Source organism: Mustela nivalis, assembly GCF_964662115.1.
Source record: "Mustela nivalis genome assembly, chromosome: 1".
Classification (NCBI taxonomy): domain Eukaryota; kingdom Metazoa; phylum Chordata; class Mammalia; order Carnivora; family Mustelidae; genus Mustela; species Mustela nivalis.
The window spans coordinates 43,977,827-44,049,915 of NC_139020.1; positions in this window are offsets into that span (position 1 = coordinate 43,977,827).

Genomic DNA, 72,089 nt, shown 5'->3' on the forward strand with positions numbered 1-72,089 from the left:
AAGCAACAGAGGTTTAAGGGGGTAGGAGAAGAATAAATGAAACAAGATGGGATTGGGAGGGAGACAAACCATAAATGACTCTTAATCTCACAAAATACTTAGGGTTGCGGCGGGGGGTGGAGGTTAGGAGAAGGGCGTGGGGTTATGGACATTGGGGAGGGTATGTGCTATGGTGAGTGCTGTGAAGTGTATAAACCTGGTGATATACAGACCTGTACCCCTGGGAATAGAAATATATTATATATTTATAAACAATAAAAAAGAAAAAAGTAAAAAAAAAAAAAAAAGAAAAAACAAGAAATTTTCAAAGTCATTGCCATTAATGGCCAAATTCTTCATAGTATTATTAACTACTACCTAAAACTAACAATCAGATTCAGTTAGGCTCTTGGAGAAGCCACTGTATTCTTGGTAACTGGTCTACTTCTAATGCCGACAGAACAGATTCACATCCCTGCTCCACCATTTACCAACTGCATAGGCATAAGAATATTACTTAAACTCTCACAACTTCAGTTTATCAATTATAAGATGGGGATATTCTTAGTATCTACATTAGTGAAGGTATTAGATAAAATTACATATGTAGCACAGTATCATGAGAAAAAAAGGTCCAAAAGGAGTATTAGCAATTCTTATTTTAAAATGATTTTCGTAATTTTATCTAAAACAATTAAGTATACCCTTCATTAACTTTTAGTAACTCATGAATCATATATAAAGTAGAATTATTTATAACATTTTAAATTTTGTGTTTTCTTATATTTAGAATAACTATATGATGTATCATTCAATATTAAGTATATAATTTATTCACTCAGGACCTCCTGAGAGTAAAGAGGGAAGTTATTAATAATTATACCAGAACTATCATGGAATAACTTGCACTTTCCAAAGAAAGCAAGTCGTGTGATCACTTTACCCCCAATAAAACTGGTTTTCAATCATAAATTTTGCATAGCTAAATTGAATCCTGTAATCACATAGAAATGGTACCTCTGAAGTAGATGAGCATACCCCATCGGTACCATATCTAAAGCTGCCACTATAATGAATTCATTGAAGAGATCATTTATACTCTGTTCACATTCCAAAAATATAATGCTATTTCTGCCTAATTCCAGTCCTGCTAAAATTGTAGAATTCTTTAACTCAATGGGAACACTTTTCACAAATTCATATTGTATTCTTAATACCTTAAGAACCATTCTATTATCTTAGACTCATTCTTTGTTTAGTGCTAATCTAGAAGCAATATCAAATGCAGCAGAGAGTGAATTGAAAACTTCTTGAAGAAAGTAACCATACAATTAGATACCACATAAAATCTTTTTTACTAATCATTGAGAATGTGCTTTTTAATGTTTTCTAACTCTTCAAGTTTGAAATGCTAAATAAAACTGATATTTCAACCTGATAGATTTTTAAAGTAATTTTGGACAGTAAATTAACTTTGTATGAATTGTATTTCCCCAGAATAGAGATACATCATTTGTTTTTTTAAAGTCTAAATGAAATAAAATTGAACAATGTATTTTTCTCATTAAAAAAATGCAAATAAAGATTTGTAAATTTTGGCAGGAATAAATCAACCAAGACAATTTAATTACCTATGCTAAAATATAACTGGTCCTAGGTCATTTTTTACTTTTACAGTAATCAAGTTAATTAGATTAGCCTATTGTTTTTTTCCTTTCCTTGTACTTAGCAAAGCACAGTGTTAGTGGATCCATTTTATAAAAATTATCTGTGCTTCAATAAGTCATGGGTGTTTAAATAATCAAAACATTGAAATAGGAAATTTATTCAATAAATATATATCTACAGTCTTCTAAAACTGAAAGGGACTACATACAATATGATGCATGCATCTGTCCTACAATAAAGCACAAACTTTATAATGAACATGATAAAAAGAATCACCTACCCATAGAAGAATGGCTCAGAATGGATCCATACCACAATAAAACTTTTTAAATATGTGTATTGAAAAGATAACTGTGGGAGTGTATAGGTGGCTCAGTCAGTCAAGCATCTGCCTTCAGCTCAGGTCATGACCCCAGTTGTCCTAAGATAGAGGCGGGTATTGGGATCCTTGCTTGGCAGGGAGACTACTTCTCTCTCTCCCTCTGCCTGCCACTAGCCCTGCTTATGCTTTCTCTCTCTGTCAAATAAATAAACAAAAATATTAAAAAAAAAAAAAAGAAAAAAGGAAAGACAACTGTGTCTTCTTTGGCTATTAGAATTCAGTAACGCTAGAATGTATTAAATGGATATTAATCTCTAAGCGTGTCAACCATAGAAATTTATATATGTGAACTGAGAATAGTTGATTTGTCTTTATTGTTAGAATAAGGACAGCTTGAAAGCATTTATAGACCATGTAAATGAACAAATAAAGAGGAAAAAAGTTATGTTCTATGAGAAGGAAGGATAAAATTGATAAAGCAAGTTGTTGGATAATGCAAAATTGTTAGATCTCATATGGTGGAAGAAATGTTAGATGTAGAAAAGCACTAAAGATGAGCAAAAATACATACAAATATTCATATACAAATATACATACATATATACACTTTTAACATAGGAAGTGAAGATATGGTTGAGAGTTAGATTCTTGGAGTTTTATGAGGCTTGAGGAATACACACACACACACAAAAAAGAGTAGAGAAAGTGTGTCTTGATAGTGCAATTTACCTTTGGCTCAAGTTATGATCCCAGGGTCCTGGGATCAAGCTCAGCAGGGAGTCTGATTCTCCTTCTGCCCTACCATGCTTTCTCTCTCATCCTGTCTCAAATAAATAAATAAAATCTTTTTTTAAAAAAAAAGAGTAGAATATGAAAAGTTCAACTCTTCAATGCACTAAACAAAATTGCAAAACATAGCTTTGCAATGCAATGGACATTTTTGAGTTAAAAAATGTAAATAATAAACTACCATGGTTTCCTTTTTTAAATAAATGTATATTCTAGTGTATATTAGTCTTCTGCCAAATGCCATACACATTATATCATCAGAGAAGCAAGATAGCAGTCAAAAATGGCAGATTATATTATCATAGATTTTTACGTCAAATATATTTCACTGCATTTGAATTCTTTGAAAATTCATAATATATGTATAGATATACTATAGCTCTCAGTTAACCAAACTAATTCCAATTTACTATTCTGTGCTAACAAGAGTTTACTGTGCATTAAAATGCATAACTAATCTGATTCAATGGTCTATGAAAATGTCAATTATTTTCAGAACAAGCTTGAGGAATGTAGGAGTGCCTCAAGGACTTTATAATTATAGACATATTCTGGGAAATGTACTTGTAAATTCCTAGTTCAAAATTGCTCATGTTTTTAAGATTCATACTGATTCACCTAGAGAGTAAGAATGAGTGGATAGTTTTCAAGAATTATCAAATACCTTTATACTTACCCTAAAGGCAAATATTTTCAGGATAATGTTCATCAACTCACAACATATTTTTTTTATTTCTTGTCTATCATTTCCTTTCCCCTAGAACTGTTTTGAAAATAGAATTTTTCTTATACATAATCTCTGCAATCGTAACATTAGTCATTGTATATGCCCTTAATAAAATATCTTAAAATTATCCAATGAATCTTTTCTTGAATGTATTACTGATTTCCTAAATCTCTCAAAATTATCTAGAAAATCAATTACTTAATAATTTAAAATACATATATAGAACAGTATATAGAATTTGTCAAGTAGATTACTTCTTATTGCACATATTCTTATTTTAGAACTATAAAACTGTGAATTCTTTCTAGTTAATTTTGTAAAACTTTCAGGAAAATTGCAAATTCCCCTTTGGTTATCTCTGAGGAATTTAACCTACAATTCTAAAAATGAAGTTGTAAAGATATCGAATTAGAGTGCCAATTCTTTAAATATGAGTAAGGTTTTTGGGTATAGGGATATTTCTCTAGCCATGGCTACATATTGGAAAATGTTTTAAATGGGAACGTGTTTTGAAAATATATGAATTTGAGCAGCAGTACCTCCAACAGAATGTGTTCCCCTAGAGAAATATGTCAAGAACATGCTTCCTCAAACTGTTCTCTTTGATTATATGGAATAGTTTTCCTCCCACCAAAATATTGCCTTTCTCTGATCTAAACAATTAGAGTGATCTGCCTTTCCCCTCAAATGAATAGCACAAATGCTTGAAAATAGCATGTGTGAATTTGAATCAGGTGACTCAAGAAAATGTCTCAGCAGCTGTCCTAAACAAACTTTCCAGAAAAGTTCCATAATGCTATTAATTGCATAGAAATAGTTGTCTTCTCAGGGTTCCGGTGTGGCTCAGTCCATTAAGCCTCTGCTTCCTACCTGGGTTATGATCTCGGGATCTTGGGATGGAGCACCCATGTAGGGTTCCCTGCTCAGCGGGGAGCCTGCTTCTCCCTCTCCCTCCGCACTGATCCACCTGCCTCTCTTCCTCGCTTGTCTGCTCTTTCTCTAATAAATAAATTAAATCTTAAAAAAAAATTAGTTGTCTCTTCATCTTAAACAGTCAGCAGACTACTGGTGTGGAGCCATTTAAATAGAGAACCTTTGAAACTAATATGGCAGAGGTTAGGACAATAGGGATTTTTTTTTTTTTTTTAGATTTTTATTTATTTATTTGACAGAGATCACAAGTGGGCAGAGAGGAAGGCAGAGGAGAGAGAGAGGGAGAAGCAGGCCTCCCGCTGAGCAGAAAGCCTGATGCGAGGCTTGATCAGCACCCCAAGATCATGACCCACTAAGCCACCAAGCAGCCCCAAGATACTAGGGATTTTTAATGGTAAACACAGAACCCTGCTTCAATATAGCTACAACATCCTCCTGTCTAGCATAGGCAAGACAGATGGGTCAACTTCCTTACAGAATCATACATCACTGTGTGCACACGTTATATGCATTTTAAAAATTGCATAAATCTAACCTGAAAATCCCTACATGTTATCATAAAATAAAGTATCATATTATGAACAGTTATTAGGTTTTTGAATCAGCAGATTTAAATCCTTTTTCTGATTTTTGATAATTATGTAACTTATCTTCAGTTTCCTATTAGTAAATTTTAGTACTCATACAAAATAAGACATAAATGAATGTTTAACTTTATACATTATGTTAGTTGAAGATATTACAACACAGTTTACATATTAGCCAATTTACATATTCCAGTTGCTTCATTTGATGAAAATTAAACAGGAAATATTTATGACAATATGCAAGTGCATTTATTTGAGTGACCAGGCCTTTAAAAATGTAACGATCTCCTCCTGTACTGTAACTTAATTTTCTCTAAATATAATTTGGTATCTTAGGAAAACTAATCAGATGGCTAGGAAATGTATGTGTCTATGTATATTAAAACATCTTCCTTTACCAAAGTCTCCTACTTATTTTTACTTAATGGTTACCAGGCAAAATTTTTAAAATAGATTGTAAAACTTCTACATACTTCAAACAGTTTCTAACATTATATTTTTTTTCATTTGTTCAGTTGGATATCGAGTATACTTAAATCAAGTTCTAAAAGTCTATTCCTAAAAGATGACAGAAACATAAAGCATTTATCTGGAAAATTTAATCCCAGAAGAATTTGACTACACTATTCAGTAATGTATTCAATTTTTTTTTTCTTCATCTCTGTCTTCCTCTATCCTCTTAGCAATGTCCACATGTAACACGCCTCTGTGGATACACCAATATCCAGTCTTAAGACAATTCTGTTTAAGCCAAATGCAAAAGGAACCCTCATACATACCAATCCTATGCTTTTTAATTTAAATACACTCTCTAAATCTAAAAGTTGGTAAGTTAGCTTTGACTCCCAGGCTCCTAAGTAGCTATCACAACTGACCTCACACACTGCCCTGTAGGTCTAGCTCCAGCCATATCCAGTCTGGGCTTCATTCAGTGAGCTCCAGTCCCTAATTCAGCTCCCAGTTGCAGCACTCCACACTCTTTTATCACCTCATTCCTTCTGTGCATTACAATTTTATACCAATTTCCCACCCTGTTGACAATCTGGTAGCTCTGCCCAGTATACCAATCACTCTCCAGATACAAGGCTAATGTACCTCAACTCTTTCCCTCTAGGCTTTCTCTCTCAATGCTTTAGTTTTGTCTTGACATCCCACTTTTGCCACTGGATCTGTTTTTAACAAATGGATTCATCAGAAATTACTTTCTCTCCACATTTTACTCCCAGTGATGATAAACTAGACTTGCTTCAGCTGTGCCCTGCCTTATTTCAGATTGTCCATCCCAGTTCCAGTGATGGCTCTTTTTCCTCTGTGCCTTAGACTGCATGTTCCATTTCCTTTTGCCTGTCTGAAAGCTGCTGTTTTTTTTCCTTTTTATTATCTAGTGTGGCTGATGACCCGTCTGTGCCACCTTCCTTAGCTCTAGCTTCGAGAGAATTTCGATCTGATCTGCAATTTATATTTGCATTTATTTTGATTCGGGTAGATATTGTAATTGAGTCTTTCCTTAATATTTTAATTACTTTTCTAAAGAATGTATATTAAATTAAAAACTCTAAAATTAATTTAATCCAATCTCATTAACTTGTGTAAAGGTAATACTGTCTTCAACACAACTAGTTTCATGGACATGCAACTGGGCAGTAGCACAGACCCCCATGAAGAAGATTCCATGTTTGTTATATATTTATTTGAGAGAGAGATAGACCACGAGCAGGGGCAGGGGCAGAGGGAGAAGCAGACTCTTGACTGGGCAGGGAACCTGACATGAGATTTGATCCCAGGCCCCTGGGATCGTGATGCAAGCTGAAGGCACTGAACCAGCTGAGCCACACAGGTACTCCACTATCTTGAAATTCCTAATAATTTCATCTTTAAACGTGAGTTTTGAAGCAAATTCCAGTGGAAAAATAGACAACGCACATAAGCTGAGAAGTTACCTGTAATATGCATGTCCACTGTTGTCTCCCTATTCCTGTGTATTTGTGGTCCCCGTAGCACAGAATTCCACTGAAATCATGTCACGTGGGACTTCAGTGAGATTGAGAGTGACTGTTTTGTCTATAACCCAGAGAGGCCACACTTTCCATCTGAACCAGAATTTGCTTCAAATACAAGAAAAGCAAAGGCATGCTAAGGAATACAAAGGACAAAGGAATCCTTTCTTGCTTGTATAGTTATTTCTCTGTTTTAGCCAACCTCTTACACCAACAATGATCACATAGAAGGAAAGGGAAAGGTAGGGCAACCCATAGTTCCTTTTCTTTTCAGTTCTTCCTTACTTGCCGGTAAGCTGCAGGTAGAGATTTTAAGTAAAATCTGCATATATCAAGAAGTAAAATGAAAACAGTTTAGTGCAGCCTTTTCACTATTATGGCAAAATGAAATGAAAATAAAATGAAATACATAAGCAAGTACAAGATATGATATATAAATTGTGTAATTTCAGGAATTCTGCATATGAATTCAATGTTCTAAAATTTGCATTTAAAACTAGACAACTGGCCTTGCACACTCTAAAGATCAGTGGTAAAATCTATGCTAATGATTTTTGTTAACTTAGAAATTAAGTAAAAGCACCAAGATAGGTCAAGAGAAAGGCTATGGAAGAAATTGTGAAGTTTCAAATTGCATCTTTAATGAAATTTTTTCCTTCTTTTTTAGCAAATGACCGTGTTTTCATTTTGCACTCGATCTTTCGAATAATGCTGCCAGCCCTGATCTTTAATAACTTATTTGAATGTGCTACTCAGTCTGCAGCTGATTAATCTTATATTTTTAGTGGTCACAATATATTGATTACAAGAGTAAGTTTATTTTGTTTCTTCTCTGGGGATGCCCACAGTTGGTTTCTATCCTCTCTTTTATTTTTATCTTCCTCCCCCCTCCCCCAGTAGACTACTATATAAAGGTTAGCAGTGTTTCTCCTTGATCAATGAGATGTTTCCCTTTTCCAACAACATTTTCTATAGCAGACTCTGTCCCCCAGGGACTTAAATACATTGATGCTTCTATTCTGCTATTTTTCTTCATTTAGTATCTCATCCTTAGAGAGCACAAGAGGATAAATAGATTGTTTATCCAGGTGTGGTATGACTATTGTTACACATACAACATGCTGGCTTTCTGTACCCTTCCTATACTCACAGGGATAAAGTAAAAAATATCCCAATATTTATTTCTCTGCTGTTGCTTCCCATGTGTTTATTGCTGTCTTTTCCTCTAGCTATATAAATAATCTCACAGACACCTATAGGTTTATAGTAAAAATTAGGTTCCAGAATGGACTCTTCTTATCTGTGGTCTCGACTTCACCTTTCTGATCCCAGGAAGACCCAAACAGTTTAAGTTGTGTCCTCAGGATATGATTCTTAAAATGAAATTAATTTTCCCCACTATTGTCCAACTTATATTTCAGTATTTCACATGGCAATTGCTAGATGTTTTGAAAAGATTTTAACATGCATTATCTGGTATCTGCAGGTTATCTGTTATTGTATTTATATTAGAAAGGCATTTGAAACATTTGTTTAAAACTTAGCTTAACATGTTGTGCCTTATGGATAGATAAAAATAAAATTAAGAAAATAAGGAATATTAAATAAAAAATAAAATATTCTTTGGGCGTCTGGGTGGCTCAGTTGTTAAGCATCTGCCTTTGGCTTGGGTCATGATCCTGGGGTCCTGGGATGGAGCCCCCACATCAGGCTCTCTGCTCAGTGGGAAGCCTGCTTCTCCCTCTTCTACTCTCCCTGCTTGTGTTCCCTCTCTTGCTGTGTCTCTCTGTCAAATAGATAAAATCTGTAAAAAACAAAAAAAAACAAAAAAAAAAAAAGGAAAAGAAAATATTCTGAAAACATAAAAATTCTTGGCTTATTACCCAAAAGGTACAATTAGTTTATGAAATGTGTGTATTTCTCAATTATATTAAATTTTTAGAGTGACCTCTACAGTAGCTAGTAGATAATGCAGTTAACCCTAAAGAGACAGTGAAATAAATTTACATAATGTTTCAAAATTTTAAAAGTTGAGAAATATACCTTTTGAATTAGCAAAATTATATAACTGGTATTTCCTCAGAGTACATGATTTTTTCTCCCAATGATTTTAATAGTTGAATTTTCTATCACAGAATAAAAGACAGAGTGATGTGGCAGGTTCTAAGAGCAGATTATACATAGTAAGCCTAGCTAAACTGCAATCCAACCTCTACCACTTCGAGTGCTTTAAGAATTAAGCAGAGTATTGAATTCTCTTTGCCTCAGCTTCCTCATCAGAAAACAGGATACTAGAACTGATCTCATTGGAAGTTTACAATAATTACCTGGGTTAACATTTCTGAAGTGCTTAGAACAAGTATAGGAATACAGTAATTGTTAGATATGTTTGGGTATGTAAAATTTAAGATTAATATAATTTATGATATTAATACTACTTTTTATGCCTAAATATATCATCAGAAACAGGTAAATAGAAGTAACTCCAAAAACTGGTGAGCCTATGAGTAAATGGCATTCAGATACTATTTCTGGTTATGTTAAGATTTTATATTTGTGAAATCATTTTCTATAGAATTTTAGCTACTGCCTAAATGCACAATGGAGGTGCAACGATTGTAAATTTAATATTCTGCAAGACCACAAAAAAGTTGAAGCCTTTAGGAAAGGTAGCTAAACCATGAGTCAGAAGGCTGATACATGTTGCACATAATAATATTAAAATATAACCCAGTCCAAGCTTGACTTATTGCTGAATTGTTTGCCTAATTATGCTAATTTCTAAATAGTTTGAGATATCAAAACCAATGACTGACCCAGCTGATCAATGACTATTCTGAAGCTGTTTACCAAATCCATACAAAATCATATACCATATAATTGCTTTAGTTTGTTTGTTTTTAAGATTTATTTATTTATTTATTTATTTATTTTTCAGAAAGAGAGAAAACAAGCAAGGGGAGTGGCAGGCAGAGGGAGAAGCAGACTCCCTGCTGAGCAAGGAGCCCAATGCTGAATGTGATCCCCAGACCCTGGGATTATGACTTTAGCTGAAGGCAGAAGTTTAATCTATTGAGCTACCCAGGCATTCCTGGTTTTCTTTTTGTTTTTATGCACAAGTAAACCCTCCAACTAACCTTAACAACTATAGTGTAAATAAATGGGTCCATTTTTAATTAATAATTTTGCATATTGCTAAAGAGTATTACTAAGATAAATTGAATACATATATAGTTTTTTAATTTAATAGAGAAATCAGATGAGGAATTGGAAAAATTTCCTTTACTACTAAAGTCCTAACATGTAGACTCTTACTATACATTTTGAAGTCTAGCCACTCTGAATAATTTTTCAAACCTGACTATAATTTTATATCCTAATTCTCCCCACTTTTTAAATGGGATTATTTGTAGTTTTTTTTAATAATTGAGTTATGAGTTCCTTATATATTTTAGATATTAACACTTTATCTGATATATGGTCTGCAAATATTTTCTCCCATTTCAAAGCTGTTTTGTTTTTTTTTTGTTTTTCCATTTTACTTAGGCAAATGCTACACTAATTTTGCTGCCTGTGCCAGAATGTTAATAAGGAAACTCAAGGTCTGTGTTGGTATTATAACCAGGTGGGCCCTCCAGATAAAGCTATTTGGGGAAATATTCATGAGTCCTAAAATGTGGAACACACAAGTGTCAATAATGCTATGCAATGATCAGCAACAAAGAAAAGAAAGAATATTCAGACAAGGTAAATCTTGCTTATAATATGAAAAAAAAAAAAAAAAAAAGGTGTTCTTCCACACACAAATTCCTCTTGGAAAATATTTTACTTCTTTCTTTTTTAAAACCACTTCTATAAACCTACAGAAATGTCTTAAATGTATTAACATGATAGATACAACTCCTTAAAATACAGTCTCCCAAGATCATGATTTCCTTCAGCTGATTTTCCCTACTTCCTTCTACTTCACTATGGCAAATTGTTTGCATAACTGTCACCATAACATAGTTCCTCATCCTCATTTTTGACTAGTCATCTATACTGACTCAAGGTCGGTCATGTGAGACGTTAGCAGTAACATAAACAGAAATATGAAAATTCTTATACATTGTCTTGTATTTGAAACTAGCCAGCACACAAAGTGTAGTTACACCAGAAAAGATCACTGAGGAACTACTTTCAAGAATTTTCATCTGCATCTGGGCTTGATTTAGATGATGAATTCATAAAATTCGATTTTTAAAGGAGGGTGAGTATATTTCCACATGAAAGAGATAGGAATTAGTGCATCCAGAGAGTATCTGAGACATTTTGCTTACAAGATGGCCATCATAATTCCTCCTCTTGCTGTATGCCATTGAGCATTTACTCACACTGTTTCTGAGATTGGCTGTGTGACTTGCTTTGGTAAATTGGACTAGATCAAATGTGACACAAGGAGAAACAAGGAATGTTTCCTCATTGGCCCTGCCTCTCTTGTAGCATGGAAATGCAATCACCTTGTGAAATATTCAAGACATCCATAAGTCACATAAGTGAGGTCACCTAAGACTATAAACAAGCCCTTAGGAACCCAATAGCTAATTACAGCTGCTTGAGTGAGCTAGGCAAGGTCAATAGAAGAATGCCCCAGCTTAACTCAGACCAAATTGCCAAACCTAAGAATCATGAGTTAATAAATGATGCTTGTTTTAAGCCATAAAATTTGGGGTACTTTTTTAAATAGCAAAAACTAAGTTATGTAATCCAAATTCTATACTTCATTTTGGCTAGTCTGTAGTATAATCCAGACAACAACTGCAATTAGAGAATAGCTTTGCATCTTTATGAAAAACAATTATATATAGCATTTCTATTATTTTGAATTTATTCCTGCAAAAATACTTTAACAATAAATATTTTACAGATAACTGGGGAAAATACAATACTCTAAAATTACTCTTATGGGCACTAATTTTTAATGCTTTGCATTTTCCTTTTAATTAATGCTAATTAAAAATGCTTCATACTGAGAAAATGTATGACAATTTACAGTGAAGTCAATGAATAAAAAGACCTTTAAAAAAATAAAATGCTGTGCTATCTCCAATAGCTGATAAACAATCACTACAGGTTTCCACACATCTATTGGATTTTCTAAGAAAACAAGTTACCATAGCAACTCTAAAAATAATATATATTTTAAGACTATTACTAGTCACTAATATTCTTCAAATACAAATGTGTATAAATATATCAACTCATGATTAAACCCACTGATTCATAATAACTTACGTTTTAACATCTGTAACTTTGCTGCTTTTTAAAATAAACACAATATACTAAACCTGATAGTTTTAATCCTGTCAACTGCAAAAACAAGTATCTAGAAATCCAGCTATATGATTGATCTCAGAACCCTAATGTTATATAAAAACTCCACTGATTCTACTATCTCCATATGAAATATTGAAAGAAGGTCTGAAATGCAAAATAAATAAAAAATAAAAAATTGGGATCCTTAATAAATATGTGAGAACTCTGGACCCCAATTCCCACTTCTCAACTATTACTTAATGAAAAAGAGGCAGAAACAAGTATCAGTGTGGGCAAAGAAGCAAACCCAGTACTGCAATTCCGATTTTCCTACTATTTAATACAAAGGAGTTGAAATAATGGTGTCTCACAATCTTCAAATCTGGACTTAGTGACTGAGAAGTGTCTTCAAAATTGTTCTAAGGGAATCTTCTTGGTTAGACAAAGGGTTTTCATACTGTTTAAAAGATGGGCTTTAACTATTAAGATGGTCTCCTAAGTATACTTTTTGTCTATAGCACTTCCCAAACAGTCCATTCTCAAATTGCCATCAGGATTCTTTTCCAGAGACTTTTATCGTATCAGGCAAATCTCAGGCTTCAAAATTGTTCCTACTTTCCTACTCTTTATGTCATAATATATACAGGCCCTTACGACAGTGAGGAACCCAGCCCCTGGTTACAAACCTCTATGTGATTTTTCAGGCCCAAATTTAAGCAATTACAAAGGCTTTACCTGGCAGGCATCACAGAAGAAAGCTACTTCACCTTAACCCAACCACCCCCACTAACACATGCCAAATTTGGAGCACAGCCAAAGCACTGCTGTCCCAGAAGAAGTTATAGTTAAAGATTCGGCCTAAACCCTACCCTCCCATGACTGCTCACACTCTTTGCAGTGCTGCATTCCTAGCTCAAGTGTCTTTTTCCTAGATCTCTTTTGGTAAGGCCTTGAGCCAACAGCCTTTTCAGGCTTCCCCTTATGGGGAAGAGTAGAGAGAAAACTTGCAGATATTTTCCCCTACTCTGACCTAATACCCAATACTTTTCCACTTCAAACTCTTCCGTCTCATCCTTCCCCTGTGTTAAGGAGTCTTTTGTTGGGTCTCTGTTGACAGCAAGATGAACCGCACCCACGTCTGCACTGATCTACCTGACCCTTCACCAGTGTACCATTCCATGGGAGGAAATAGAACAGAGGGAGTCCACACTTTCTCTAGTTATAGCTTCTTGCTTATATCAGCACAATAAGTGACTAAAAGCTTAATTATTTCACTTTATGCTTGTAGCTTTAATCCTTTAACCGGCTACTCAGACACCTGACAGTTCAACTCTCTTGCGTTCAGGTCCTCTGAGCACCAGACACAGGGAGCTCATCCTTTCAAAATTTGTTCTGATACATCTTCAGAGTAACTTTTCCATCCACAACTCTTGTCATACCTGGGATTCAGCCACACTGTATTTGCACCTGTCTCCATTTTTACCCTTTTTTTTTCTTTTTTTTTTTTAGGATTTTACTTATTGATTTGAGAGGACAAAAGAGCACAAGCTGGGGGGAGAAGCATAGGGAGAAGCAGACTCCTCACTGAGCAGGAACCCAACTCAAGGCACCCTCCCCCAAGATCATAACCTCATCAGAAGGCAGATGCTTAACTGACTGAGCCTCCCAGGCACACCCACTTTTATCCTTTCTTACCCAATTGTTTTAAACAATTCTTTGTCTAGAACCCTCCCTTTCTCCCTGCTACTAAATAGGGATTACATTTATGCTTTCTCAGATCTTATAAGAGCTTAACCACGGGTTTATAGATACCAGACTATATTGCTCTTTATATGTCTACATATTTCTTCGTTTAATAATGATTGAGCTCTTGGCAGTCAAAGGCTGAAATATGTTTTTGTTTATATTCCTGGTTCCTATCCCAGGTTTTTGCCACATTAGAGGTGCTTGCTAAAAGCACTGAATCCCTAGTGAAGATTCTTAAATTTCATCATAAACGTAAATTAACAGTTGTGTTTAGTAATGGGTTGAACGGAAAGATGACTGAGTAGGGAGGAACACTTGATTTTTATTATTTAAAACATCTGTGTAAAGCATATGTGAATTTGAATTTACTTTTGCTCAAAGATTGTTATGTAGACTTATAGTTCTGACATTCCTATGAATTAACATAATTGAAAAGCTACACAGTGAAAAATTCTTCTTCTGTTAAAGAATTTCTATAATTCAGGTAATAACCACTGGAAAATGAGCTGAGGACTGAGTTTTGCACATTAATGCTATGAATATTGCTGAAATAAAGCATGTTCTTAAAGTTTAGTCTTTGTTTAAAAAATAACTTTTCTTATTTTTGTAGGTAAAATATGAATTTATCACTTTTATTCTCAACAATATAGAGCAGTTTTGACAAACTTTTGGTGTTACATAAAGCCAGGACTTATGCTAAAATAAAATGCAATCAGCTATACTTTACTTTTTATCTTTAAATTAAAGAAACATAAACAGGGATTTTTTTTTATTTTTATTTTTTATTTTTTTTAGTTCCTGCACAGATGAAATAACTGTCTCATTTCTCTTATCCCAAACCCTATGCATTTGGTTCTTAGTCTCAAACCTAATAATTTTTTTCTCTTACTTTAAGATTTTGATGTATTTTAATGTTTTTAATGTTTTCTCTCCTTACCACTCTGTTTAGTTCTATCTATTCCACTTTTCCTCTTTTGTGCTCAATATATAAATAATCAGTTACATTTTGGAAAACGACACATGTTTATATAAGGTGGTATTTTTATGTAAAACATATTATTGGAATGGATTCTTTTTTAATGCAGCCTGATAATAAATTTCTTGTCACAATCTTAAATAGTTTTAAAGTTCTATCATATAGAGAAATATATTCTCTTCCACATTTGCCATTTCTGGTTTTTGCATATGATTCTAACATTCTTTCACTTAGCTAATATTTACTGATCACAAAGTATAAAGCCAGGAATGTTTTTTAAAAAAAAAATTACTGTTCTCAAAAGTTTAAAGTTCAGGAAGTTAAAATCCATGTAGTGAATATTTGCCACACTATGATAAGTACAATTAAAAAAAGAAGGTCCTTGGCCTCCGAGTCCTCCTGAGGTCTGAAGGATGCGTTGAACTTTGTCAGTCACCAAATATGAATCCCTTAACATCTTCCAGACCCCAGATTAGTTGTTAAGATAGCTAATGGCAAACAAAACCAACATGTTTCCTATAGGTTGAGAGGAAATATTTACCTGGTAAGATGGTAGATAAAAGAAGAAGAAAATCAAGACCAAGGCAAGGACAAATTCAGAGTTGTGGAGCCATGGCTAAGTATGTTATATATGGAAAATAGAAAGATATGTTTTATTTCTGTATGTTTTGTCTTTGTTTCTTTCTGGGATGGGGAGCTTGGAGCATGACAGGACCCCTAGATAGAAGTAAGGGGGAAAAAATTGGAGAAGTATTTAGTAGAATGTGTTTTGTTGTTGTTGTTGTTGTTGTTTAATGTCTGAGTAGACTGTTTTTAAGAGGTTCTTTTTTTTTTTTTAAGATCTTATTTATTTTTTTGAAAGAGACAATGAGAGTGAGAGAGAGAACACAAGAAGGGGGATCAGAAGGAAAAGCAGATTCCCTGCCAAGCAGGGAGCCCAATGGGGGACTCCATCCTGGGACTCCAGGATCATGACCTGAGCTGAAGGCAATCACCCAACCAACCAAGCCACCCAAGTGCCCTTAAAAGTGTTTCTGTTGGGTGAAGGACATAGTTGTTTTTCCCTTACAGGCAGTCAGCGATTTGGACTACTGGTGCAAACTTGATAAGCAAAGTGAAAGAGAGATGAGCTCAAAGATGGGGCCGTCATAGTCCAGGATGGGACAATTCAGGGGCTGTACAAGCACCTTGTAGTTCCTACGTGCTCCCTTGGACCAATCAACTTCAGCAGTACTATAACAGCCAAAACACTACCAAAAATAATAACAATAAAAAAACTAAATAAGAATTGAACAAATTAGTCTGACTTTTGTTTTCATCTGAATGGATAAAACTGACTTTTTTCAACCGGAGTTGAAATATATCGCCTTAGAGTAAGTGAGCTCATTTCGTATTGTGTCTATCTAATAGTTGATCCTTAATTCACTCAGAAAATATGTTTTAAGCTCTTACTGTATCATGTTATTTTCATGCTGAAGCTCCAGCTAAGGCTAAAATGGACATCATACATGAGGAACTAGGATAACTAAGCAAAATAGACAGTGTATCAGGTACTGGAAAAAAAAATCCGGAAAGGAAAGAGAAATTGCAGTGATGAGGGTATAAAGTTTTAGACAGAAATGGAGAGGGAAGGCATTGCTGAGGAGATAACTTTAAAACCTGACAGCAAAGAAGGAGTGTAATATGTGGATGTTGGGGAGAACTGCATTCTAGGCAGATGAAAGAGCAAAGAGCAAATGCCCTGACCCCTGAGCTGGCCTGGCAAGCACAAAGAAACCATAATAAGGACGGCATGAGAGAAACAGGATGGAGGACAAGGGGCAGATTTTCTTCTAATTTACAGTAGTCTTCTCTTATATTCAGTTTCAGTTACCCACAGACAACTGTGATCCACAAGCAGATGATCCTCCCTCCGACAAGGCATCAGAATAGTAGCCTAATCTTAGGTCACAATGTCTGCATTGTTTATCTCACTTCATCTCATCACATGAGTATTTTCTTTCAAAGATTTATTGTGTTTTTATTTATTTATTTGAGAGAGACAGAAAGACCATGAATGGGATGCGATCAGGCAGAGGGAGAAGCAGACTCCTGGCTGAGCAGGGATCCCGATGTAGGGCTGGATCCCAGGACCCTGAGATCATGACCTGAGCTGAAGGCAGCCACTTAACCAACTGAACCACCCAGGTGCCCCATCATCACATAGCATTTTTAATCATCACAAGGTGACTATACTACAGTAAGATATTTTAAGAGAGACCACATTCACAGACCTTTTATTATAGTATATTGTTATAATTCCTCTACTTTCATATTCATTATTATTGTTAATCTTTTATTGTGCCTGATTTATAAATTAAACTTCATCGTAGCTATGTACATATCAGAAGAAACATAGTTTACATAGAGTTTTGGTATTATCCGTTGTTTCAGGCATCCCGTGGGGATGTTGGGCCTCATTCTCATGGATGGGGACGTATTATATATGCAAACTCACTGTGGAGTTTGATGGCATCTGCCCTGACAGATAAAACTAGTAAGGATGTTGCATGCAAACTAACAAGAAACTAGGTTGGATGTAGGAAGAAGTAGGACACTATTATAATATGAATATAAGCAAAAGATGCAGGTGATTTAGACCAAAGTTAAAGCAATGCAAGGATTCAGAAAAGGATATTTTCATCATCAAACATAGCCAGCTTGAATAGCAAAGTCCAACAATCCCATTAAGTGGCTCTATTGACAAAATTCAGAGAATTAATTATGAGTCCTATGTCACTTTCCATGAGAATGCTCTAAAAACATTTACTCTCCCTCTTCATTTAGAAACTATATAGGAGAAGTTAGGCTAGGCTGTTGGTAAAGTTAGGCTTTGCAATTGATAAAATGAAAGAAAGTCTTCTCCCCTTTTTATTTAAAGTAACTACCAAATACAAAATGGAAAGCTGAGTCTTGAAAAGATGGCTCCCAGAATGATGAGAAATGAAGGCATCCAGAACCACAGAGATTGGGTCACAGATCATAGGCTATACAGTATAGAAGGAGAAGCAGGGACTCTGGAGTCAGACTATGACTCTCTGCTGTATGATTTTGGGAAAGGGACATAGCATCTCCTTTTAAATGGAAGTAATTATGACCCACTGGGTAGGGCTGGCTAGAGTCACTAAACATGTTAATATATGAAAGCCGTCTGGAACATGGAAACAGTCATTTGACTGTTAGCTAGTATTTTATCTTTCCTGAAACTAAAGAGAAGAGCCTTATTGTTTAACTCATTATTTTCTTCTGGAATTCAGTTTATATCAGACCCCAGAAGAACACTATCCTTAAAGAACAGGTCAATGTAGCAAAGGAGGAATTTAGGATTAAATTTCTTGAATTCAGAGATCTCACTGGAGCAAACTACAGTATGGAGTTGCATAAATATTTCCAAAATATATAGAAATGAGAGTAACAATGAATAGATAAGTATTTAGACCAGTGCCAGTAGTAAATACTCAATAAGTACTTATTTAATGTATTATGTTCCATAATTTTTGTTATTATATATATATATATATATATATATATATATTAGACACTGATTTGATATTAAAAACTCATTCTGCTCTTTCTTAGATTCTCAAATAAATGATTTGCTATAGTTTTTTTAAAAAATATTTTATTTATCTATTTGACACACACACAGAGAGAGAGAGAGAGAGAGAGAGAGAGAGAGAGGGCATGAGCAGGAGGAGAGGCAGAGGGAGAAGGAGAAGCGGGTTATCCATTGAGCAGGGAGCCCTATGCAGAGCTTGATCCTAGAACCCCAGGATCATGACCCAAGCCCAGGGCAGATGCTTAACCAACTGAGCCACCCAGTAATCTCATTATACTTTTTTTTTCCTTCCTTAAAATTTGTAACTATGGGAGTTTACTCCATCAAATAAACAAAACTACTAATTTAATGTAGTCTTAAGATACAAACCATGAGACTGTGAACTCTGAGAAACAAACTGAGGGTTTTGGAGGCGAAAAGGGTGATAGGTCGGGTGAGCCTGGTGGTGGGTATTATGGAGGGCATATATTGCATGGAGCACTGGGTGTGGTGCATGAACAATGAATTTTGGAACACTGAAAAAATAATTAAATTAAATTTTAAAAAAAAAGAAGAAAGAAAGTGTTGTATTTGACCCATGGGAGACAAAAAGAATTGGTATGACTGATAAAGTATTTATACTGGATTTAAAATGGAATAATGTTTTAATGTGTCTATTGATTCTGATTTAAGAAAGTAGAACTTTAATATTAGAGAAGTTGGAAGTACAGTTCTTTATTAGATGTCACAAGTTTTTGGTTCATGCTGATTTATCTTTGGCTCTATAATGACAAGGAGTTTAGAACCGAAGTAAAGAAACATCTGTTTAAATTCTATGTAGTTTCAACATGCTATGTTCCCACAAGCAGACTAAATGTACTTTTGTCTAAACATTATTTATTTTTCCCATTATCTGAGCAAGAAAGCAACATGTTGGGTACCCTTAGAAGATAGTTAGAATGTTGGCTAGTTAGAAAACTACATGATACCTGTATCACTCATTATTTACTTTTATAATTAACTTTCTATGCAATATTTTCAGTTGGCTTTCAAATTAGAAGTTAACTAGAAAAAACTAACTAATAGAAAAATTATTTCTACACTTCACTCATGTGATGGAATCACTTAGGATGTGTTTATGTTAGCAATCTAAAGTATGGCTGAGCTACTGATTTATAAAAATAAATTTGCAACTAGAAAACTGCAAGAAAATCGGACACTGTTGTTCTCTGGAATAACTTTTAAGAACTTACTCTATGTTTGTTGTTTTTTATGCAAAAGAGAAGGCCCCTTTGGGCATTCAACAAAATAGATTTGATATTTATACAAACATTTGTATTTCCCAAAACCTTAATCTCACTTTAAAATAATTATTCTGGTGATTGCACTTTAGTAACCCTAGTTATCATAGTTAAAGAGAAAAAACTGGCAAATGTTTAGAAAAAAGAAAACTACCAAATTTATACATAAAACACTTGATTTTTACATCTATTATCATTTAGAATAATTTATTTTATTTAAACTGGTTTGAGAACTGAGTCATCGTTCTGCCAAAAAAATTGCAGGATATTTAAATTCCCACAAATTATTTGAAATTTGCATATTTACATTTATAATTAGAGATTCAAACTCTACTTATATATATATATATATTTTTTTTTTTAAGATTTTATTTATTTATTTGACAGATCACAAGTAGGCAGAGAGGCAGGCAGAAGGGGGAGGGGGAAGCAGGCTCCCTCCTGAGCAGAGAGCCCGATGGATGTGGGGTTTCAGTCCCAGGACCCTGGGATCATTACCTGAGAACCCGCTGATCCACCCAGGCATCCCATCAAACTCTATTTATATTTTCACATATCTTCAGCTGCACTGAAAGTGTAGAAACATATCTACATATCTACATATCTAATTAACAAATTACATCATTCACACCAGAAATATATGCAGAACTCTCTTACAGTGTGTCTTTTTTTTTTTTTTCCTTCTTTTTGGCTTCTAATGAAATTAGTAATTCTTGATGTGGAGAGCAAAGGCAAAAGAAATACAGAAAAAATTAACTTTCCTTTGCAGTTCCCTGACGTGTAGTCAAGATAGGGAGGGTAAACTTCCTCTAGGAACTCAACTGCTTCAATGTTTATATTTTGCTAGAGAGAAAAGAAAACTGTAGTTGACATTAGCAGGACTCTAGGATCAAGTCTAAGTTTTCTTTTATATATAAAAATACCTTTGGAAACTTCCTTTGTCTATACCCCTCTCTGCCAAGATGTATGTTAGCAATCATCCTCCAAGCATATGACCCACTGATATATATCTGAAAGGTCTCTTGACTAAGGTTTTACTAAACAATAGTAAAATGACCCCTCAAAGTCCTGGAAACAATGCTTCCAAATTCCCTAGGGACTTAAATCCTCTCCCAACTTGAAAGTATACAGTCCATCACTCCTCACAATCCCAGGATTGTTCTTTCTGGCCATGGGTCCTGTCCTCATGCTTTAACAAAACCATCCTTTTTTGCACCAGAGATATCTCAAGAACTCTTTCTTGACCATTTGTTACAAAACCTCAACATTTCACATCAATTCTCTCTTCATTTTAGCCCTATCTACAAATAAACATCAAAATAATTGTAGAGTGGATCAATTTATGACATGACAGTATGAAGAAGTACTATTGACCCAGTTATCAGTGAAACTGACAAAAGTTTTTAAAAAATGCAAACACTTAAAGTATCTGACAATGGTTCTAAGGGTGATCAGCAAGTGAAGAAATATTGGTTCACCAGTATCTTTCTTTTCCTGTTTTTTAAAATTTAAATTCAATTAATTAACAAACAATGTATTATTGGTGTCAGAAGTATAGATAGATAGATAGATATACAAAAATAAAATTATATACAATGAAGAGAAAGAATGTAATTGTAAAAACGAAAATTAAAAAAAGATTTTAAAAGAGTTGATAAAAGAAGAAACTGGTTAAAAAAGGAAAGAGAAAAAATAAAAAAATAAATTAAAATTGAAAGACTAAAGAATCATGGGAGGAAAAAACATGAATTCTATGTACTATATTCTCCTAGGATTGGAGTTTTGCAGTTTTCATTGTTTGGTAAACTTGATCTTCGGTGGGGTTCTTGCTGATCTTCTTGGGAAGGGGTCTGTTTCTTTGATTCTCAAGTATCTTTGCCCCAGGCACAATTGTACCATCCTTGCCAGAGGGCCAGGCTAAGTAATCTGTTCGGTTTTGCTCTATGTAGCTTCTGTTCCCTGAGGGCTTTTTGTTCCTCTTTAGAGGATGCCCATGAAAATGGGCAGCCTCTGAATCTCCAGCCACAAATCTGAAAGCTTGGGCCCCATGCCCTCAGTGTGCCCTAAGGGAAAAGCAGTTATTCACTCCTATCTCCCTGGTCTTAGTCCACACTCTGCTCACCCAGCCTGTGATGGAGGGTTTCTATCTCAGGCACACAACCCTCACTTCACTTCTTCAAATCCTGCAGATTCCTCAGATTCCTGTGACGTGCTCCCGTGCCACTTCTCCCAGGGGAGAAAGGGGGATCTCACCAGTTCTGACACTTGTTAGGTCTTTTTTCAGAGAGCAGTCGCCCAAATATGCCATGGTTCAAGGTTTATGGCAACCTTGAGCTGAGAACCCACTCTGTGGTCTTACAGTTTGCAGCCAGCTTCCCCACTCTGATGCCCAGGAGCATTGCTGCACTCAGGCACGCCTGGTCTTTCTGTGACACTGAGGGTCCTGAGACCTTACTTTCCCAGCTGGGGCTCCACCTTACTCTTAGGCCTGAGTGATGTCTCTGAGTGATGTCCCTCACAAAAGCAGACTTTTAAAAGTTCCAATTTTGTGCTCCACTGCCCCATCACTTGCTGGTAGCCAGTTTAAGCAAGCTCCCTTCCTCCCCACTCCCACAGTTTATTTTCCTATACATCACTTTGGAGTCACTTCTCTGCACCTCCTACCTCACAGAAAGTGGTCACTTTTGTATTTGTAGAGTTGCAGCTATTCTTTTCTTAGATCTTCAGTTGAGTTCGCAGGTGTTCAGAGTGATTTCACAGCTATCTAGCTAAATTCCTAGGACCACACAAAACTAAGGTCTCCTACTCCTGTCATCATGGACTCCCCCTGCTCCTCATTCATGAACATGTAAGACGGTGTGTGAAAAGAAAGGCATAGCCCTGTGGTATTTGAACCAAGAGCTGCCCCTCTCACCAAACTCCCAAACAGTGAGGTGGAAGAGACACTATCGTAGATCGTTGCAGTCAAAATCATAGGGCTCCCTCTATCCTTGGTACCCAAATGGAGGACTTTCTTACTGGGAGGAATAAGACATCAGCATTTCTCATCCTGCTCCCAGCTATCTCTTCCTAAAGCTAAATCCTAGGGGAGTGCAGCTGAGAAGTGGGACACTTATGGAACATAGGTTCTACTTTGTATGGATGATGGTAAGAACACAGGGTAATCATCATTACCCTGACTCCTGATAGTTGTTTCATGTCAAGAGAAGCAAGTGAGAGAACTCAGGGTCCTGCTTCCCACAGCTCTGTCTCTTGGCTTGTAGAGCAGGGGTGTCACTTAGGAGAGAAACCTGCCATTATTCCCATCCTTAGTTACATATATCTGTTGCAGAGACTTTCCCTGGCGGTAAAAACAGAGCATAAAATATACAAGTGTTTAATCTCTTCCCAAGGAACTGACTTCATTTACAATAAAGAATGAAAAACTTCAAGACTAAAAATGTTCTTAGTACCAAGGGAGGTTATGGTGAAAGACAGTTGTGGAAAGATTCACAATACAATCTAAACGCAATACACGCTAAACACTTGTATTGTTAATTTTTAGATTTTTAAAATCTAAAATTGTGATTTTTAGAATATGTCTCAAAGAATAAAACAGATATGAGGCAGCTTTCTGGGGTCAGAGCAAAATCAAACATTGACCTCAGAAACTATTCCTTCAAGAAACCCTAGTTTGGTTGAATTAGTATGTAGAGCAATTTGTGCCCTAAGGCATGTTTAAAATAGTATAGCAATCAGTTGGCAATTAGTGGGGTTTAAGGCCTGGTGTGGTCAGGGTAAAAAAAAGAGAATTCTATTAATGCCACCTTCATCCCAAGCTGACTGTTGGCATACCGAAATGTGCAATTTCATGATGAACAACTTGAGGGTCTGAACACTGTGTGTGGTAGGGGTTTGGGGGAGGAGAGGGTACAATAGAGTTCACTAAAATAATGCAGTCACTGAACAAATAATCAAGTCAATAAAAATAATAATCCCATGGGGGAGGGGGACCAGTATCCAAAGTTGCTATATTATCTAAAATGTCAAATTTCCTCCAAAATTCACAAGACATATGAAGTACAACACATACACTAAAAGAAAGAAAGAAAAAAAACAGCAGCAGTCAACAGAAATAGCATATGAGACAGACCAGATATCAGAATTATCAGAAAAATATAACATTACAAATATGTTCACAGGACTATAAATAAATAAATAACAAAAACCATAATCGATTAAATATATAAAGGTTTGCCAATAATGTGACATCAAATTGAGAATACCAATAAAGAGATAATAATTATAAAAAAAGAACCAAATGCAAATTATGCAGTTGAAAACTTACAAGAAATGAAATAAAAATTCATTAAGGGTTTAAAGAGTAAATTTAAACTGACCAAAGAAAGAAAAGATGCACTTTAAAATAGATTAATAGAAATTATGCAAGCCAAGGAAAAGAGAAACATGGGACACTATTAAAAACATCAACGTTCATAGAATGGTAATGAGGGAGCAAAAGGCAAGCTAGGGGCAAAGCATTAACTAACACCCAGCAACATGCCCCTGGCCCAGGGGGAATATGTGTAACATTCCTGAGGCACTCCTGGCTGCCCAAGAACAAAGGAAAAGGAAAAACAAATTTCAACAGATAGAGATCACAGTCAAGCAGGGCAGGAATCCCCATCAGCTTGCAACTGTCTAATGATTTATAAGAAAAAGGCATCTTATCAATAGCCAGATCCCAGAAGCCTAAAACTCAATTTCTTGGGACTCTAAAGTCACCCTCCCTGTCACAGTATAGAAAACCTTATAAAATCATCACTTGGTACTCTTATTATGTAGTTCTTTCTACCCACAGTTCCTGTCCTATATTTTAATAAAACCACATGTTTTGCACAGAAACATCTCAAGAAATCTTTCTTGACCATTTGCTCCCAAACCCCACACCAAAACACATCAATAGGACCACCAGAAGGAAAAAAGAGAGCGGGCGGGGGGTGGGGACTCAAAGAAATTATCCCCAAATTTAGTGAAAATGATTATCCACACATCTAGGAAGCTCAATATACTCGAGATAGCATAAGCACAAAAAGACCCACAAACAGATACATTATAGCAAAAATTCTAAAAGTCAAAGACCTGAAAACTGTGTAATTTCCTTACAAAACTTTTTTTTTGTCTTCAAAAGATCACAGGGATAGAAGTCAAAGTTCTGAATTCAAGTTTGAAACTGCCTTTTATTAACCAGATGAGATTTACCAATTACTCAGCATCTCTGAGTCTCTAGTCTCCTTATGTTTTAAACAAACAAAAAATGGTTTTAGACTCAATAATTTAATATACATGTGAAAGCCTTTTGAAAATAATAATCATAAGAAAATATAAAATGTTTTCATAAGTGAACATATTTTGGGAACTAAAACTAAGCAACTAGATTATTCCAATTCTCCCTTAAGAATTCTTCACTCTATAGAACCCAACCTCATCGAGACAACTGGCAAAAATGAAGAAGGCCATTTTCTGTGTTGTAAAAACTATTATTCTTTTTTTAAAAAGACACAATTTGCACACTACTACAGGCAAAGAAAATGTATTAGTGATAGTTGAATAAGCACTAGATCAATAAGCTCTAAATCAAGCATTTGTGGATTTATTGAGAATTTTAATACTACCAATGCAATTATAAAACATGCCCGAGGTTTCTAAAAAGGTGTTCTTATATTTATGTTAATCAATTTCTTTAGAAGAGAAGCTCTATGTTTTTGCATATAAAACTAGTAAAAAAAATAAACACTATTCTGAATAAACATAATTTATATTGATAATACTTTGAAACTAACTTATATTATCTATGGAAGTAACTTCCTATGACCTATGTTTAATATATGTATGAAGATTTATGATAGAGGTGAAATAGTGGCAGAGGACACTGATTCATAGACACAAACTAAGTTATAGTTTTTTAGAAATTGCTGGAAATCATGATTCTGTTTTGGCAAGATAACCCAAGACTTACAGAGTTGGTTTTGATGTTAATAAACACATAGTTTTAATTTTGACATTTCTTGAGAATAGTGTGATGTGTTTTTGGAATGTTAGTAAAGTCCAGAGCCAAAAGCCAAGAAGAATTCTTGATATATCTTAGGTGCAAAGAGGTAGTTTTAGTAAAACATGGGGATAGGACCCTTGGGCTAAAAGAGCTGTTGCCACTGCTGCCCGTTGCCCCAGGAGTGTGAGGAGCAGGGGATTATATATTTTAGGGTTGGGGGAAATAAAGATAAGGGAAGATCCAAAAGGACATTCATATGCTGAAGAAGACTCACAGACTCACAGGATCCTAGACACCTCCCTATTGTTAAGCTGAGTTTGTTTTGCCCTCTAGCAAGGCATTAACATTTTTTTAAGATTTTACTTATTTATTTGACATACAGAGAGAGAGAGAGAGAGAGAGAGAGAGAAGCACAAGCAGGGGGAGCAGCAGGCAAGATTGAGAAGCAGAATTCCTGCCGAGCAAGAAGCCTGATGGGGGACTGGATCCCAGGACCCTCTGTTCAGGATCCAAACCATGGCAGCTTGACTGAGCCACCCAGGTGCCCCACAAGGCATTGAAATTAGATGGTTGGGAGCCTCTGGAGGAATGTATTTGTCGATGGGCTACAGGTTATAAGGATATTTAATTTTATCTATTTTTCTTTCTGCCTTTTTCTCCCCACATCATAAATGCCAGATAGCAATGTTTGTGAATAAAAGTAAAGGGGATTTAAACAAGGTTGTAGGGGGTAGAATTTTTCCTTACCCAAAAAGGAATTTGAACATAGGCTCTTCCAAGCATTCCATTTATGTAGTCTCAATAATAATATGAAGATTCTACATTTTTTTCTGTCTTCTGTTCCAATATCTTCTGTACCATGATTGTAAGTAGATTTCTCCAGATCCTAGAATGAAGACTAAAGAAATTCAGAAGCAAGAATGGGGTGGGACCAGAAGCAAGTGGAACTTTTACCTCATTTATCAGTGAGAGTAAGAAAAGTATCTATAAGCCTCTCAAGCTGACTTCCCTATACATGTCCTGCTGATATTTCAGGATTGGAACTCATATGGGAAACATGAAAAATTTCAAATAATGTCCTTAACAAAAAGTTTCTGCCAAACACTCAAAGATTTATATACTTTTTTTTCACAAATGTCCAGTGTTCTTATTTTAAGATATTTGCGCTTTTGAACTCAATCAAATTACACTGCCATGTGATTTGTAGGAGAATTCTTTCCAGGCCCAGTGAAGTAGGGCTTGTCCATACTTATTTTTACCAATAAAAAGATGGACTGAACATCGGATCAGAGTTGTAAAAGACATCACACAATATGGCCTATTTCTCCTGTAATTTTTCTAGATAAATACATGCAATGCAAATTAGTTTATATAGTTAACATTAGCAGGAAAAAAATTTAAATTAAGTTTTTAAATATTAAATAAGCCAATGCTTAAGACTATATGCAATTCTTATGAATAGTCACTAATTGTCACCTGAGTACAGTACACCCTAAGGGAGGCACCCTCATCTAGTTTAACTCCATAAGGAAATATATCTAGGTGCTTTGTACAGAGAGAATATAGTCAACAGAACCACAAAGCCATCAACTACAGCTCCCTTCCCCAGGGAGGTTTGGTCAGGGTTGGCAGAGACACTCAAAGTGTGAGTAAGAAAGCGATGAAGGAAAGTCATCGAGTGCAGCGGCTGAAATGTTTACAATGGTAATTCTGGGGCAGTCTTATGAAGTATTTCTCCCATTGTCCTCATGGTGAGGATGAAGCCTTGCTCCAACTGAGAGGCTGTTCTCATTATGGCCTCCAGGCAGAGAGTAAACTGAGTAATCCTAGGACACAAATGTTACTACACTCGGAAGTATCATGATCCTAACTGAGGATCTGGCAGAAAACCTAGGATTAAGACACTTTACAAATACAACCTTGTGTTCTTAAAATGCAGGCTTGTTTAGAGGCAAGGGCCTTTATCAGATGACCTCCTAAATAACTATCTACCTTGAACTATTTTGATATACTAGATTTGCTCTAATCTGTACCTTCAAATTACCTCATATTCTCAATGCTTAGTTCTAGGTAACTTAAGAATATCTGAAGTAATGGGGTTCTAAGTTACTGAAGTGGGAGAGTTACATTCTTCAAGAATGAATCTCACAGACAAAGGAGAGCTAGTAAAGTGATAGAGTTATAAAGCAAGGATAGAGAAAAAGCTTATAGGAGTGAGAGGGGTCCCAACAGGTTTGCCACTAAGGACTTTTAGGTTTGGTCTTTTATTGAAGGCTTACCAGGGAGCTTAATTAAATCCTTTGAACATCTCTACTGATAGCTCCATTGAGTAAAGATTAGTGATAACATCTTTAATAGTTTACTTCTTTTTTTTGGTATGGTAATTCTTTGTTTGTCACAACTTGTTGTTATAACAAGCCCTGACCTCTGACACATAGAACAGGATGGTCTGATTTCTCTCCTCATCTCTGGTTTCCTTACCCCTCCAAATTTTGGGGATTTCTGTGAGCCTGCTCCCTTAGCCCCCTACCTATTTCTCCCTCTCTAGCCCTGCCTGTCCCTTACTCATTATTGTGGAAGTTTTACTTTATTCCTTGGAAATATATACTCCTTGGTAAATTCTATTAAATTATTCCTCAGGGAACTGGATTAATTCATTTACTAAAGTTGATAAATACTAAGATTAAAGTATGTATGTTGTAATATTTTTTAAGTTGTAAACATTTAAAAATAAATCTAAATATTTGTAAGAATACTGAAAGGAAAAAGAAAACAAAAGATTGAAAGGAATAGTAAAAACAGAAACTTTATCGCTTTTTGATGAATTGATCGGATGCCTGTAATATGCTCAAATGAACTACATGTATTTGACATAGATACACTGTGTAAAACCTTGGATAACTAAAAGATAGCTATATAAAGCCTGAATAAAAATGGTCTACCCAGAGGCATCTGGATCCCTCAGTCGATTAAGCATCTGCCTTTGGCTCAGATCATGATTCCAATGTCCTGGAACCTGGGAGGCTGGGGTGGGGGTGGCGGGGGTCCCTGCTCAGTGAGGAGCCTGCTTCTCCCTCTATCTATGCCTGCCATTCCACCTGCTTGTGCTGTCTCTCTTTCTGTCAAATAAATAAATAAAACCTCTTTTTTTTTTTTTTAAGTCTACCCAGAGTAATAAGTATCATTAGAGAAATCCTATGTATCTGGAAAAAATTGCCAGCATTGTTTTTTCTAATACAAATAGAAAAGTCTTCCTCTCAAGTCCTTCAACAGTAATAAATTTGAAATAATATATATAAATCTATATCTCCTTTGTTTCACAAAAAAAGAAGCACCTCTGAATTCAGTAAAACTTTAAGGACATTTATCAATGTTAATGGTTTAACTCAATGTGGGTCTCTTTTGTTTCTCATTTACATTTGAAGGTCCAACATCTTGAAGTCTTTTGCCAGCTCTCACTAAATTAGACAATTTTGTTTATGGAAGCATGATGATGATCATAAAAGTAATTATTATAACAAGTGTCTAACATCAGACTGACATTTCATGAGATGCTTTTGATTTGTATCAATACTATATTTGCCTTAGGAAATAGGATATTTTTGATAGTGATGATGAGTTGCAAATTTTATTAAGTATTTTATTCTGAAAAATTTTTTGCTCCCCATTCATCCTAAAATGTGTCTAGGGAACAATATGTTGAAGAGTAAGAATATAATATATGGGTTTGAGGAAGAGAGAAAGATCATACAGGTCTCATTTGCAACAAAAGAAAATAATATATGAAAGTGTGACTAAATCAATAACTAATTGTAATATTTTCATTTTATAACAAGTAACTATAATACATTACAACAGCATCGAGTCACCTGTGTACCATTATAAATTAGTTAGAATCATAAATCCACCAACCTCATGGTTCTTATCGATTTTACTTACTGATAGATTTGTAGCCTGACTATAATCTATTGAGTCATTGTCATTGATCAAGTTAAACAGCTTACATGATGTAAGTGTTGCTTTATTACTTAAAATTTGAAAAAAGAAAGAAATTTTTGTTGCCCTGTTAGGAAAAGCAATAGAACAAAATGGTATAAAAATTATAAATTCATTTAGGGGAGCCTGGGTAGCTCAGTTGGTTAAGTTTTAACTCTTGATTTTATTTCAAGTCATGATCTCAGGGTCATGAAACAGAACCCCTTGTAGAGCACTGTACTCAGCAAGGAGTCTGCTTGAGACTCTCTCTCCCTCTGCTTCTTTTAAAATAAATAAATGAGGTAACCAGATAAAGAACATTAAGGAGGACACTTACTGTGATAAGCACTGGATGTTATATGCAACTAATGAATTGTTGAATACTACATCAAAAACTAATGATGTAATATATGTTATGCTAACTGAACATAATTAAAAAATTAAATAAATATTTAGAAAATTAAATAAATCTTTTAAAAATAACAATTACACTTAAAATACATCATATATCTTAATACTATTACTGCTAATGAAGATCTCTAGAAGCTTGGTTATTTTTCTAAAATCACTGTCATTTGAGTGTAGAGTTTTTAAAACATGAGATTAAACTGTCTGAAAATAAAAGTAAAATTTAATGTATCTATATATTATACTAATTTAGTAGTTTATTTTTTCATTTTATTTTCCCATGACTATAATTAGCATTCCCTTTAGCCACAGGCCCAGTTGGTGATCTCAGTGATAAATGTTTTTACATCACACATTTCATTTTCATCCCTTATTCTTGGTATCATAGATCTAATCATCTCTTCAAAATAAGTCAACTAAGAAACAGTTTTCTATTCTAACAAATATGGAATAAAATTTCCAAGTTATTTATTTCAAAGCTGAATTTTGCAGTTATGTTTTATACAGGAAAAAAAAAAACATATTATTACAGCACAAATAAGCACTGAAAACCTGCACACACATGCCCACACACAGAAACCCTGCTGGGCTGAGTTTCTGTGTGTAAGGAGAACATATACAGAAGTTGAGCTCACTGTTGTGTGAGGACCAAATTAGAAAGGACTTTGGATGGCCATCCCAAGGTGTTCAGGCCTCATTTTTTCAGGCAATGGGAAACAATAGAATTTTTAAAGCACTGCAATGAAAAAATAATCTAATTTTAAAAGATTACACCACCAGGGTAGTAGTAGATAAATTAAAGAGGATAGAGGCTAGAGACAAAGACTAAAAATGCTGTGCCTGAATGTATTCAGTGAGAGTTTGAAATGATGAACTAAAACATGAGAGTGTGGGGAGACAAGTTTAAAGAAATATAGAGAAGAGATTTCACGGGAGAAAGTAAATGAATGTATATGGTAATACAAGGAAGAAGCTGTTAGTCAGAAATTGGGCTGCCATATTTTTGGTTCTTGGTCATACATAATCTCTGTTGTTGACATTCCTTTAGAGCAAGAAGGGATTGATGGGGAGAGCCAGGTGACAACCCCTCAATGAATCAAAGAAGTGATTTGGAAATTAGTAGCTGTTAGAAGGTAGAAAAATAGTAGCATAATGGGATAATTTTGTTTCCTATTGGAGGGATTTTTAAACAAAGGGGAAATAAAACTGATTGGAAAATACTCAAAAACGGCCAGAAGAACCTTTTTATTAATTTTTTTTCATGATATAGGGATACAGTGCAGAATCTTCCATTTCTTTTTTTTTTTTAAAGATTTTATTTATTTATTTGACAGAGAGAAATCACAAGTAGATGGAGAGGCAGGCAGAGAGAGAGAGAGGGAAGCAGGCTCCCTGCTGAGCAGAGAGCCCGATGCGGGCCTCCATCCCAGGACCCTGAGATCATGACCTGAGCCAAAGGTAGCGGTTTAACCCACTGAGCCACCCAGGCGCCCCAGAATCTTCCATTTCTAAAGTGTGGTAAGAGTATCAAATAAGATGGATAGAGGGAGAGCATAAAAAATCTAGGAAGAGTTTATGTATGTTAGGATATTTATTGACAAATGAATATATTTGTTAAATGTCTAAGTGAAATAATTACATGCTAATTGAGAAGATGGGTGATAGTGTATAGTCTAAATTGTAACCATTCCATTTAGATTGCAGGTATTAATCCCTTGTCAGTTTTAAACTAAATATATACATATGTATATATAAAAAGAAATATATATGCACATATATATACATATATGTGAACAGAATATATATATATCTTTTTAATTTTTAATTTTAATAAAACTTTTTAATTTTGAACTTTTTCCATAATGTTCATATGCACTATATTAAATACAACTTTTAATTTTTTTTAAATTTTTATTTTTTATAAACATATAATATATTTTTATACCCAGGGGTACAGGTCTGTGAATCACCAGATTTACACACTTCACAGCACTCACCTTAGCACATACCGTCCCCAATGTCCATAACCCCACGCCCCTCTCCCGAGCCCTCTCCCCCCAGCAACCCTCAGTTTGTTTTCTGAGATTACAAGTCACTGGTTTGTCTCCATCCCAGTCCCATCTTGTTTCATTTATTCTTCTCCTACCCACTTAAAACCCCATGTTGCATCTCCACTTCCTCATATCGGGGAGATCATATGATAGTTGTCTTTCTCTGTTGACTTATTTTGCTCAGCATGATACCCTCTAGTTCCATCCATGTCGTTGCAAATGGCAAGATTTCATTTCTTTTGATGGCTACATAGTATTCCATTGTGTATATAAACCACATATTCTTCATCCATTCTTCTGTTGATGGACATCTAGGTTCTTTCCATAGTTTGGCTATTGTGGACATTGCTGCTATAAACATTCAGGTGCACGTGCCCCTTTGGATCACTATGTTTGTATCTCTAGGGTAAATACCTGATAGTGCAATTGCTGGATATTGATAGGGTAGTTCTGTTTTTGAGGAACATTTTGAGGAACCTCCATGCTGTTTTCCAGAGTGGTTGCACCAGTTTGCATTCCCACCAACAGTGTAGGAGGGTTCCCCTTTCTCTACATCCTTGCCAGTATCTGTCATTTCCTGACTTGTTAATTTTAGCCATTCTGACTGGTGTGAGGTGGTATCTCGTTGTGGTTTTGATTTGTATTTCCCTGATGACGAGTGATATGGAGCACTTGTTCATGTGTCTGTTGGCCATCTGGATGTCTTCTTTGCAGAAATGTCTGTTCATGTCTTCTACCCATTTCTTGATTGGATTATTTGTTCTTTGGGTGTTGAGTTTGCTAAGTTCTTTATAGATTTTGGACACTAGCCCTTTATCTCATTTGCAAATATCTTCTCCCATTCTGTCAGTTGTCTTTTGGTTTTGTTAACTGTTTCCTTGGCTGTGCAAAAGCTTTTGATCTTGATGAAATCCCAATAGTTCATTTTTACCCTTGCTTCCCTTGACTTTGGCAATGTTCCTAGGAAGACGTTGCTGCTATTGAGATTGAAGAGGTTGTCGCCTATGTTCTCCTCAAAGAATTAGATGGATTCCTTCTCACATTGAGGTCCTTCATCCATTTGAGTCTATTTTTGTGTATGGTGTAAGGAAATAGTCCAATTTCATTTTTCGGCATGTGACTGTCCAATTTTACCAACACCACTTGTTGAAGAGGCTGTCTTTTTTCTATTGGACATCCGTTCCTGCTTTGTCGAAGATTAATTGACCATAGAGTTGAGGGTGTATTTCTGAGCTCTCTATTCTGTTCCATTAATCTATGTGTCTGTTTTTTTGCCAGTGCCATGCTGTCTTGATGATGACAGCTTTGTAATAGACCTTGAAGTCTGGAATTGTGATGCCACCAACTTTGGCTTTCTTTTTCAGTATTCCCTTGGCTACTCGAGGTCTTTTCTGGTTTCATATAAATTTTAGGATTATTTGTTCCATTTCTTTGAAAAAAATGGATGGCATTTTGATAGGAATTGCATTGAATGTGTAGATTGCTTTAGGTAGCATAGACATTTTCACAATATTTATTCTTCCAATCGTGGAGCATGGAACATTTTTCCATTTCTTTCTTTCTTCCTCAATTTCTTTCATGAATACTTTATAGTTTTCTGAGTATAGATTCTGTGTCTCTTTGGTTAGGTTTATTCCTAGGTATCTTATAGTTTTGGGTGTAATTGTAAATGGGATTGACTCCTTAATTTCTCTTTCTTCTGTCTTGTTGTTGGTGTAGAGAAATGCAACTGATTTCTGTGCATTGATTTTATATCCTGACACTTTACTGAATTCCTGGACAAGTTCTAGGAGTTTTGGAGTGGAATCTTTTGGGTTTTCCACATATAGTATCATATCATCTGTGAAGAGTGATAGTTTGACTTCTTTGCCAATTTGGATGCCTTTAATTTCCTTTTGTTGTCTGATTGCTGAGGCTAGGACTTGTAGCATTATGTTGAATATCAGTGGTGATAATGGACATCCCAGCAGTGTTCCTGACCTTAGCAGAAAAGCTTTCAGTTTTTCTCCATTGAGAATGATATTTGCGGTGGATTTTTCATAGATGGCCTTGATAATATTGAGGTATGTGCCCTCTATCCCTACACTTTGAAGAGTTTTGATCAGGAAGGGATGCTATATTTTGTCAAATGCTTTTTCAGCATCTATTTGCAGTTCATATGGTTCTAGTTGTTTCTTTTATTAATGTATTGTTTCACATTGATTGATTTGCAGATGTTGAGGCAACCTTGAAGTCCTGGAATAAATCCCACTTGGTCGTGGTGAATAATCCTTTTAATGTACTGTTGAATCCTATTGGCTAGTATTTTGGTGAGAATTTTTGCATCTGTGTTCATCAAGGATATTGGTCTGTAGTTCTCTTTATTGATGGGATCCTTGTCTGGTTTTGAAATTAAGGTGATGCTGGCCTCATAAAATGAGTTTGGAAGTTTTCCTTCCATTTCTATTTTTTGGAACAGTTTCAGGAGAATAGGAATTAGTTCTTCTTTAAATGTTTGGTAGAATTCCCCTGGGAAGCAATCCGGCCCTGGGCTTTTGTTTGTTTGGAGATTCTTGATGACTGTTCAATCTCCTGACTAGTTATGGGTCTGTTCAGGTTTTCTATTTCTTCCTGGTTCAGTTTTGGTAGTTTATATGTCTCTAGGAATGCATCCATTTCTTCCAGATTGTCAAATTTTTTGGCGTAGAGTTGCTCATAGTATGTACTTATAATTGTCTGTATTTCTTTAGCATTAGTTGTGATCTCTCCTCTTTCATTCATGATTTTATTTATTTGAATCCTTTCCCTTTCTTTTTGATAAGTCTGGCCAGGTGTTTATCAATCTTATTAATTCTTTCAAAGAACCAGCTCCTAGTTTCATTGATTTGGTCTATTGTTATTTTTGGTTTCTATTTCATTGATTTCTGCTCTGATCTTTATGTTTTCTCTTCTCCTGCTGGGTTTCTTTCTTGTTCTTTCTCTAGCTCCTTTAGGTGGAGGGTTAGGTTGTGTACCTGAGACCTTTCTTGTTTCTTGAGAAAGGCTTGTACCGCTATATATTTTCCTCTCAGGACTGCCTTTGTTGTGTCCCACAGATTTTGATTCGTTGTGTTTTCATTATCATTTGTTTCCATGCATTTTTTCAATTCTTTAATTTCCTGGTTGACCCATTCATTCTTTAAAAGGATGATATTTAGTCTCCATGTATCTGGGTTCTTTTCAAATTTCCTCTTGTGATTGAGTTCTAGCTTCAGAGCATTGTGGTCTGAAAATATGCGGGGAATGACCAATCTTTTGATACCAGTTGAGACCTGATTTATGACCCAGGATGTGATCTATTCTGGAGAATATTCCATGTGCACTAAAGAAAAATGTGTCTTCTGTTGCTTTTGAATGAAATGTTCTGAATATATCTGTGATATCCATCTGGTCCAGTGTGTCATTTAAGGCCTTTATTTCCTTGTTGATCTTCTGCTTGGATGATCTGTCCATTTCAGTGAGGGGAGTGATAAAGTCCCCTACTATTATTCTATTATTGTCAATGTGTTTCTTTGATTTTGTTATTAATTAATATTTAATTATTAATTATTAATAATTAATTATTTATTACTATAATTAATAATATGATAATATAATGATTAATAATTTAATTAATATAATTAATAATTGATAATATAATAATTAATAATTAATTTGTTGGTTATTAACTGACCTAGTTAAAAGTTCAGCAAAAAATCTGAATATATAACTCATTCAAAAAACTGTACAAAAAAACAAACAATTGTACAGGTAGTTAATGAGCATATGAAAAGATGCTCAACATCATATCTCATTAGGGAAATTTAAATGAAAACAGCAATGGCATACTACTACATATCTATTACGATAGTTAAAAGTCAAAAAATTGACAAAACTAATTGCTGGTAAGAATTCGAAGCAACAAGACAAATTCGAAGATAGTTTGGCATGGCTTATAAGCCTATATATAAACTTATCATGTGAGCCAACAATTTTGTTAGGTCAGCGGCCCTGGGAATGCAGGAGGAACAATAAAATGGCCACCAGGCTGCTATCTTCCCCTACCCAGGATCTTCCCACCAGAATGACCTCTGTCAAGGACATGTAACCTTGAGTAAATGGAAACCTATGCGAGAGACAGAAACCAGCCACTTTGGGACTTTTCAACCCCAAGGGTTATGAGCCCTTGCCCTGCCTTGGTCCAATAAAAGCTCACTCAACTCCTTCCTGGGCGCTACTTCCCTGACTCTCCTCTCTTGAGTCCTGGAACCTCACCCAGGATCGCCTTTAATAAACCTTGTCTTGTGCCTAGTCATGTGTATTTCGCCTGTAAAACCTTACAAATTTCACTCGTAGGTAACTGCCTAACTGATTTGAAAATTAATCCACACTTAAACCCGCATGAGAACACAGCTTTAGTCATAGTAACCCAAATCTGTAAGCCACCATGATATCTTCAATAGGTTAATTGATTAACAAATTTGGTGTATCCATACAGTGGACTACTATTTAGCAATAAAAAAGAATTAGCTAACAATCTGTGCAACATCATTAATAAATCTTAAATTCATATCACTAGGAGAAAGATGCCAGTCTGAAAGGCTATATATTGTTTGATTCCAATTATATGACAATACTAGAAAAAAAAAATTAGAGAGACAGGGGCACCTGGGTGGCTCAGTGGGTTAACCCTCTGCCTTCAGCTCAGGTCATGATCTCAGAGTCCTGGGATCAAGCCCCACACCGGGCTCTCTGCTCAGCGGGGAGCCTGCTTCCCCTTCTCTCTTTGCCTTCCTCTCTACCTACTTGTGATCTCTCTTCCTCTGTCAAATAAGTAAATAAAATCTTTTAAAATTTTTTAAAAAATTAGAGACAATAATTTTATTGGTAGTAAAGGGTTTAGAGTGAGAGTGTGGATACATAAATCAAAGAGGATTTCTTAGGGTGATGAAAATATTTCATATAATTCACTATAGTGGTGGAAATGTTACAGTACACATTTATAAAAACCCACAGGACTTCATAGAACAAAAAGTGAACCAACACTTTTTATCATTTGGGATTTCAGTGAATCCCAGGACCACGACAGGAACTCACCTCATGCTTCATTTAAGTCAATATCCCTACATCACGAAGAATAAAATCTATTATTTCTATCTGGTGATCTGGTATCAGGATTTACCTTAAGATTTCTTGTAGAGTACATCTGCCGGTGATGAGTCTTTCAGGTTTTGTATGTCTGAAAAAGACTTTATTTTACCTTTGTTTTTGAAGGATATTTTTGCTGTTTAGAATTTGTGGCTGATAGTTTTGTGTTGTTTTTCAGTACTTTAAATAATTGTCTTCTGACTTGCATTGTTTTTGATGATAAATCTGTTGCCATCTTTATCTTTATATAATATGCCTTTGTTTTCTAGCTGCTTTATGATTTTTCTTTATCAGTGTTTTTATTTTAATTTTTAAAGATTTTATTTATTTATTTGAAAGAGAGACAGAGCACAAGCAGGGGGAGGGGCAGAGGGAGAAGCAGAATTCCCGCTGAGCAAGGGGCTGCCCGTGGGACTCTATGCCAGGACCGTGGAATCATAACCTGTGCCAAAGGTTGATGCTTAACTGACCGAGTCAGCCAGGCACACTTATCAGTGGTTTTATTTTATTTTATTTTATTTATTTATTTTTTATTTTTAAAAATTTATTTTTTTTAAAGATTTTATTTATTTGACAGACAGAGATCACAAGTAGGAGATCACAAGTAGGCAGAGATGCAGGCAGAAAGAAAGGAAAGGAAGCAAGCTCCCTGCTGAGCAGAGAGCCTGATGCGGGACTCAATTCCAGGACCGTGACATCATGACCAGAGCTGAAAGCAGAGGCTCAACCTACTGAGCCACCCAGGACCCTCCTGTTGTGTTTTCTTCTAAGACTTTTATAGTTTTGGCTTTTACATTTAGTCAAAACAATACCTAACTTTACTAAGAACTCAACAAAGATAAGCACTAGGTACAGACAAGACTCCTTTTAGAAGTAAACTGAAACTCTCAGATGCAACTTGCAGAAGTGTTCCTTTTCTCCTGTATCATACTATATTTTGCTTTTGGATTAACAGGTCAGTTTTAAATAAGATATGTGAAAAATCTTCTCAAAGAAATTCATTATGGTTTAGAGGTGTCTCTGCTTTACTCTCTCTTGATACATAGATAAGTAATTTGGTGATCCATAATCCATAAATTCATAATGTATATTTTATTGATAATAAAAATGCAGATTAAATACATCCTGCTATATATTCTATATATTCTAATATATTCTATATATATTCTACATATTCTATACATATAGTCTAATATATACAGTTAAACTATTTCTTAAAGACTTCTGGCCAAAGTCACTGACATTTTACAAGGCAGTCTGGTCAAGGCCATTCATTTTCTTGTACATCCAAGTAAGGAAGAAGTGAGTCAGAGGGCCAATATGACCCCTTTCTTTTGAGGAAAATACAGAATTTTGATTTGGACTATAAAATACTATTACCTAGGGGAATAATTTAACAATAATATTGACAGTTTGAACATACATTGTAAATTTGAATACATACCTTACAAACCCACAATTTCATTCTATAAACAAGTGAATTCTCACACATGTACAGAAGGAGATATACACGAAAGTATTAGAGGAGGGCTGTTTGTAATAGAATATTATATAAAATACTGAACAAAAAAAAGAACAAAGTAAAAAGCTTAATAAAACTTAACTGTTCATTGAGAGGAATAGAGTTAAATACATCTGAGCATATACCTACAACTTAATACTATATAGTGGTAAAAGTGAATGAACCACAGCTACATGTATAAACATGAATAAATCTCAGAAACATGATATTATGCAAATAGCAAGTTGAAGGAAAATCCATAGTGTATCTAGTCATATTAAAAAATGCAGTTTTTCAGAATCCATAGGGATCCATACATATATAAAAAATCACAAAGAATTGTATGTGAATTATAAACAAATCTGTAGTTTTAGCTATGCCTGGGTGGGAGAGAAATAAATGTCTTCAGAAAGGCTAAAACATATTTGAAAATTGTATTATTAAAAAGAATAATGGGCACATTTTCCCAGATTATAAATAAGCTATACTCACATTTTAAATGTTTTTACCATACATTTTATATAAACTAAAAGAATAAAAAATTGTCTGTGAGGAGGCATAATAGTCAAAAATGTAATGTATGTACATTACAAAATGTAATGTTTCCCATTAAACTATAATAAATTATATGAAAAACAAAAATCCTATAACTGACTAGCTCAAAATCATAAAGGAGTTAGTTTATAATTCAATGAGGACAAAGGAATGGAGGAATTCACAAAAGCAAACAGATAAAGGATATCTGATAAATAGAATACACACAATCACAGTTATAAAAATAAGGAATATTTTTATCTACCTGGATGCATTAAGGAAATCAAAAGTAACATGAAAGGCCTGTGTTGGACACTTGCCTATGCATTAGTCTACACAGTATAGAGAAAAGAAGGAAAGAAGGAGTTTGGATATGGATTTCATCAATTCCTTAATGAAGCTCCTTTTTCTGGAGGAGATTATGCTGAGTGAAATAAGTCAAGCAGAGAGTCAAGTATCATATGGTTTTACTTGTGGAGCATAAGGAATAACACGGAGGACATTGAGAGATGGAGAGGAGAAGTGAGCTGGGGGAAATCGGAGGGGGAGACAAACCATGAGAGACTGTGGACTCTAAGAAACAAACTGAGGGTTTGGGAGGGAAAAGGGGTAGGGATTTGGGTGAGCCTGGTGGTGGGTATTATTGAGGGCACGTATTGCATAGAGTACTGGGTGTGGTACATAAATAATGAATCTTGGAACACTGAAAAAATTTTTAAAAATTAGGCTCTTTTTTAATTTGATAACATCCTTGGCACATGTCTCAATATTACATTAACTAAATAGGAAATTTCTGTATGTTTTTCTCAATCTACTGTGCAGAACAAATCATTCTCACCTAATTTTTTAATATCTTTACAAATTTCCAATTTAAGGAATCTTTTTCACAGTGCTTAGAAGAGATGCGAACTAGTCAATTAGGACTAAAACCTGGTCAAGGTACTGGTGCCAACAGTGGGCAGTCCAAGTAACCAGGTAAGCACTGAGGCTTAAAGCAGCATTTCACACACTGAAATGAGTGTCCCTTCAGCTGGCTAACAGATACTCCAATCTTTAAAAATGTCTGTGGCCATCTGCATTTAGGAAACTTGGGTTAAACCAATTTAGTTAAGCTTCAGTTTCCAGAATTCTCAAAACCTTTTATATGTTAACTACCCTTATGAATTAGTGAGCCTAACGTACCTCACCAAGAGCATGTGTGCATGTGTGCACATGTGTGCTTCTCAAACCTTCCCATTGTATAATGGGAAGTGTTTCTATTAACCCCCTTGTAACCTCTGAATTTTGTCTTAAATCTTACTTCTAACTGGATGTAGGCATGGATTAACATACCAAATATTTTAAAAATTAATGAAATTGCAAAATAATTGACCTTTATAGACACCAAAATATTTATGTAAAATGTTGTATTTCAGCTTGCACTGAAAGTAAAAACAACAGCTTACCCTTAGCTAACATTTTTAAGAAAATGAAGCATTTTATCTCTTTCAAACATCTGAATGTTACCATTATTTCTTTAGCCCAAGTTTAACTTGAGCTTGTACAGAAATAAGAGAAGGTATGAAGAACTTTTCACCAACTAGAATAATAAAAGAGACACACTGAGAAAGAGTTCTCTGTTACTGACTTTTTTAAACAACAGCTGAATGGTTCCCTCTAAGATATAAAGAGTATTCTTGCATTGGGTAATCCTTAACGTACATTCAATAGCATGGTGTTCATAGGTGACAGGAGGTCATAAAGAAATTGGATATCTACTTTCTTAATAAGGGTCTAAGTCAGGAAATAATCACAAGCCATTCAACCAGATGATTATTAAGTCTTTTCTCAGCTTGAATGTCTCTGCAAAAATTTACCTCAATGTTTGCATTATATAGTAATGACATAAAACTTACATAGCCACAGGCCTTAGGTTGCTTTAAATGTATTCAAATTCTAGACATAACTGTTTTACTGTCACACAGAAAGATCTCAAACAAGACTAAAGCATTCATTCTGAAGTTGCCTAAGTATAAGAAATGCTTAGGTCCTCATAATAGATTCAGGAAGCTTTTTACATAATCTGTGAGGAATGTGTTTAAATTTCTGGAAAGATAATTGACTACCTCCATCATAGCAGCATATCTCATTTGGATAAGCCAAGCTATAGAGAGTAGCATTGTTTAAAATCACAGTGGAGTGAAAAAGCTATTGCAGTGAAACACAGTGCTATTAGTTTTGAGAACTAACATTGAATATTGGTACAGTCATGTGGATAAATGAGGCAGACATGAAAAAGCACAATTAAGGAAATAATAAGAAAGGTAATAACTAATGATTTATGGTAAGTCAGTGTAATATAATGAATTTTAGCATTATAAGTAAATAAATGAAGTTGAAAGTAACAGAAATCTTTGGGATTCTTCCATTTATAAAATAATTTTTTTTAAATAAATAAGGTCACTTGTGTAGAAGCAATCTCTTGCATTAACATATCCTTACGTATCCTTACTTAGAAGAAGATTTGCTAACATATCCATACAGGGGTTTATAGTAGCAAGAAATAGGAAAGGTGAAGTAGAATTGTAGCTGTCATACATACAGATTTTACCATCATCTCTACTCTCTAGAGATGATCACAGAAATAGTTTTGTTTTTCCTTACATCTATTTAGTCTGAGCTCAGTGGCCCAAGAACTACTAGAATATCCTGACTTTTCTTTCTAAGGATGTAATAATAAATTGTGGATAAAAGAAACAAAGTAATGTGGATAAAAGGGAAGCGGGGAAACCAAGATTCAAGTCACACACGGGGCTCACATAGGAATTGAGAGGAAAATAATCACATGCAATAAATGCCTGTTGGAGAAAAGAGAGCAATGGACCAGGGTCAGGAAACCTGCCATGGGTAAAACTTTCATGTTAATCTCTTTAAGACTGACTTTTCCTAATTTTAAAATAAGAATGAGAGGGATTACACAAATAAATTTTAAAATGTTTTCTTTTTTTTTTTTTAATTTTTTTAAAAAAATTATAGTGGTCTTTATGTGTAAGTGCGTATGTGTGTGTATGTGCTCTCTCTTCCTGAAATATTCCAAGAACTAAATATATTTAGCATATGAAGAGTGCTGCATCCAATTCTAATGCATACAGGGTGTTTTTTCCCACACCAAGTACTTCTCTGACACCAGCATAATTCAACTCAATTCTGACACTATCTTCCTAAGGATAGCTTTAGATCCCACATGTTAAGGGCTCAGTTCTGCAAGGTCGCACCCTCCTCCCACACCACAACATACACACACACTTCAGACACCAATCACAAATTGAGATTGTCACCTGTGTTTCTGACCTACCCACTGTAGATAGGAGGTTCCAGAAACTCCCTTCTTGGGTTCAACTGATTTCCTAGGGCAGCTCCCAGAATTCAGAGAAACATTTTGCTCACTAAATTACCAGTTTATTATTGAAGGATATAACTCAGTAGGAGCCAGATGGAAGAGATGCATAGGGCAAAGTATGGGACAAGGACTCAGAGCTTCCATGCTGTCTCCTATTGAGCCATTCTCCCAACATCCCCTTGTGTTTACCAGTTGGAAGCTCTCAGAACCCTCTCCTTTTGCGTTTTTATGGAGGCTTGGAGGCTCAGTTACCTAGGCATGAATTCAAATTCCAGCTCTTCTTACCTCCCTGGGAATCAGGGGGGTGGGACTAAAAGTTCCAACTCTAATTACCATCGGTTCCCCTCACAACCAGCCCAATCCTTAGGTGTAGTCTAAAAGTCTCTGTATTAACATAACAAAAAACATCGTTGTCATTCTCTTCACTAATGAAATTCCAAAGTTTTTCAGAGTTCTGTGCCACAAATGGAGATATTTGTGGAGTATTCTTATATAAATCACATTATTGCAGGTATACTAAATCCATTTGGTATTAGGTAGAATGTAAATAAATTAAAGACATTTCAGCCTTTATTTTTATTTTATTTTTTTAAAGATTTTATTTCTTTATTTGACAGAGAGAGAGAGAAAGATCACAAGTAGGCAGAGAGGCAAGCAGAGAGAAGAGGAAGCAAGCTCCCTGCCAAGCAGAGAGCCCAATGCGGGGCTAGATCCCAGGACCCTGGGATCAGGACCAGAGCTGAAGGCAGAGGCTTAACCCACTGAACTACCCAGGGCCCCACATTTCAGCCTTTAAAAACCCAAGCTACAAGGCTCATTCAATCTGTGTTAGATCATTTAGGCAATAGACAATGAATGATTTATATACACTTGTTAAAATTGCAAATATTTTTCAAAATTATTAAACTCTTAAACACCTAAAATAGAAGAGAGACCTATTTTTCTGTAGGGGGGGGGAAGTTCTAGACATGATCCTAAGAATAGTCTCTCCCTTCTAGGTGGCTCCAGACATACCTAGTTAAGCATTTTTCTCCCAAGAGAAAGGATGTAGCTAATATTTCATGGAAATAATGTTTCCTTAGGCTCAACTTCAAGGACCTTCTCTTTCACCCTAGTAGAAAACCAGAGAAATAGGGTGAAGTCTCAGGTTCCATTCCCCCTATATACCCCCAGTCCAGGTATAAGATAAAAGGAATGAATTTTTACAGTCCCTTCTACTCAGTAGCACATCACTCCCCATTACAGTATGGTTCTTGTCTTACTGGTATTTGTCCCCAAATGTTTTTGCATCAGAAACATGGGGAATCTCCATGCATTGGTTCATTATCTTCCAAAATCCAATCAAAGGAGACTTTAATTTATATAAGCTGTTTTTGAAGGATTATGTTTGGACACATGGCATAGCTACACACATATTTATTGTACTGTATTGACCAGTCCCTTGTTAACTCTGAATTACACATATTCAATCAAAATAGGTTGGCCAGCTGAAGCTCAAAGTTAGTATAGCAATACTATTTGCGAAAGGAAATAAAAACTCTCTAAGGATAAAATCCTATATATACTACTATCTAATTTAATTTCCTTCATTCTGAAAAATGTTAAATCTTCACTATCTGGACTATTAAATCTTAAATTTAATACATATACTATATAACCCATAAAGAGATTTTAATGTGTTGTGTGTGTGTAACTACAAATGTTTTAAAAGATTGGCCAGTGAGTGTGTGATCCTTTAACATAATGCCATCTCTCCCCCATCATTAACTTAAAGTATGTTGTGACAGTTTATTTTTAGGGTAAGTGAGATTGGTTACTACAGCTCAATCTTTGCTAATGGTCGCCCTAAACCTTTGATTTCCAAATCTACTTAGTTTACTGACCCCACTCTAACTATCATAGACATATAAAAGTAACACGGACTTCTTTTTTGGAGTCTTGTTTACTAGGACAAACTTGCTGACCACATTATTCTCTTCCTGTTACATTTTATTATATCTAAGTTTCAATAGTGTACTTTAAATTCCTATCAATTAAGCTTGATACAACCTTTTTTATGACACAATTGTCTCACCTTCTGAACATTATTATCAAACACAGTCTGCTATCTAGGGAGATCTAATACTCAATAGTAAAAAGCAGGAACTTGGAAATCAAATAATCTAACTTGTCCATTTTGCCCTCTTAGCTGAGTTAGTGTGCAGATTAAATCCATGTTAAGTGCTTAAAATACTGGCATACTGAAAGTGCTTGACAAATATTGCTGTTGATTTATTACTTACTTATTTAATTATTATTTACTTATTTAGGACCAACTCTATTAGAGATAGTATAGTGTTCAAATAGTTCAGTTTAATTGTGTTCTATATTGTTGCTTGATGTCAAAACCCCAGATGATAATAAAATACTAGTTTTACTTTTATTTGACTTCCTAATCATTTCCATATCATATATTTATTGGTTTGTTGTATGTCCTCTTCCAGTATAACACACATTCCACAAGAGCACAGACTTCATAATCAATGCAGTATCCCCAACCTTTGATAGAGTTTCTGTATATACTGGAATCTTGATAAGTATTTCATTAAATAAGAAATAACTGTTTTCCTTAGCAAACTTGCATGTAATATGGGTGATCAGGCCAAGGAAAAACTCAGGACACTGCTAGGTAACAAGGAAGAAATTTGGGCCTCCCTATAATCTGATAATGTTCCAATTCAACCTGATGGAGAGATACATAAATGGATATAGATGTTTGCTAAAATTCAACCAAGGTTTAATTTTGGGTAGTATAAATAAAAGTTAGATTTTTTTGTTTGTTTAGTAATACTTTTTATAGTTTCTACAACAGGCAAAAATTACCCATGTCAGTAAGAAAAAAATATATATATTCTAATGAGTTAAAAGATAGAAAATCATTATTTAGTTATTTAACAGAATCTAAATTTTTAAAAAGAAAGAAAGAAAACACTGAATACTATAAAATGTGTTGCTACATTTTTTGTTTTTCAGATATCTGGAATTTAGATAATATTTGGTATCTAAGATATTGAGAACACTCGGTAGTCCATGTGTCTCATACTACAGATCCTCCAGTGGAAAAAAAAGTATCCATGTGGCAACATATCGTTGCATACCTGATGGTATTCTTTTCACAAAGACACTGGATTCTTTTCCAGAGTATATGTGGAACGTGATTTGTTAAAATTAGACATGACTGGGCAACACCTGCCCTTTCCCTCCAGGCCCACATTCTTCGCACAAATGACAGTTACATGAGTGAAAGGAAACCAATATGAGGAAAGGGCCAGAGAATGAGAAAAAAGAATCCCTCTCTAAAACTTAGAATATAAAAAGCCAATTTGCACAAAGATTTCTTTCAACATTGGGAAATCCTGTGAACTGAAACAAGTCATGACTATTTAAACTCTTCTCACACACACACACAGAAGAAATCATCCCAAAATGGTGGATGCAAAATATTCTGCCTTTAGCCCATGTATATCATGTCTCCCTTTCTCTAAAAGGAAGGAATAGGAAATTGGAAGAAATTCAAATCTGCAATCCCTTGTTCTTTACATTTCTGTTAAAGCATTGAAATAAACTTGTGTATTTTGTGTTTACTTAAATATTAACCAGTTTCCACTAAGCACCATGAAGGGACAATATAACTTAAAATATATTTAATAATTATTTGTTGAATAAACTTTCTTAATTCACAAGAATAACATGAGTTTAATGACTAGTAAGTTTATAGCGCTCCATATACATACTTATATAAATGAGTGTGTGTGTGTGTGTGTGTAAATGAAGATCTTCATAAATCAGCCTTCAAGATGGCCTATGATGATGAACTATCTTACTATTCTTTTCATTTGTCCTCTTTTGTACTGATAATCCAAGTATAACCCTTCTAGAATTCTGTAGACCATATACCATACTTCTAAGCTTATGGTATAATGGACATGAGCAAGCTTACTGATTTCATATGATATTCATGGTTATGTTACTGCAAGATGAAGATAAATGTGTATCTTATATGTGCTGGATATAAATCTCTCTTGTTCTTTATCTCTATCTGCTTTCAACTAATCAAAACAGAGATGTACCACAAATCTGTGAAAGCTTTTTCTCTTTAATCAATCTAGAATCCTTTGCCACAGTGCTTTCATATTATAATAAAGACTTTTATGCTTTATTTTAAATTTTTGTTACTACTGTCATTCCCTTCTTTTAGATTTTATTCAAATTAATATCATAAGCAAAATATTCTCTTTCTTATTTTATGTTCACTGTTATGATCTATCTTAACTTTTTAAGGAAACTTTCAATACCTTAATATAGACAATACTGCAATGAATATCATTGTTTATTTTTGTACAAAAGTAATAAAAGAAATTCTATTCAAGAGGGCTTACATAAAAGCAACAGGAGAACTTCAAATGTATTATAAATCTTAAGCATAAGATTTTAAATTTATAATCTCCTCCATAGGACAATCTAGGCCAGAATAACGTGATATGGATATACCTACTTCACATGACTAATTAACTTCAGGCAACTAAATAACTTGGATATAACTAGTAACTTGGATACTATTCAGTGAAAATACATCAGGCTAAATTCTTTATCGGATAAAACAATGACATACTTTATCATTTGGAAATGTTATCTAATTACAGGTAACATTGATATGTGAATGTCAAAGCTTAAAGAAGTACGATTTCAAATGACTTTCTAAGCACTTTAAATTTAACTAATTTCAGTTATTTTTCTACATGTTTACCAGTGCAACTTTTTTAATGCCTTATATTAAAAATATACTACATTGCCAAGGTGTGTATAGGCATAATGATTTTCAGAGATAGCCATGTGAAAACCAATAAAATTAAATTGATGGTTTCATAATAAAAATTAAGAAAAAAGAACCCTAAAGAGATACTTTGTTAAAATATTCTAATTACACATAACTATGATTATATAGAAGCATTACTATAATAACATTAATAACAAAATTATTTTATACTATTGACAAATTACTCAATATACTTACTGCAAGTCAGTTTAATATATTTTCTCAATCACATATTTTAATTTAAAATAGAAACATGAATGAATTTGGTATTTTGATATGTTTATTAATAAAACTATAATGTAACATGATTAATAACTGATTCAGTTAAATGTAGGCATTGTTATGATTTTTTACAAGACTATACACCAAACATAATTCATTCTGAAAATATATATAAACTTTAAATGACTTATTATATAAGCATTTTGTCATAACTGCTTTTGAGCAATCTATGACCAAAGGTTTTTGCAGACTAAGCATCAGATTTACACAGACCCAGCTAGCTCGACTTTTGTTCTTCAGTCTGTTTGAAGGAAGAATATTGTTTAGAGTCATATGAAAATATAATATCAGACTACATCCTTAGAAAAATATTGATTTTTTTTTTTTTTTTACAAAAACAAATAGTATTGACTTCTCGTTTTAGCTCTGACATGTAAAGACCTGGAAGTCCTCACTCCCCTCTTACAGCCAAGCAAAAGCTGAACAAATAAAAAATCAATGTCTTTAATTAGACTCATCTGAGAATTGAAGTCACAGGATAAAGCCCAATCCAAAATCTGTACAGACAGGAAAATACAAAGCAGCACAGGTTACAGCAACTTATCAGAAGTCACTAGAACCATAAACTGTTGGGGAATCGGCTTGAGATTTTCTCTCTCCTTCTCCCTCTGCCCCTCACCTTCCCCCACATACCTGTGGCTCTCTCACACAATAAATAAATGAATCTTTTATTTTTAAAAAAGAACATCCACTACTCTAAACCACATTTGGGGATATAAAACTCATCTGAAAAATCTGAAAGAAAAGAAATCACAGAGAGTGTTCTCAGATGACAGTGAAATTAAATTAGACTTCAGAAACAGAAAGATAGCCAGAATTCACCCAAATATTTGGAATGAAATAAAACACCACTAGCAATCAAAGAACCCTTGTGGGAAAATTTTTAAACATTCTTAATTGAAAACAAAAGTTTATCATAACTTATAGGATGCAGCAAAAGTAGTGTTTAGAGGGAAATTTATAATAAAAATTCAAGAATATATATATATAAAAATCTTTAAAAAATAAAAAAATAAAAATTCAAGAATAAATAAAAAATAAAGATATCAATTCAGTATTTTAGCTTCTGCCTTAGGGTACTACAGCAATTGAAGCTTAAAGAAATAACAAAATCATAAAAGTAAATTAAGAATGGAAATCAAAGAAATTGAAAACAAGAAACAATAGCAAAAAAATCAACAAAACCAAAAGCTGATTCTTTGAAAGTACATATAAAATTGACAAACCTCTAGCCAGGCTAACCAAAATAAAAAAGAGAGAAGATACAAATTACCAATTTTAGAAATGAAAGATTAGTGATCACTGCTGACTCATGGATATCAAAATGATAATAAAGAAATATTATAAACAACTCTGACAAATTTATGCTTTGACAATTCTTAAAAGAAACAAACTGCAAAAACTCCTAAAAGGATGTGTAAATAATCTGAATAGGCCTGAAATATTAATGAAATAAAATCTACAATTAATACCCTTTAAAAATAAAAGGCCCATTTGGATTCACTGGTAGATACTATCAGATATTTAAGTTCAATTCTCTACAATCTCTTCTAGCAAATAGAAGCAGAAGGAACATCTCTTTTTTATTCTTTATTTTTTAAAAAAGATTTTATTTATTTATTTGACAGATAGAGATCACAAGCAGGCAGAGAGGCAGGCAGAGAGAAAGAGAAAGAGGAGGAAGCAGGCTCCCCGTGGAGCAGAGAGACAGATGCGGTGCTTGATCCCAGGACCCTGGGATCATGACCTGAGCCAAAGGCAGAGGCTTTAACCCACTGAGCCACTCAGGCACCCCAGAAGAAACATTTCTTAATTCAATTACCCAAATACCAAAACCGGATGAAGATAATACATACAAGAAAGAAAATGTACAGACCTGTATCTCTCATGTACTAAATACAAAATATTTATATAATAAATATTAAATACTAATACTAATACTAAACAAAATTTAGCAAATTGAATCCAATAATACAGAAAGAGTTATATGCTATGAACAAACAGAATTTATTCCAATTATGCACAGCTATTTCAACATTTTAAAATTAATTAAAGTAATTCACAGTATCAACAAGTTAAAGAAAAAAAAGCAAATGATTATATCCAGAAAAAGCACTTGACAAAATCTAACATCCACTTATAATGAGGACTGAGCAAACAGGGACTGGATCTTCAACCTGATGAAGGACTCATAGAAAAATCTTACCTGTTAACAGGATACTTAGTAGTGAAAAACTGGATGCTTTCTTCTAATATTAGGAGGACAAGACAAAAGATAACTCCTTTCAGTATTACTTTTATAAATTTTAATGAAAATTCTGGCCAGTGAAATAAAACAAGACAATAGAATATAAGGTATATAGGTTGGGAAGGAAGAAATAAAATTATGTTTGTTCACAGATTATATATTTGTTTATTTAAAAAAAATCCCAAAGAATCAATAACAACAGCAAACATCTGGTACTAAGAAATAATGATATCAATATTGGTGGATGAAAGATTAATATGCCAAAGTGAATTTCTTTCTTATATACCAGTAGTGAACACTTGGAATTTGAAAGTAATATGAGTACTTTCAATGCTTCAGCATCACAATATCTGTCAGAGGTCCACTGAGACCTCCTTGTCAACTGTATGTCCCAGGGGATTCAAGGGGAGACTTTGGAGAGCTCCTGGAGTATGAGAAAATTATGACTACTCTCCTCTATCCCTTGATCAGTGGCTCTCCATTAGGGGAGATTCGCCTCCCAGTTAACATTTAGCAATGTCTGGAGACATTTCTGCTTATCACAACTGGTTCAAAGAGTGCTACTGTTGTCTAGTGGGGAGAGAACAGTTATTCTGCTAAACATCTTACAATGCATAAGACAGTCTCTAGGACCCCCAGCAAAGAATTATCTGGCCCAAAATAATGACAAAAATTTCTGTTCTTTAGAATAGATAGATAGATATAGATACACATGCCCATTTCACATTTAAATTAGATGGTTTCAACAAAAGTGAGAGAAGAAAGATTTGGGGTTACCTGAGAAATAATTATAGATCCAATCACACTGGAATAAATTAAAATGAATATAAAGTTTAAATTTAAAAATTATATATATATCTATATAATTTTAATATAATAGGTATATTTGTGTAATACTAACCAGAGAAAATGAGGGCATTTTGTTTATCTTTACAAAAGAAAAGTAAGCAAATAATTTTTAGAAAAATTTAACCAAAACTGAAATCATGATGTTTATATATCAATTTAAGTAAATGTTAGACAGATGTATTCACATAGTTTATCCCTTGGTGATTGGAACTTGAATGTGTCTTCCAAGAGGAAGAAAAAGTACATTTTCAGGGTTCCCTTTGTCATTTATCAAGAAAACTACTATTGCCCCTGCTTTGAGAATTTTAAATTTTTTTTTAGAATTTTGGGGTGTCTGGGTGGCTCAGTCAATTGAGTGTCTGCCTTTGGCTCAGGTCATGATCCTGAGGTCCTGGAATTGCATCCTGTGTCATGCTCCCTGCTCTGCAGGGAGCTTGCTTCTCCCTCTCCCTCTGCTGCTCCCCCTGCATGCTCTTTCTCTCTCTGTCAAATAATTAAATTTGAAAAATCTTAAATTAAAGTGGTAGCCAGAGAGCTATTTTCTAAGAAAACCCCCCTTTTATTTTTAAAATGTTTAATCAAAGAGTTGTAGGGTTACTTATAAATTAAATAAACATGGAATGTGTTGAGGCTCTTACTCTCTACTTATCTCTCTCTCTCTTTTTTTCTCTCACTCTCTCTCTTTTTTTTTTTTTTCCAATCTCCATATTTAGAGAGGGTAACCCATATTTAGAGAGAGTGGCTGGCACTCCAGATATAGTAGTGATCTCAAATTTGATAAATCTGTTACTAAATTTCAAAATGGGATTCAAAAAGCAGGAAGAGAGTCAAACTTTAACAATATGACCTGTCTAAAGTGAAAATAAGGAGCATTTGAATTGCTTATTTAAAATGTCGTGGAATACCGGGTGATACATAAAATTGTTAAATCACTATATTGTACACCTGAAAGTAACATAACACTGTATGTTAACTCTACTGTAATTAAAAACAAACAAACAAACAACAACAAAAACAATAACAACAACAACAACAAAAACACTTAATTTTAAAAATGTAGAAAAAAAGGAAATTTGATTGCCTTGTTTTCTTATTTTATGTAGAGATTTATAAAGAAGAAGCTAATATCTTGTTTGGAAAAGATCTTTAAGACATTCTATAAGTGATTAAATGTTTTAAAATGATGTGATCACTTTTCAGAGTATACATTTTTAATTGAGGAGCAAAATTAGATTTCACATTTGTAATGCTAGGAAGAAACTAAAAGTTACTATGCAATTGTCAGAAACAATAAATCCAACTTTTTGTGCTCAAAATAAAATACTGTGGAAAATAGGTCATGACACTGCTTTCAAGAAGCATAAGAAGCAGAAACAGTGATAATTAAACAAATGAGACATGTTACACGAAACTCCGTTGATTAAATTGTTCTTCGGTGATACATTTTCCCTTTGTTTTCTAAAATTCAAGAACATAGTTTGGCTGATTTTATTTCAATACAGTGTTGATAGACTGTGATATTGAAGTCTGTATATGTCTTATTTTAAAAACTTAGGAGTCTCTGAATGCCTTAAGTTTCAGCAGGTTTTAGGTTTATTTTTAACTTAGAGTGTTTGAAAATTTAACGCACAATTATCAAATTATAATTATGTTTAATAGAATACATTACTTAAGCCTAATACAATAGATTTCAGTAAGTATTTTAAAAGGCGAAAGATTTATACGATCTGAAGAGAAACCAGATTTCAGTAAGTATTTTAAAAAGGAAATCAGGATACAAATTATATTTTCTTAAACTGAACATTAGGAGAAGGAAAGGAAAAGTGAATTGGGGGAAATCAGAGGGGGAGATGAACCATGAGAAACTGTGGATTCTGAGAAACAAACTGAGGGTTTTGGAAGGGAGGGGGTGAGGGATGGGTGAGCCTGGTGGTGGATATTAAGGAGGGCAGGTATTGCATGGAGCACTGGGTGTGATGCATAAACAACAAATCTTAGAACACTGAAAAAATAAAATAAAATAAAATATATATATATATATGTATATATATATACATATATAGATAGATAGATATAGGATATTCAGCTCTATGAGTATAAATAAAATAATGCCAAATTATTTTTTTTAAGATTTTATTTATTTGTCAGAGACAGAGAGGGAGAGGGAGCACAGGCAGACAGAATGGCAGGCAGAGGCAGAGGGAGAAGCAGGCTCCCTGCCGATCAAGGAACCGGATGTGGGACTCAATCCCAGGACGCTAGGATCATGACCTGAGCCGAAGGCAGCTGCTTAACCAACTGAGCCACCCAGACATCCCCAAATTCTTTTTTTTCACAGTCCCTCCTTCCCACTCCAAGCTTCTTATTTAATTGAATTTAAGGAGACTTAATGTTTACTTACATTTTTCACATGAGTTTAAACCTTGGCCTTCTTTTACTAGCTGTATGAAATTGATGCCTTTGGTTAAATCAACTTTCTAAGGCCATTGTTTCTCATCAATCCAAATTAAAATAATAACAGTACCCATAGCTTAGGACTGACTAAATGAAACAGGTACATAACGTAAAGCTTTTTGCAAGTCAGCATGGGTCCTAACAACATGTTGATAACACCTGAATTTAGTGTGTTCTGCTGATACCCATGGCCCCGGTTGCAAGCTCCTTAAATTAATGTCGTGTTGAGAAACTTGGCCAGGGCCTGAGGCTGATCCTTCCGTGACTGAGATTCAGATCAGCTCTGGATTAAATCTTACTATGGAAACTGCTTACAGCCTCTGCTGCAGTCATTTAACGGCTTGCCATGTTAGGACTAAAGGAAGGTCCATTAGCATTTTACTCAGCTATCTTCCCACATTCATCTATACTCCAGAAATCTGGTCAAGTTAAACTCCTTCTCTTCCCCTGCTGAACCATGGTGCAAAAGCAATATTTTGGTGCTGACACTCCTACTGAACTGGGGGAGAGATATTGGTAGGGGACTCAAAATGTCTTATCTTCCAACGGCCCAAAACATGAATAAGGATAAAAGGCATTTGATTTTGTTCCCCTCAAATTACTTAAGACTATGCCTTTTGTCCTTTTTATTTCTTCTTTTCATAATCCTTTCTAAGTAAAAGGGGTAAGTTTCTCTTCCTGACTTTAGCCTCATAGCTAAAGGTTAATGGCAAGAAAGCATGAAGGAGAAACCCTTACCCTTACCCATAAAGATGCCTAATTTCAGAAACTCTTTTTCTGTCACCATTACCATTAATATTATAATTAATATTCACTAACTTAAAACATCTATGATTATGATTTAGAACTGTGTTTAAGTCCCAAAAAATAATCTCACGTAGTTAGATTCATCTTATAACCTTACTATTCCAAGAGGCAGCACCAACGAATAGTATACAGAGTATTTGTGTATAAAATGTACACACACACACACACACACACAAACAAAACATACATATAATACTCATTCTTTCAGAAAGATTGTGAGTTTCTGAATATATGGAGTAAAGGTGGTTTTTGTAAATACTGAAATTAATCCTCACATATGAATTGAAACCATCACATTGTAAATACTACCACATCCCATGATTAAAGAAATCACTGGAGGAAATCAAAGAATTTGTAGAATTTTCTTTTTTTGAAAATTGCTAATTTGCTAATAATGAGCTCCATTCCTGTTTATATCATTAATAAAAGTTAAGAGAATGCTTTTTATCTTTACTGCATTTATTTCTTATTAGCAATATATTTCTAGAATATTTTGTGACTGATTTTTGAGGGAAATATCAGTTAATTTGCTTTATGTTATGTTTCCGTCAAGTGAATTCTATTTACTTGCCATTTTATTCTTCCTCATAAATAACCATTCTGGTAGAAATGAGAAGTTTTCAAAATGCGATTTTTTTAGAGGAGCTTAAGTTACTATCCTTTAATGTGACAGATTGACTACATAGTCTTGGTGATATCCATCCCATGTTTCTGGTACAATTGGGTTGGTTCTGTTTAGAGTGATTTTTCTGCTCCCAGACAGTTCAGCCCAATGCACCACACTCCAGCAAGTGAACTTATTCCAGAGTCTCCACTGGTTTGGGTGAAGCTTTGTCTATTCTGTTTGACTATGACTGTCCAGGACACTTCCTCTCCTTTGCTCTCACAAATTTCTTTTTTAATATTTTATTCATTTATTTGAGAAAGAGCACAGAGGGGGAGCACAGAGGGAGAGCATGAAGCAGACTGCCCGTTGAGCAGACAGTCTGAGGTAGGTGGAATCCCAGGACCCCAGGATTTCCACCCAAGCCCAGCTTAAGCAACTAAGTCACCCAGGTGTTTGGCTCTCACAAGTTTCCATCTCTAATATACATCTTGAATGGAAACTCCATCTTGACAACTGCTTCTGGGGATACCAACTGTAACCCACATAGTTCAAAGAGAAAACTGTAGTATAAGAATTAACATGCAATTAAAAGGTACCTGTTTTGTTTTGTTGCTTATAGATTACAGTTAATGAATATTTGACAGGAAGTATTTGAGGTGATTTTTTTTTTGCACTTCTGAGGGAATTTTTGTCATCTGTAAAACTATCCAATTGTTGGTTCCTGAGTAAAATCTGAAACTGGCTCCCAGAGGACAAGGAGACAGGGAAGAAAAAAGCCACTCCAGACTGGTAAATGGCAGTATGAATACTTATGAAACTTGTCTTGGGCAGCTACAAGGTGAATAGATCTCTGCTCCTGCCCTCCAGAATCTTAAAGTTCTTAGCTGGGTTCAGTCAAATACACCATGCAGATGATCTCATCAATGCACTGCTCTCTTAAGCCTGAGTCCTTGAAAATTGTTCCCACTATAGGAACAGTCAGCAGGTAAGATCCTAGGACAGAGGGTGAGGGTAGGTGCCTCTATTTGCCTGGAGGGAGCTCATGGGTCAAACAGAGGTTTCATCCTCTCAATAACCTCCTAAAACACTGCACCCTTCATGACTAGTGCATGTAGTCTTATATGCTCCCCTTCTTCCCCAGTGTGCCCTGAGCAGTAAGCAAAGGGTTTTATCAGCATGGAGGTGGCTCATTTGGCTGCTCCCTGGCTGCCGCAGAGGTTAATGGAATAGCAACAATATAAGCACAGATAAGAGAAAACACAGATTAAGATGATGAGTCCCAATACAACAAACAATATTTTCTACCAAAAGCCCCATGATATGAACCGCTGATTTACTAAGTCCTTTATGCTAGGAATCAGAGCAGTTAGGGCATTCACTTGTGTCCTTACATGTTTTAATAAAGATGGTATGTTAATAGATTCATCAAGTTTGAAAACACAACATTTTCTTTGGACAAAGGCACAGATTGCCTCTTTGTGCGGCTATAATATTGTCCAAGACCACAGCTTTTCTCATTAGAGATATTTCAGGGTTTAGTCAGGACAGATATTGCCAGCTGTCATTTAAGTCTTGCTGGATGAATGCAATAAGGGCATCTATGTTTTCAGTAACATCTCCCAGGCCAGTGGAGGGAACAAAGAAGGTAACCAAATGATTGTATGGTAGAAAAAAGAATATGCTTATCTGACCTTACAGAGAGGGAGACTGGCAATTGTGGTTACTGTGGGGCAGATTCTTGCCTGTGCCCAGAACAAAATCCAGGGTGCAGTGGCACATCACTCAGGTGGAAGGCCTGCCCAAAGATTTGTACCATGCAACACTGGATTCCTTTAGGGGCCACCCAATAAATGCCTGGGTAGGGGTACCAGTCAGTGACAAACCAGATGCTACCCTTTAATGTGACAGAATGACTATACTGTTCCAGCAATATCCATCCTATATTCCTGGTACCATTGAATTGGTTCTGCTTTGAGTATTTTTTCTGTTTTCAATATGGGATTGCCTGGGTTCTCAAATGTCTATAACCAAAAATAAGCCACATGAATCCATCCCACATCAGGGTATAGCCAACCATGGTTCTAATGGTGCTACTTTTAGGATCTTTCCAGTCAGCATTTTGACAAGCAGCCTGTATAGTTTGATTGACAGAGAAAGAATACCAGTATTGTTAATGGTGTATATGCCTCAGACCAGATTTCTGGATCACTGTTGGCAATATCAGATAAATTAAGAGTACTAGTCCTAGCTTGTTCTTCCTTAACATACATTTAGTGCTTTTCAGTTCCCTCCCTGGAATTGTGATACCCATCATGGTAATTCTGATGAGCCAGACAAGGGCAGCTGTTCACATTGATTCTTTTTCTAGGTGTATACTTGGGTCCATTATAGAAAGATATTTCCATCAGCTGCTCATCCCATCACTAAGTATTATAGGAGCAGCAGAAATCTAAAAAGTCCAAATATTTGAAAAGACAGATATTTAGTAGGAAATTTATATGGGAAACTTCTCCCCTTCTGTATGATTACAATTGTAGCCTGATCCTTTTATGTTAATGTGATTGCAGCTTTAGGAATTTTCCCTGATTGTACATGCCACACATATTGGCTGGAGGAGGCAGCACTGGCGGGCAAGACAGGATGACTGGGGGCAGGATATATCAAATCAGGATATGTCTCTTCACTCAAAGGTGTGTGTTCATTTCAAGTAGAGTGTTTCAACAGGTCCAGCTTGCAGAAGGACAACAGAATCCAGGGCAGACTGAGTAGTTCCTCTTCACTCAGAGGTGCAAAGTAAATCACCCATTTCAGCAGGAGGCCCAATCCAAATTCCAGTAGATAACATGCTTCCCAGGCATGATGGGGCTCGGTGTTCTCAGCAGCATAGCCCCTGCATCCATAGTCAGAGTCAGGACAATGACTATATCTCATGACTTCTACACCTTTATGGGATTGGATGTCTTGATAGGGGTCCCCAGTCTGACATATGGGGCATCAGGCCCTACTGGTTGATCATTCAAATGAGATAATACTTTAGTCCACCTGGTCAAGGTAGTTTTACCTGTTTGTATTTACTCTCCTGCTTTAATACTCTATTCTTTTCTACCAATCCTGCTGCTTGCAGTTTATAGGGCAGATGGAACCTCCATTCAATGTCATGTTCTTTTGCCCAGTCCTGCATACAATGACCTTTGAAATGTGACCCCTAACACTGTCTATCCAATGAGGGTATCTGAACATGGTATTTAACTTCTCTAATACCCTACTAGTGACAACTTGGTTAATGTGGAGACTGGGGAAACCTTGGATTAGGCCAGGCACAATGTCCACACAAGCAAGGCACACTTAGAAGTCTCTCCTGATGGGCGGGGGCCAGTGTAATCAATTTGCAATCCTTTGCTGGTTGAGAACTTCAGTGGATGTTCCCAGACTCCTTTGGCAGTTGCCTTGGGTGTTATTTAGAGCACACAGGACATGCTATTACTACATTAAGAAAGCCACAGCTTTTCAAGGGCAATCCAAAATTCCTGACAATATGCCATCCCATCCAGACTCAATGATGGCCACTTGTCCTATGTACTCAATCTGCTCTATCTGCTGAAGGGGCAGCTACATCAATAAGTTCATGGGGCACAATTTTCTCATCATGAACATGCCCTGAATTGGGTGGTGTCCTGCTAGCTGGGGTTGTTACTGTGCTTTTGTTTTTCTTCGTGTTGGGGTCAGACAGCATGAGGTGCTTCATCCTTTTCTCTGTTATCACTGCAGTATGCAATATCCTCCTCTTCACTCTCCCCACTTTTGCAGTAATTCTACCTGTTAGCATCCCAATTAAGCTTTGTCATAATCAATCAGATCTTAATCCCTTCTTTGACCCACTGCGCTGTACACAGTTACTTAAACAAGTGCATTAGACCAGCTGGTGTTTTGGGGGTGTCCCCATATTCTCACAGTAATCCATAAGAATTTAACATACAGGCCATCCTTTCTTACATAGAGGTTGATGGCCAACTTGAGATTTCCTTAATGAACACCTTTTTCCCAAGACCTATTTCTTTGATCTTCTGGCTGGCTTGCTAATTGTTGGGAGTTCCCCACATGAAATCCAAAACTGGCCCTTGTAAACAGAGGGCAAGGATATACTAAAGAAAGATGTAGACCACGCTAGATCAGTAGGTGGTAGTTTTAATAACCAAGTGAATTTACATATGAGGCTTGTCTTAGGTGGCCACAAGATGAGTAAATCACTGCCTCCACTTGTCAAAATCATATGAGTTTATATAGAGACCATAAAAAGGTTCAGTTACATATACAGTCCAGATATTCTCAGCCTCAAAGCTGCATCTTTTTTTTCTCTCTTTATTTTATTTTTTTAAGTTTTTTTTTTTATTAACATATAATGTATTATTAGCCCCAGAGATACAGGTCTGTGAATTGCCAGGTTTACACACTTCACAACACTCACCATAGCACATACCCTTCCCAATGTCCATAACCCAACCACCCTCTCCTTACCCCCCTTCCTCCGGCAATCCTCGTTTGTTTTGGGACATTAAGAGTCTCTTTTGGTTTGTCTCCCTCCTGATCCCATCTTGTTTCATTTATTCCTTTCCTACCCCTCATACCCCCCATGTTGCCTCTCCTTCCTCATATCAGGGAGATCATATAATAATTGTCTTTCTCTGATTGACTTATTTCCCTAAGCATAATACCCTCTAGCTCCAGCCACCTCATCGCAAATGGCAAGATTTCATTTCTTTTGATGGCTACATAGTATTCCATTGTGTGTGTGTGTGTATGTGTGTGTGTATATATATATATGTATATATATATACATATATATGACATCTTCTTTATCCATTCATCTGTTGGTGGAAATCTAGGTTCTTTCCATAGTTTGGCTATTATGGTCATTGTTGTCAAAGCTGCATCCTTGAAGAGCCTCCTGGTGTGAGAAGAGTGGGCAGAATGTACATTCCAAGGACAAGGAGATGGTGAAGAGCCTCTGATTGCCTGGGTCTAGCTTACAGAAAAACTGAGGTCATATCCTCTCAATGACTCCTCCAACGTGCAGAGTATGAGTGTAAAGACTAGGTGAGACAATGATTACAAAATGCTTAGCACAATGCCTAGCAAACAGGAAACACTTCAGACCAGATATTCTTGTGGAGTATTTATTACTTCATCTCTAGTTTTCCCCTTTTCTACTGATATCTCCCTCATTCAGGCTGTAATATCTATTGTGCTAATAGATTAGTCCTAAAGGACGTGGTATAATTTTACCAAAACAAAGGCATTAAATTATCGTACTTTACCATGAATTATTAAAAGCCAGGGCCAAGATGTAAAGCAGAAAGTTTTGGAAAAATGCTTACCATACCAGTGTTTCTCACTTGGAAAAATGTAAAGTCTTATACTGAGAATGGATAGGGAAAGAAGTTGGAGGACAAGCAAAGTATTAGAGGTCTATTAAAGCCTTTGGGGAGCTGAGATTGAAGGGAACCAGTGTCTTTCTCCTATCCGGACCATTAGGAGGCAGCAATTTCACTAGTTGCTATTCTATCACAATGCCACTAAAGTAAAGCTGCTCATGTACAGGCTGAAGCAGGAGCAGGGAGAAGCTATCCTAGTGAACATCCTAAGAGCACAGAGGTTTTTGGTTTTTTTGTTTGTTCGTTTGGTTTGTTTGTTTGTTTGTTTTGACAAAAGAGGGAGAGAGGGAGAGAGAGCAAAAGCAGAGGGAGTAGGAAAGGGAGAAGCAGACTCCCCACGGAACAGGGAGCCAAGCCTTGCTTAATGCAAGACTCAGTCCCAGCATTTTGGAATCAAAACCTGAGCCGAAGGCAGACATGTAACAGACTGAGCTACCTAGGCTCCCCTGGAGCACAGAGTTTTAGAGAGCAGTCAAATATTTCCGATCTCTCAAGAAATAAATAGATGTAAGTTGAAAGAAATAAAGTGCTTATACACTGAAAGGATCTCAAAATTATGAAAAGGAAAAGAACCAAGAGTGGCACATCTAGGCCATATATTCAGGGCTGGTTGAGAACAGTGACATTCCAGTGCATGTTAGCTGGATTTGTAAGTTTGGCTAATAAACTCTTAACCAATATAATGACATAAAGGCATCTTAGAACAGTAAATCTTAAAGATAATCTGGTTATATGAACTAAAGAACTGACATAGTATAAATATAAATATAAAAATATAAGTATAAAATTCAAAGTTTACCTGGAATTGAACAAAATTAGGTGTTTTACCTAAAAACATTGTAACAATTTTATGTATCTGAAATTCGATGCTTGCAATTGTGAATCTAGGTCACTAAATAATAATTATTATTTTGATTATTGATTAATAGTCATGTCAGAAATCCAAAAAAATTTTTAAAGGTGGTATAGTCCAGATTTTTTAGAATAATCTTATTTAGATATCACAACATGGTTATTTCCTTCATATTGAAAAATTAGTAATCTCATTAGTCTGTCTGCTCCTGATGAACTGTGGCATGATAGAACATTTACTTAAAAGCAGAGAACAGGATCCTGCAGCATGAAAGCAATCTAAAATCAAATTTAGCACTGCAATTAAGTAACAAAGCATTGATTGGTCCCTAGAGTAACATATACCCATAGATTATGTGTCAGGATTGAAAAATTGGCAAACCTAAGAAGGTTTATACCACAATATAGCCACAGCTCCTGATATGCCAAAATTAGTTAACTTAAAAAGATCTGTGGTCGAAGTTAATTTATTTAAATTATTTCATGTTTCTCTTTGTGCAAGTCATTCAATAACAAGAAAAATCTATTTGCAACAAAGTAGATGGAACTAGAGGTATTGTACTGAGTGAAGTAAGTCAATCAGAGAAAGACAATTATCATATGATCTCCCTGATATGAGGAAGTTGAGAGGAAATGTGGGGGATTTGAGGGGTAGGAAAGGAATAAATGAAACAAGATGGGATAGGGAGGGAGACAAACCATAAGAAACTCTTAATGTCACAAAACAAACTGAGGATTGCCGTGGGGGGGTAGGGAAAGGGTGGTTGGGTTATGAACATTGGGGAGGGTGTGCGCTATGGTGAGTGCTGTAAAGAGTGTAAATCTGGCAATTCACAGACCTGTACCCCTGGGGCTAATAATACATTACATGTTAATAAAAAATTTTAAAAAATTTAAAAAGAGTAAAAAAAATGAAAAAATCTGACATAATATATGAACTATTAAAATGAATAAATTCTATATTTAATTATCTCATTTGCCTAAGGATAATATATAAGTTATAAGTACTACTTTTGATTTCTGTGTTAACGATTTGTGGACTAGAAAAACATATCACCAATAGTAAATTTTGAAGCAGAAGTGTCTTCCAGAGTATATATAGTAAATTACATACATTTAAAGGGTTGATTCTGTTGAGACCAGCTATGCTGTTTCAAGGACTGAATAACTAGCACCACATTAAATGACAGCACAAAAACTATTTCCCAGTTGCCCCTCACAGACTACAGTTTTTTGTTTTGTTTTGTTTTGTTTCTAATAAGAAATTACCCTCAACAGTGTATGTCTGAGGCCAGCTGTCTCTTGACCTTTATTTTGTGACACAGTAGGGAGTCTGGCTTATGTGTAACAGAGATGAGATCTCTTCAAACCCTTCCTGATATCTCCTTATGTCTCTCTATTCCTGGTTACCTGTTGTGCTGACTGATTTACTATTCACATTCTCATTTCATATCAATATCTCATCATAAATACTAATATCACTCATAGACTACATCTCACAGGACAGAAATTACCATATTTGTGCAATCAGCTTTCCACTTGAGATTTCAGCCAATCCATGATCTTAAAAACATAGAGCAGGATTTTCTTACTATATTTCATGTGACTGTCCAGTATAGACTAATCTTTCCTTGATATGTTTCCATATCACCCTAAAATACTGAATTCACACATAGAGAAAATTTAATTTTATAATTCATTAAAGCATAAGCACTTTAGTTACTTTTATTCACTTTTTAGATGATTTGAAGGAACAAAAAAATCAAGTGCCTTAAACAATAAAGGGTATTTCCTGGCTTTGATAAGTAAAAAGATTAGATGTACATCAGGTTTGAAAGTTTGATCTGAGATCCATCTTAAATTTTCTGTGATAATACCTATTCTGAATTTAGCAGGGTAACAAGATAGGTGGTATTAGCCTAATGACTTAGAACAATAAGGATGCAACTCTGAAGATGAGGGTGGGGTTAACCACCTGACCACTAGCTAATGTAATAGAGAAGAGTAAAATGTTGGGGTCTACCCAACATCTATTCATAGTTCACAAAACTATGAAGGTTTATGAAGGCATTAAGACATACAGAATTTATAGAAAGGTATATTAGCCTTTTGAAAAGCCTGAGCAACTACAAAACCAATCCATTTTCTCCCCAAAAGGAGACAATCTAAGGTTTATTATAGCTATGCCTTTATGCTCAAGTCCAGACCCCCCAGGGATATTCTATTTTTTTTTGTCAGGCCCTCCTCATGAGCATCTTTATGGTCTAGTGCTATGATAAATAAGGGTAGATGAAGGTTTGTCTTCTTACACTTGCATTATCCCATGACAATAATTGCACAACTAATCGCTCAACTTTGAAAACAAGAATAATTGTGGAGAATATATAGTATCTATTCACCAAAGCACACATTATTACTAGACAGTAGTACCAGGATTCTACTCTGTCAGTTTAGTGAATTCTTTGGTCAGTCTTGCAGCTTCCAGCTTTGCTTGCTGGAAGAATAGCTTTTGTTTACTCTCCTCCATATCCATAGCTGGTATACGCATAGGCACAGTGGCTTTCTGGGAAGTGGATCAATTTAACAACATTCATATTAAAAGAGTTTTTTAATCCAAGGAACAGAAATAATAATCCAGCTTGCTTAAAGATATTTTAGCAATATAGTCTCCTTTGGTTATATGAAATAACTTTCTCCCTTTCTTTACTCCTTCTTTTATCTGTGCACTTTGTCATGTAACTTTGCGCATTTTTCCATGTGAGTCAGTGTACATATACTCATGCCTCACTAATTTGGTACAGTCATATGACTTGATTGACCAATGGTATGCTGGTAGACACAATTAAACTAGAGAATGAAATGTCCCTATTTGACCACCATCATGAGATCATACCCTAGGAAGTCCATTGATCACAGAAAAATAATTAAGACAGAAATGCATGACTTGGAGACAATCCTGCTGAACCTAACTTATAACTACCTTATCTAAACCAAACCACAGAGATTTGAGTGAGAAAAAAAGGCATTTTATCATATGCTACAGAGTTTGGAAATATTTTCTTACAAAGAATTAATGAGAATATAGATAGCAGTTGATAAAATTGGTACTCAGAGGTGGGGTACTGTCACACAAGAAATATTAAACATATACTATTGTTTGTGGGGCCAGAAAAGGGAAAAGTAATGGTTATAGAAAATTAAAACTTAGATTTAAAAAACTTAAAAGATTATTAAATGTATTTTTGTATTCATTTTGCTATATTTTGATGAGGATTTTTACATCTATACTCATGAAAGATATTGGCTTGTAGTTCTCTTTCTTTGTGGTATTTTTATCTAGATTTAAGTAACAGGATAATACTGCTTCAAAGAATGAATTTGGAAGTTTTCCTTCCATTTCTATTTTAGGCCTTGTTTAAGAAGAATAGGTATTATCTCTATTTTATTTTTTTATTTTTTTTTAATATAATTTTTTATTTTTTATAAACATATATTTTTATCCCCAGGGGTACAGGTCTGTGAATCACCAGGTTTACACACTTCACAGCACTCACCAAAACACATACCCTCCCCAATGTCCATAATACCACCCCCTTCTCCCAAACCCCCTCCCCCCAGCAACCCTCAGTTTGTTTTGTGAGATTAAGAGTCACTTATGGTTTGTCTCCCTCCCAATCCCATCTTCTTTCATTTATTCTTCTCGTACCCACTTAAGCCCCCATGTTGCATCACCACTTCCTCATATCAGGGATATCATATGATAGTTGTCTTTCTCCGCTTGACTTATTTCGCTAAGCATGATACGCTCTAGTTCCATCCATGTTGTCGCAAATGGCAAGATTTCATTTCTTTTGATGGCTGCATAGTATTCCATTGTGTATATATACCACATCTTCTTGATCCATTCATCTGTTGATGGACATCTAGGTTCTTTCCATAGTTTGGCTATTGTGGACATTGCTGCTATAAACATTCGAGTACACGTGCCCCTTTGGATCACTACATTTGTATCTTTAGGGTAAATACCCAATAGTGCAATTGCTGGGTCATAGGGCAGTTCTATTTTAAACATTTTGAGGAACCTCCATGCTGTTTTCCAGAGAGGTTGCACCAGCTTGCATTCCCACCAACAGTGTAGGAGGGTTCCCCTTTCTCCGCATCCTCGCCAGCATCTGTCATTTCCTGACTTGTTGATTTTAGCCATTCGGACTGGTGTGAGGTGATATCTCATTGTGGTTTTGATTTATATTTCCCTGATGCCGAGTGATATGGAGCACTTTTTCATGTGTCTGTTGGCCATCTGGATGTCTTCTTTGCAGAAATGTCTGTTCATGTCCTCTGCCCATTTCTTGATTGGATTATTTGTTCTTTGGGTGTTGAGTTTGCTAAGTTCTTTATAGATTCTGGACACTAGTCCTTTATCTGATATGTCGTTTGCAAATATCTTCTCCCATTCTGTCAGTTGTCTTTTGATTTTGTTAACTGTTTCCTTTGCTGTGCAAAAGCTTTTGATCTTGATGAAATCCCAATAGTTCATTTTTTCCCTTGCTTCCCTTGCCTTTTGCGTTGTTCCTAGGAAGATGTTGCTGCGGCTGAGGTCGAAGAGGTTGCTGCCTGTGTTCTCCTCAAGGATTTTGATGGATTCCTTTCGCACATTGAGGTCCTTCATCCATTTTGAGTCTATTTTTGTGTGTGATGTAAGGAAATGGTCCAATTTCATTTTTCTGCATGTGGCTGTCCAGTTTTCCCAGCACCATTTATTGAAGAGGCTGTCTTTTTTCCATTGGACATTCTTTCCTGCTTTGTCGAAGATGAGTTGACCATAGATTTGAGGGTCTATTTCTGGGCTCTCTATTCTGATCCATTGATCTATGGGTCTGTTTTTGTGCCAGTACCATGCTGTCTTGATGATGACAGCTTTGTAATAGAGCTTGAAGTCCGGGATTGTGATGCCACCAACGTTGGCTTTCTTTTTCAATATCCCTTTAGCTATTCGAGGTCTTTTCTGGTTCCGTATAAATTTTAGAATTATTTGTTCCATTTCTTTGAAAAATATGGATGGTACTTTGATAGGAATTGCATTAAATGTGTAGATTGCTTTAGGTAACATAGACATTTTCACAATATTTATTCTTCCAATCCAGGAGCATGGAACATTTTTCCATTTCTTTGTGTCTTCCTCAATTTCTTTCATGAGTACTTTATAGTTGTCTGAGTATAGATTCTGTGTCTCTTTGGTTAGGTTTATTCCTAGGTATCTTATGGTTTTGGGTGCAATTGTAAATGGGATTGACTCCTTAATTTCCCTTTCTTCTGTCTTGCTGTTGGTGTAGAGAAATGCAACTGATTTCTGTGCATTGATTTTATATCCTGACACTTTACTGAATTCCTGTATAAGTTCTAGCAGTTTTGGAGTGGAGTCTTTTGGGTTTTCCACATATAGTATCATATCATCTGCGAAGAGTGATAATTTGACTTCTTCTTTGCCGATTTGGATGCCTTTAATTTCCTTTTGTTGTCTGATTGCTGAGGCTAGGACCTCTAGTACTATGTTGAATAGCAGTGGTGATAATGGACATCCCTGCCGTGTTCCTGACCTTAGCGGAAAAGCTTTCAGTTTTTCTCCATTGAGAATGATATTTGCGGTGGGTTTTTCATAGATGGCTTTGATGATATTGAGGTATGTGCCCTCTATCCCTACACTTTGAAGGGTTTTGATCAGGAAGGGATGCTGTACTTTGTCAAATGCTTTTTCAGCATCTATTGAGAGTATCATATGGTTCTTGTTCTTACTTTTATTGATGTGTTGTATCACATTGACTGATTTGCGGATGTTGAACCAACCTTGCAGCCCTGGAATAAATCCCACTTGGTCGTGGTGAATAATCTTTTTAATGTACTGTTGAATCCTATTGGCTAGTATTTTGTTGAGTATTTTCACATCTGTGTTCATCAAGGATATCGGTCTATAGCTCTCTTTTTTGGTGGGATCCTTGCCTGGTTTTGGGATCAAGGTGATGCTGGCCTCATAAAATGAGTTTGGAAGTTTTCCTTCCATTTCTATTTTTTGGAACAGTTTCAGGAGAATAGGAATTAGTTCTTCTTTAAATGTTTGGTAGAATTCCCCCGGGAAGCCGTCTGGCCCTGGGCTTTTGTTTGTTTGGAGATTTTTAATGACTGTTTCAATCTCCTTACTGGTTATGGGTCTGTTCAGGCTTTCTATTTCTTCCTGGTTCAGTTGTGGTAGTTTATATGTTTCTAGGAATGCATCCATTTCTTCCAGATTGTCAAATTTATTGCCGTAGAGTTGCTCATAGTATGTTCTGATAATTGTTTGTATTTCTTTGGTGTTAGTTGTGATCTCTCCTCTTTCATTCATGACTTTATTTATTTGGGTCCTTTCTCTTTTCTTTTTGATAAGTCGGGCCAGGGGTTTATCAATTTTATTAATTCTTTCAAAGAACCAGCTCCTACTTTCGTTGATTTGTTCTATTGTTTTTTTGGTTTCTATTTCATTGATTTCTGCTCTGATCTTTATGATTTCTCTTCTCCTGCTAGGCTTAGGGTTTCTTTCTTGTTCTTTTTCCAGCTCCTTTAGGCGTAGGGTTAGATTGTGTACCTGAGACCTTTCTTGTTTCTTGAGAAAGGCTTGTACCGCTATATATTTTCCTCTCAGGACTGCCTTTGTTGTGTCCCACAGATTTTGAACCCTTGTATTTTCATTATCATTTGTTTCCATGATTTTTTTCAATTCTTCTTTAATTTCCCGGTTGACCCATTCATTCTTTAGAAGGATGCTGTTTAGTCTCCATGTATTTTGGTTCTTTTCAAACTTCCTTTTGTGGTTGAGTTCTGGCTTTAGAGCATTGTGGTCTGAAAATATGCAGGGAATGATCCCAATCTTTTGATACCGGTTGAGTCCTGATTTAGGACCGAGGATGTGATCTATTCTGGAGAATGTTCCATGTGCACTAGAGAAGAATGTGTATTCTGTTGCTTTGGGATGAAATGTTCTGAATATATCTGTGATGTCCATCTGGTCCAGTGTGTCGTTTAAGGCCTTTATTTCCTTGCTGATCTTTTGCTTGGATGATCTGTCCATTTCAGTGAGGGGAGTGTTAAAGTCCCCTACGATTATTGTATTATTGTTGATGTGTTTCTTTGATTTTGTTATTAATTGGTTTATATAGTTGGCTCCTCCCACGTTGGGGGCATAAATATTTAAAATTGTTAAATCTTCTTGTTGGACAGACCCTTTGAGTATGATATAGTGTCCTTCCTCATCTCTTATTATAGTTTTTGGCTTAAAATCTAATTGATCTGATATAAGGATTGCCACTCCTGCTTTCTTCTGATGTCCATTAGCATGGTAAATTCTTTTCCACCCCCTCACTTTAAATCTGGAGGTGTCGTCGGGCTTAAAATGTGTTTCTTGGAGGCAACATATAGATGGGTTTTGTTTTTTTATCCATTCTGATACCCTGTGTCTTTTGACAGGGGCATTTAGCCCATTAACATTCAGGGTAACTATTGAGAGATATGAATTTAGTGCCATTCTATTGCCTGTAAGGTGGCTGTTACTGTATATGGTCTCTGTTCCTTTCTGATCTACCACTTGTAGGATCTCTCTTTGTTTAGAGGACCCCTTTCAAGATTTCCTGTAGAGCTGGTTTGGTGTTTGCAAATTCTTTCAGTTGTTGTTTGTCCTGGAAGCTTTTAATCTCTCCTTCTATTTTCAATGATAGCCTAGCTGGATATAGTATTCTGGGCTGCATGTTTTTCTCATTTAGTGCTCTGAAAATATCATGCCAGCTCTTTCTGGCCTGCCAGGTCTCTGTGGATAAGTCAGCTGCCAATCTAATATTTTTACCATTGTATGTTACAGACTTCTTTTCCCGGGCTGCTTTCAGGATTTTCTCTTTGTCACTGAGACTTGTAAATTTTACTATTAGGTGACGGGGTGTGGGCCTATTCTTATTGATTTTGAGGGGCGTTCTCTGAACCTCCTGAATTTTGATGCTTGTTCCCTTTGCCATATTGGGGAAATTCTCCCCAATAATTCTCTCTAGTATACCTTCTGCTCCCCTCTCTCTTTCTTCTTCTTCTGGAATCTCAATTATTCTAATGTTGTTTCGTCTTATGGTGTCACTTATCTCTCGAATTCTCCCCTCGTGGTCCAGTAGCTGTTTGTCCCTCTTTTGCTCAGCTTCTTTATTCTCTGTCATTTGGTCTTCTATATCACTAATTCTTTCTTCTGCCTCATTTATCCTAGCAGTGAGAGCCTCCATTTTTGATTGTACCTCATTAATAGCTTTTTTGATTTCAACTTGGTTAGATTTTAGTTCTTTTATTTCTCCAGAAAGGGCTTTTATATCTCTCGAGAGGGTTTCTCTAATATCTTCCATGCCTTTTTCGAGCCCGGCTAGAACCTTGAGAATTGTCATTCTGAACTCTAGGTCTGACATATTACCAATGTCTGTATTGATTAGGTCCCTAGCCTTCGGTACTGCCTCTTGTTCTTTTTTTTGTGTTGAATTTTTCCGTCTTGTCATTTTGTCCAGATAAGAGTATATGAAGGGGCAAGTAAAATACTAATAGGGTGGCAACAACCCCAGGAAAATATGCTTTAACCAAATTAGAAGAGATCCAAAATCATGAGGGGGGAGAAAGGGGATAAAAAGTGGTTCAAAAAGGAAACAATAAAAAAAAAAGAAAAAAGAGGAAAAAAAAAGAATTTTTTAAAAAAAGAAAACACCTTTCAGAAAGTGGTTGTTTTTCTGTTTCCAGAATTGCTGTTCTTCTTCTCTTTGATCTGCTGATGGATTTGCAGGTGTTTGCAATCTTTAGATAAGCTATCTAGCTGATCTCCGGCTAGCTGAAGTAGTCTCGGCCTGCTACTTCTCCGCCATCTTGACTATTTTAAATGTTTGATAGAATTCACCTGTAAAGTCATCTGGTCCTGGACTTTTGGTTTGGGGAATGATTCAGTTTCAGGGAATGATTCATGAACTGATTCCATTTCATTGCTGGTAATTGTTCTGTTCAAATTTTCTATTTCTTCCTGTTTTATTTTTGGTAGGTTATATGTTTCTAGGAACTTACACCTTTCATTTAAATTGTTCAACTTATTGGCATATGGGCTTTCATAATATTGTTACAATTATCTGTATTTCTCTAGTGTTGGTTATTATTTCTCCTCTTTGGTTAGTGATTTTGTTGATTTAAGTCCTCTCTCTTTCTCTCTCTCTTTCTTTCCCTTTTGTGATGAGTTTTCCTAGGAGTTTATACATGATTAAGTCACATTTATTCCCAGGATTTACTCAATATTTGCAAAACAATTAATGTGATACATTATATCAATTAGAGAAAGAGTAAAAACCACATGATCATTTCAACAGATTCAGAAAAAGAATTTAGCAAAGTACAATTTCCATTCATGATAAAACGTTTTCTCAGCAGAATAGATCTAGAGGGAATATACTTTAACATAATAAAGACCTTATATGAAAAACCCACAGCCAATATCATACTCAATGAGGAAAAACTGAGAGCTTTTCTCCAGTTTGAACTGAGAGCTGTTCATAGAGAAGTAAAACTCTATTTATAGGTGACAGGATATTATATATAGAAAATTCTAAAGGCTCCACCAAAAATCTACTAGAACTGATATATGAATTCAGTAAAGTTGTAGGATACAAAATCAATGTACAGAAATCTGTTGTATTCCTATACACTAATGTAGTGGCAAAAGGTGAAATAAGGAAAACAATCCTATTTATAATTACACTAAAAGATACCTAAGAACCTAGCCACACAGGTAAAAGAACTGGACTCTGAAAACTATGAAATGCTGATGAAATAAAGACAAAGCAAAGAAATGGAAAGACATTCCATCCTCATAGAATAGAAGAACAAATATTGTTAAAATGTCTATACTATCCAAATCAATCTACATATTTAATGTATTCAAAATACCACCAGCATTTTTCACAGAACTAGAACATTCCTAAAATCTTATAGGACCACAAAGGACCTTGAATAGCCAAAGCAATCTTGAAAAAGAAAAACAAAACTAAGTCCACAATTATAGGACAACTAATCTTTGAGAAAACAGGAAAGAATATCCAATGGGGAAAAAGACAGTCTTTTAAACAAATATCATTTGGAAAACTGTACAGCAACATGCAAAAGAATGAAACTGGACCACTTTCTTACACGATACAAAATATAAAATGAAATGGGTGAATGACCTACATGTGAGAGGAAACCATCAAAATCTGAGGAGAACATGGACAGTAACTTCCTGACATTGGTTGTAGCAACTTCTTGCTAGGTACATCTCCGGAGCCAAGAGAAACAAATGCAAAAATAAACTATTGATACTACATTAAAATAAAATTCTTCTGCATGGTGAAGGAAACAACAAAACTAAAAGGAAACTTACAGAATGGGAGAAGATATTTGCAAAAGACTTATCTCATAAAGGGTTAGTTATCCATGGTCTATAAAGAACTTATCAAACTCAACACCCAGTTAAAAAATGGGTAGAAGACATGAATGACACTTTTCCAAGGAAGACATCCAGATGGCTAACAGACACATGAAAAGATGCTCATAATCACTCATCATCAGGGAAATACAAATGAAAACTACAATGAGATATCATCTTATATATGTCAGAATGGCTAAGATTAATAACACAGGAAATAGCAGGTGTTGGTGAGGATAGGGAGAAAGAGGAAGTCTCTTACAATGTTGATGGGAATGTACCTGGTACAGCCA